This window comes from Felis catus, chromosome D1 (genome assembly GCF_018350175.1).
Source record: "Felis catus isolate Fca126 chromosome D1, F.catus_Fca126_mat1.0, whole genome shotgun sequence".
Lineage (NCBI taxonomy): Eukaryota > Metazoa > Chordata > Mammalia > Carnivora > Felidae > Felis > Felis catus.
Genome location: NC_058377.1, coordinates 24,674,372 through 24,746,460, shown reverse-complemented (window position 1 = coordinate 24,746,460; position 72,089 = coordinate 24,674,372). Strand labels below are relative to the sequence as shown.

The 72,089-nt window shown below is 40.0% G+C and overlaps 1 pseudogene; it reads left to right on the top strand.

Annotated features, from left to right (window-relative positions):
* Positions 1–38,892: 38,892 nt before the first annotated feature.
* On the top strand, positions 38,893–39,476 carry LOC101090208 (annotated as a pseudogene).
* Positions 39,477–72,089: the final 32,613 nt, after the last annotated feature.

Sequence of the window (72,089 nt, the reverse complement as noted above, 5' to 3'; positions counted from 1 at the left end):
ATACACTAGGGAAGAAGCTTCTGAGAATTCTTCTGTGTGGCTGAGCCATTATGTGTCCATCCTGAAATTCAGGGCATTTTCCATAATGTCTAGCTCTCACCTTTTTAATTTATTCTTATTTTTTATTGAAGTATAGTTGATACACAATGATACATTAGTTTCAGGAGTACAACACAGTGATTTGACAACTCTATATGTTATGCTATGTTACCACAAGAGTAGCTACCACCTGTCACCATATTGCAACCCTAATCCTTCTTCTCAAATCTGTTTTTTCCTCCTTGTTTTCCCCTCTTCACAATGGAGCGGGACTATTGCAATCCCTCAACAACTCTGCCCTACTCATGTCTAGTCTCTTCCTCCCTATAAAAAGAATAGGACTGAAAAAGGACAGCCCCGTTATATTTTACACCAAGAAAACCCAGCCTCATAATTTTATGTTCTCTGGTTTTTTTTCCTGTACCACAAATATTGAAGCAAAATCGAGAAGCACTATAAATTTAAGGTGTGGGTTACATGTTACTGGATTTTGCTGCTCTTTTAGGACAAAGAGGATGGAGTAGGTCTTCCGCTCAAGTGTCGCAATGATACTGAGCCCTGTGCTCAGAGAGAGGAAGCAGAAGAGGAAGGAGATAATGCAGCCACAGGGAGCAGTCAGTGGGCGAGGAGAGTAACAGACAAATGGCAAAGATCCCGGAACTGCTTCCGTCTGTCGCTGGGCAGTTTCACTCAGCCCCTGCTCAGCTCACCAGGGTGACCTCTGGTGCTGGTATAACCAAGGGTATGATTGTGATTTTGCTTATTTCTTATCTAGATCACCTGTCAGCTCTTCATTTCCCCACTCATTCCCTCGTTTGGATTCTGAAACACCTTTTTAATGCCACTTTCCTTCTTAATAAGCTTTAATGGCTCCTCATTGCCTATAAGATAAAATTGCATGTACAATTAACTGTAATACACTAAGCTAATAATAGCTAACATTTATTGCGCCCTTTTAAGTGCACTATGCTGAGGGCGTTCTATGTACGATACCTAAATCTCACAACTATCCCGCAGGGTTGGTGTTATTATTCCCATTGCACAGATGAGGGATGTGAGGTTCCAAAAAGTTAAGGGGCTTGCTCTCAGTCAAAGGTCTACCAAGTGGTGGAGGTAGGATTTAAACCCAGGTTCTCCTGACTCCAAAGTCATTACCCTCACCATAGGGCATGCAGGTTATGTTCATTCATCAATTCATTCATTTACTTCATTGCCATTAATGTTACTTTTATCCACAAATTGTTGTGGGAAGACAAAAACAGGAGCAATTAAGTCTTTTAGAGGCATGAAGGAGGGCTAACATTTGAAGGATAAATAGAATGGTTTCAAGTAGTGGGAATGTGGGTGTGAGCAGGGTGTGGGATGGCTTTTGGGAGACGGCTTTCCTAGCACCGTGAACAACAGGAGAAAACAAATAGATATTCAGTCCAAAATGAAGCGCTCTGCCATAGGAAATGAGAAAAAAGAAACCAAACCCTATGAGAAATGTTCTTTTCTTTGATTCAGGCCAAACCTACTGACTTCTTGAAAGAAATCATATGATTCACTATAATCTCCTTTGCAGAAAGGCATGTTGGTCTGGGGAGGGGGTAATGCATATCTTGTCTTGGAAATCTACAGCCTCCTAAAGAGGTATTTCTTCATAAGACAGTGAGTCTAGACTCTAGGGAAGGCCATACATCTGGGGAATTATCAAAGTTGTCACCTGAATCTTCCTTCCCCTGGACTCTTCTACTAGGTTAAGCTTACTAAATATCAGGGGCAGGACTGTGAAGGGAGAAAGGGTTCTGAGGAGAGTCACATGGGCAGGAGTCTCCTTTGTTATCTGTGAGCCTCTGGCATCACATTAGGGCGGCCATCTTACACTCAGCATGGCCACTTGGCTTGAGGGGAGGAGGCTAATTCTGTAGCGCTCTGATGTCTACCGCCCCTGGGACACGACCTGCCTTTGAAGGTGTCCGTTTCATACGATGGCTGGTGGAGAAATGACTTCCACTTCGCGTGCTCATTTGCAGAGGGCAGTGACTGACGCCTCATTCTAAAACAAACACGTGTGAGTGAAAAACAACCAGCCAACGCCGACAAAACCCATCTCCCAGCGGCCCTCCGGAACCTAACACAAACAATTGACTCCAACACAAAACACATACACATTATCTTGTCAGATTCTGCTCTTCCTGCCTCAATTTCTCATGGTGACTGTGATCTTGTTTCTTGCCCTCGCTGTGTCGGTTACCATTCTTTCGGAGACTCGTAAGAAATACGGTTGTTTGGGTTTTTGGGGGTTTTTTTCCCCAGAATTCAGATATGGCCAAATATGAAATTCCCATGAGGTCTCCTCTTGCTCTCCTTATTTAGGCTTCCCCTCCTAACACAAAAAAAAACCAAATCGTATCCGATGACCTGGGGACAGTTTATCTTAGTGTGGTGGGGCGGGGAGGAGGAGTCACTGGCTACATCCTACTTTTCATTTCTGGCCCCATTTCACATTTCTTCTTTGGTGTATTATTGGTGTTCTCCTTTCTTTTGCCTCTTCACCATATTATTTTTAAAAACAGAAGGCACACGACGATTCCTTGAGAGTGTCGCCTAACGTGGTTTATTCTCTTTCAGAGAAATGGCTGAGGAAATACACCCACAGTTCCATGTTCTCTCTCATCTTGCCATGGAACACTTGTGGATTTCCTCTGATAACCTGATAACCTCTGATTTCCTCTGATAACTCTGATAACCCTGAGAGCCTACAGAGCACAGTCTGACCCTGTGTACCCCTTCATCCTTTGCCACCGTGGATTCACCAACCCAGAAAGCAAACCCTAGCTTTGGCAAACGAAGCTATTTAAAGCTATCCTACTAAGTTACGAATAAGGGGTCCGTTTCAGACACCTCTCTGGCTCTCATTTCCTCAGGGTCTACTAGATTGACATTGTATTTCTGACATGCTTAATAGCTCCTTCAAAGATTTTCACTATGCAGTTTCTTAACGCAACTATAATGAGAGCAACCTGAAGAATTTCCTCTCAAGGGAGTAAAATACTGGTTTCCAGTCCTCGTGTTTTCATTTACTACCCAGGTGACCTTGAACACATCCTGTTTCCTTTCTGGCCTCTGCATCCTCAGCTGGAAAAGAGGACTGTGGACTAGATGCTCCTGAGGGTCCGCCCAGCTCTCATCTTTTGCCTACAGAATCCGTGGGCTGATGATCACTACTGACAACCAATTGAGTGACTCTTTTACGCTTCTACGAAAAAGCAAACTAAAGATAGCCTGAAAATCTGCACGCTATGATTTTCACAGGCTGGAATGACAGAGGCAAACAGTCTTAGGTGGATGATGGAAGAAACTTTTGACTTAGAAGGAAGAGTAAGAGACCCATCCACACTGGTCTGCGGTCACTCATACACATCCAGAGACATTGCAGCGACCCTGTCCCTGCACCGCCCCATGCCTCAACTTCCTCCTCAGTCTCCGTTTACATAGCAAGTAAGACTCGGAAGTTATAACAGCATTTTATTTTGCCCTAGGATCTCCTTGCAACAGAGATTAATAATTTTCTAGGCTCAGAACAGAACTGAAAGATCTCACTCTTTCCTTTTTTTTTTTTCTTTTTCTTCTTCTCTGTGGAATTCTCTGTCCCAGATCAATTTTTTCTTCCGCTCTCACTCTTCACCCTTTTACTACTCTTCATGTCTCAAGTAAGACATTTTGTTCAGGAGGCACCTTCTGTCTGCTGCCTCTGTAGCTCTTAATATCTGAGCCATGTGCTCTGCCCCAGATATGTTACTGAAGGGACGCTTCAGTAGGAAGGCATGTGGCCTGAGATCCTTCTTACTGCTAAATTTAACTTGCAACTTGCTATCTCAAACAAACCATTTCCCTCCTCTGTTTGTGCCTGGGTTTTGTCTCATATAAAATGGAGATAATAACACTTACCTTCTGCAGCCCACCAGGGTGTTATGAGGATTAATTAAAGTTCTTTGAAGATGACAAGTCCTGGGCAAAGTTATTATTAGCTAAGCAAAGTACCTGTTTTAATACCCAGGGTCTCTGGGAAGGTCAGACAAGCTCCCTTAAGGGCAGTCCTCTCTCTCATTTTTCCCATATTACTTTCTGCCAGCTCCAGCCTGCAGAGGACCTGGGGGTGTTCTTTGGAGAATGTGCTTTTTCAAGGGGATTAAACTGCATAAATAATTGAAAAGTGCCAATGTGCCTGAAGAGTGCAGAGCACCTTCTCATTACTACCTGCCTTCCCAGCCCCCTCTGTGGAACAATGATTCAGCGCCGTCAACAGTTTTCCGAGGTAAACACGGCCGTGCAGAGGCCGATGCTAATTAATTCTGGGCATATAGCTGCCATTTTGCTCACTCCAAAATATTTCACAATGTGGAATATACAAAAACAAAGAAAATCGGCTCATTGTTTCTCACTTCAGTGATGGAAAACCTGAGGTTTAAAGGTAGGAACCCATTTCCTTACGGCCACGGAGGCGGGGGGAAAAAAGGCACAACCTTGATTCTTAGACTCACAGATTTTTTGAGCGGGAGGATTCTGCTAAGTGTAAAAGATAGCGTTTTAAAATGTAAAAGTGTCCACCCCAGGCCTTAGCTCAACTCTTTGGAGTAGTACCAGTTTGGTGATCGGACGGCCCAGGAACCAATGAAAACCAAAGTTTTCAAGGTTCTGGATGTTTCTCCCCTGCCCCATTTATGCCTTCTCATTATGATGTAAAAAAAAAAAAATCCCTACTCGGGATGTCCATTACAATTTCCCTTTTGTAAAACCCAACTAACGTCCTCTCTGTCAGTCTCCTTGAAGCATGATGCTTACTTACAATGTGTACCAAGTACTCTAGATACGATCTGATCGGCATGGGACAAAATGCGGTTTCTTGCTCCCTTGTTCCAGACACTACTTGATGTTACATAAGACACATCATACTGATGACTCATATTATACTTAACATCAACTAACACCGCCCCATCCGTTTCGCCTCCCGCTAACGAAGGATATGTTTCTTTATCTCTAACTCGTATCATTGATTTTTGACCTGTATGCAGGACTTCACATTGATGGATATTCATTTAGCATTCTGGTCCCAGCCTGTTTTTCTCAGCTTGATTAAATCTTTATCAACCCTGACTTTTCCTTGCAGTCTATAAGCTAACTCTTTTCTCCCAGCGGTGGGAATGTTGGTCCCTTTATTTCCTTTATTGCCTTTGCAGATGTCTGGTCTGCAGAGAAAGACAACTCAGGAAAAATAAAAGCAAGGCCAAAGCAAGAGAGCTGGTAGGTCAGTGAGTGTAGAAAGGAGAGTGACAGTGGAGAGGAGGACAATGGAACATTTCCTAATTTCTCATCATCCCTTTCTAAAGGCATTAGTGTTGCAAAATTAGAAGAATTCGATTTCCCCCTGAGCACGCAACAGGAACTTGACTAATAGGTGAGGAAAAGTGCAAATTTCTAATTTTGCAGGCATTTCCTCGACTTGGATGGAACTTCATTTTCCCCATGTCATTTCATCTTTGTGCTTCCCATCAGGAACAGTGAAAGGACCTTGCTAATTCAGGGCAAAAAGTTTTTTAATGGATCATATACGGAGCTCATACCTTCTCTTTCCACTCCTGGCGGAGGCAGAGCCTTCTCTATTATTTTCTGGGGATCTATATTGTGGCATCACCTACCACCAAGCCATTCGTTTCCGGACAATGCGCTTTCTTTGGCTATTAAAAGTTCACCCCTCTCCCCTCTTTTGGAAATGAAGCTATTGGGATTGTCTTTCATTTCTATTTTTATTAAAAAAAATTTAATGCATTGCCATTTTACCCTCTTGCCTGCAATGATTGCATAAAGAACCAAACAGCCAGCCAAGAAAAAGTCTTAAGTAATCCTTAGAGAAATAAGAGAAGCCGTAATTGAATAATCTGCAACCAGCGCTTATTATCTGGGTTACAGTCTTTCCTCGTGTCCCTTCATTCCGGATGGGGGTATAAATAGCCATGTGCTCCGGGAAAAGGAAGAGTGGAGCGGAGAGAAGACAAAGTAGAAGGTAGAGTGTCGTGTAAAAGCCAAAGCTTTAAAAAATTAAAGTTGTAATAGCACAAAGATTGCCTTTTGAATTGCACCAGTGTGATTCTCTCTGAAATCCAGTTTAGGTTAATGGCCTGAGGAGGCCTTGGCTTCAGCCTCCCTGCAAATGTATGAATTAGGTTTGTGCGGCTCTTGCTGGAGGCTCTCGGCGGGTCTCTCAAAGAGGCATGATGCCACCCCCACTCCCAAGAAAGTAACCGAGCAGACTTCTCTGTTCCCCTCACTCCCAACTCTTTCTCCCTCCTTCTCCCCTACCCCTAGGGTGCATGCTGACTTTGCCACAAAATATCTCACAGCTGTGGATTCCTGCTGTCTTGAACTTCTGGGTGACACTTTTATTTCCTACTTAGAGACCCAAGGAGCATTGTTTCGACAGTTGGAGCCTGACTGGAAACCTGCAGCAGAGTGTGGGGAGGTGGGGGGGGGGGGGGAGAGGTCCGTCTCGGCTCGGACGCGTCTCCTGGTTTCATAACTTGTTTGTGAGCTTGGACTCTTGCCTGGATTGTGAGTCCTCATAAAAATTTATGGACATGAGGTCCTCACTTTGGCCCCTGGGACTTTTTTTTTTTTCCACCTTAGGGATTTTCAGAAGGCTACTTGACCCTTAAAGGGAGAGAGGGAGAGACTGGAGGAAGTGACGTGGAAAAGGGTAGGGTAGGGCACAGAGGATTGCATATCACAGGGACAACCTTCGATAGGGTGACATAGTCTGGATAATAGAAAACTTATCACTCACCCTGGGGTGCTCCTGCGGGTCTCTCCACGGGGGTCTGTGCAAAACTAAGAGAAGGGCCAGAGAGAGACAGAGGGTGTCAACCAGGAAGAATGGTCTCCCCATTCAGCTCCTATCTTTAAATGAAACCTATGTAAGTGCTTGGCAGCTTGAACTTATAAATTGCCTTCCTCTGAGTCAGCAGAAGAATTCCCCTTCTCCATATGACACGTTACCTTATCTCACGAGTGATGGCCAGTATGGAAATGTCTTATTGTGCATAAGAGCAAATCCTACAGGCCTTCATGGTAAAATAAATAAATACATATAAACAAAAATAAATAAAGAATTAAATACATAAATAAATGAATAAGAAATCAAAACCAAATCAAAACGATGCAACAACAACAACAACAACAACAAAAGAAGAAGAAGAAGGAATTAAAAAGTTAAGCATAAAAATAAGGTCTCTCTTGGGGCGCCTGGGTGGCTGAGTTGGTGAAGTGTCCACCTTCAGCTCAGGTCGTGATCTCATGGTTTGAGGGCGCATCGGGCTCTGTGCTGACAGCTTGGGAGCCTGGAGCCGGCTTCGGATTCGGTATTTCCCTCTCTGTGCCCCTCCCCTGCTCATGCTCTGTCTCTCTCTCTCTCTCTTTTTCTCGCTCAGAAATAAACATTAAAAAAAATAAGTTCCCCCAGAAGTTTACAGCACTATTATACACTCCTAATTATTATTTTCTAATTTATCTGATCTTACCGCATAAAAACATGGGCAGGTGTTAACCTTTTTCTTAAATCACATTATCCTGGTTACAGAGGAGTATCCTAAATCTAAGGGACATTGAAGAAGGTGGGAGTGGAAAAATGTCACAGGGCTATTTGTTTTTTTTGTTTTGATTTTTTTAATGTTTATTGTTGAGAGGGGGCAGGCAAGGGGTAGAGACAGAGAGACAGACACAGAACTTGAAGCAGGCTCCATGGTCCGTGCTGTTAGCACAGAGCCCGACGTGGGGCTCAAACTCATGAACCGTGAGATCATGACCTGAGCCGAAGTCGGATGCTTAACTGACTGAGCCCCCCAGGTGCCCCAGAGCTATTTGTGATGAAATGTGAAATACCCAGGAAGCCTCGAAGTAATATCAGGGAAAAACTTCCTTGGATGGAGAATATGGATTCAAGTGATTTTTGTCTTTTGTCGGTGGCGACAGGAAATTTGAATTGGATCTCCTTTGTCCACAAACCAGTGACACCTGAGAAAATTCTAGCCATTCTTATCACATTCTATGTTATGCCTCTGAATAAAAACTCTGCAGAAGGAAATCATCATCAACATCTTGAAGACAAGGAACAAAGATTTACAGACCATCACACCTCAGGAAGATACATAATCCCCACCTCTTGTCCCAAACGGTGCCCAGATTGGGTTACGTTTTGGGACATGGTGCTGTTCTATACATGGTTTCACTCCAAATTCTAAAGCAGTAAATTCAGAATCTCTTTCCTTCCTTTATTTTTTTTTTAACCAGGAATAAGTTCAATTAATATCAAAATAAATCTTAGAAATGATTATTATCTTCACGGTCCATTTGGCAACTAGTCTTGGCTACGGTTTTATCATCCCATGATTGATCATGAGAAGACTTGTCTATTTCCAATTTACAAAAGTGAAAATTGAGAGATAGCGACGAGGAGTGTAAGGTCCATACTTACATAAATAAAACAGGAGAGATTGAACAGACTACGGAAATCATAATAACACGCCAATTCCCAAATGTTATCTTCGGCTCTCTCTTTAGTTCAATACCCTTTTTAGAGAAACCGAACTAAATTCCTCTAGAAGAGTATAAACCTGGCAATGAAATGAGTTGAACCTGAATTTCTTCTTTTGTTGGGAGTAATAGCTATAGTCTGGAGTGCGATCTGATCTGTATTAACCTGTTTTTCAGAAAAAAAAAATGAGTCTCTCTGCCATCAAGAAAGGTGAAGAGGAATGCCCATGCTAATAATCTTGCACACCACAGGACTGACCACATCAATCATGGTGTCTTACGGGAGACAATGATGAATGTCCCCAAAGCCTTTAAAGGAGAAAATCCTTTTGGGAATGGCAGTTCAGGATAATTGCACCTAGAATTTGGAAAAGCACACACACAACTTGATGCACGAGAGGATTTGACTGAAATCCAAAGACTCGGGACTGGAAAGCTAGACAGCTTGGCATTCCTTCCAAATCTCAAAAACCAATTTTCAGTGGGCCAGTAAAAAGGCATTTTCTTTCTCTGAACTTGGGTTCCTCTAGGAAACAGGAAGAATTGAAATCAGTGCTCTGAACCAACAAATCAATCCTATCAGTGGATTCAGTGAATTGTCACCAAACACATAGCTACCCAAAGACTTCTCTGGGCTGCTACAATTTCAGGAGTTTTCAAAGTAATTCCTACAAGTTCTTCAATCAGTAAGTCTTAGGTGATTGCTCTACTAACCATTTAAATATATACCTTGGTAAATATTTCTCACCCTGCAAGAAATATTCCATTTTTTAGATCCCCTGCCTATTGTTTCTTTTTAGGTTGATTTTCTCATTACCTCCCCTGCAAACCTTCCCTCACGCCCTCTATTTTCTCAGTAGATGTCATTTTTGGTACTTTTGTTGCGTACTGTTGCATTTGCCATATTGCTTTGTGATTTTATCCATTAACGGAGTCACTCCTTCCACAAGCACACGCTGAGTACTTATTTTGTACTGGTTACTGTTCTAGGCACTGGGATATAGCAGCGTATGGCAGATAAGGTCACAGAACTGAGGGAACTTTCATTCCGTGAGAAGGAAGAGAGATAATAATCAGTTCACATGACTTACTACAGAAACTGTCCTCATCTGAATCGGCTTCCCCAGTGACCGTACCTAAGAAGGGTACAACACAGGTTGGTCAGGCTGAATTTAATTGCATATATAATTTCAGGTCACTTGAATCACCTGCATCCCTGATTCTGTGGCTCTGTCCTCGTGATACACCTTCCAGTCTTCCATACATACCTCATCTGCACTCACACGTCATTTCTGCCTCGGCTGCGACAGGGTAGCCTGCTCTGCTCTGGTTATTAATCAGGAATCTCCTCTCGAGCGGCTGTTACTATTGCCACTGTGCTCAGAGCCGTTCCCTGGACATTCTGTTTGGCCACGGAACATGCTTCTCTTGTTGCCTTACGGCAGCTCGCTGCTTTCCGCTTGGTATGAGCTCCTGGCTGGTCACGTTGCTAGCGAGCCCTGGGCTGTCGATGGCTATGGTCTGCTGTTCATTTGATGAACACCTCCTGGGCTGTACTGTGTTCTGGAAGCTTCTGGAAGGCTACCATGATCACTACGAAATGGACCAACACAGAGAGTGATCCTCCCGTGAGCCTTGGCTTTCACTACGGTTGTTTGGTGCCCACCGCTCAGAGTGGCCCGCGACCGCCCGTGGACTCACTGTTGCTTTGCAGGCCAGGATCGCACACATTTCTTTTTTCATGTTTGGAAACAACTTTCCTTCCTCGGGGCTTTGCCTTCCTACAGGGACTCTTTAGTAGGTTTGTTTGGGCCCTGAGATGTACACTTTTCACATACACAGCTATCCATTCCCTAAGGTACACATGAAATACGAGAGGAGCTGAGTCTGGGTGGAATTTAGCAAAAGCCACCATGTTGTTATTTGAAATATTTCACCTTTTTGTTCTCCTCTCTGGCATCCAAGTACATCTATTTGGCCCGACTCATTTTCCCATGATGGATTTTCTTAGACACCATGAAATCCCAGTGGGGACCTTCAAAGGAACCAAGCACGTACTTGCATCCCAAATGTGTGCACGACTCAGGAATGTCCGGGCTCCCATGTGAATCAACGGATGCATAGAGATAGTGGGCAGGAATGGCATAAAAGATGCCACTTCATTCCACATGAGAACACCTGCCCACCTGGGAACCCGGCTGCATGTTTACAAGAGGAGGCTTACAAATCAGGCTTACAAATAGCTCTAAATGCTTCCCTAGAAATCATTCACAACATAGACTCGCTAATTATTCTTTGTTGATCAACCCTTTAATTCATCTTATTTTCTGACTATGACAGACCTTTGAAATATGAATCATTTGTCTCAATTTTACCTTTAAGTTACTGAGTTTAATTCATAGAAATAAAAGAGGTAGAGAACTCAAATTCTAACTCAAAAGCCAGTGCTCACTATACCATCCTACAGTGCCAATGTACATAGTCAGCCTGCAACATAGGTATTAGAGATTATGACTCCTGCCTCTATCTCAATGAGAGAGACCCAGAAAAGCTAGTGAGACACTGGCCTCTGTAAGTCTCCTAGGTGGTCCTTAGATTAGTAAAGCCACCTTACCTCTGGAAGTGGGAAGAAGAAGCTTTAAGAAACAATCCTCTTTCTCTCTTTTTCTACATCAGTTCAGGGCTGGGGTAATGCTGATACATCTAACTTACCTCGCACAACTTCTAACTATTCCTCATACAGTGGCTAATCTCTTAAGAGTGTTCTCTTATCAGAATGTGAATCCTTAAAAGAGGGTACAGTAGAAACCAAGGACCAACGAAAGGCCAATGGGGACCATGGAGACAACGGAAGAAAATCTACGAGTGTACTTAGTCTCCTAGTACACGGCATCTTCTAGATGCTGTCTTCTAGGTATGCCAAAGGGATATGGATGGTACATTCTTGATCTTATTTTCTGTCACCAAGTAAAGATGGGAAACTGTTCAAGAAAGGATAATGCCTTGGCGTGGCCACTGTTTCAGCTTGCAGACATAGCTTTTTTCCTCCCGATAAGAAAAGCTGGTCAGCAATATTTTTTTAAATATATTGTTTGAGTTTATTTGTTTATTGAGAGAGAGAGAGAGAGAGAGAGAGAGAGAGAGAAAGCATGAGTGGGGAAGGGGCAGAGAGAGAGAGAGAGAGACGAAGAGTCCCAAGCAGGCTCTGCATCACCAGCGCAGAGCCCGACATGGGGCTCGAACCCACCAACCATGAGATTATGACCTGAGCCAAAAACAAGAGTCAGAGGCTTAACTGACTGAGCCACCCAGGAGCCCCATGGTTGGAAATAAAAATATTAAGTAATTAATAATCTTTCGTAGCCTGAGGCTGCCTACTGTATATACACAAATAGAATTGCTATACAAATAGAGCCCTGGACTATGACCCCTCTTACCTAATCAAGTAGGCAGGTGAATAAAAAGAAATGAAATAAGAAGCCACAGATGTCTCTAATGTGGGTTATCTGGTACCACCTCCATCAAAAAAGGTTGGATTCTCACTGCTGTGGGGCAGGCTACTGCAAACCCAGCCCCTCCTAGAACCTTCAGCGTGCAATAACCGGAAAAATACATCATCCTTCTTCATTCTTCCACTATCCATATCAGTGCCCTTCTGGAGAATTCATATATCTTGATAGGGTGAGTTATGACTATGTCATGGAAAGAGGGATGAGTCTTTTCAAAGCTTTCAAGTCCCAGATCAAATCCACAGGGCTAGATGCCATCAGGTGACTTGATCCATATAGCCCTACAGGGAATGAAAGGGGATTTATTTTATTTCTTTAAAAATGGCAGTGTAGTTTTCCCTCATTAAAATGTGTTTTCTTTCCAGTGTGTTGACAGTTCTGCGTTTGTTTGTCCCCTGTGGAAAGGACTCCAGGTTTGGATGTGCCTTATCATCTGGCTTTATGCTTGTTTGGAGCTCATATTAAATTTTGGTTTTGTTTTCTGATTCCAGCTACCTACCTAATGCGTTAACAAAAAGAGAATCCATAACTGTTTGTCAGAGGCCCAAAGGGATGTCCTTGCAGCATGTGAATTACTCCTGAGGCCTCTGTCATTCCTCGGGGTTAAGTTCTAAAGCCAGTAAAGACAGTTTGGACTGAATGCCCCCAAATGACTTCACAAATGGAAAGAAAAAATAAACAATGTATCTATCTACTATTAGGATATCAAGTTTTGTTCGATCATTTGAAGGCTCACAACTGACCTCTTCAGGACAAAACTCACGCCAACCTTGGAAGATGATCTGTCTCTTTTGCTTTAGGAAGGGCCTTCTAAAAGCTTGAAAGGCGGTGGGCAGAAGAAGTCCTGCCCTGTTTAGTGGGCCCACCCTTGCTATATCTTCAGGGCCTTCCTTGTAACGGCCTGTTGTTTGTGATGAGTTTGGTTCACTCGGCAGAGGCTGTATCTCTTCCCAACATCACCAAGAAGAGTAACGTACACGATGAAGAGTACATTGCAAAGGGAACCTGGTCCCTGAAGTACAGTCCCCACCAGGGATATATCTAGGCTTTGTGGGCCCTAAAATTCACACAATTTGAAGCAACCTATTAAGGAAAAGCAATACAAAATTGCAAATAACGAAATTAGAAACAAGATTTTGGAAGGCGCCCAGTAAGGTGAATGGTTTTTTGGTTTTGTTTTGTTCCCAGTTTTTGTTTTTTAAAGAATCTCTATGCCCTATGTAGGGCTTGAACTCAAAATTCCGAAATCAAGAGTCACATGCTCTTCCCAGCGGAGCCAGCCAGGTGCCCCTGAAGTGAGTGGTCTTGACAAACCAATCTCATTAGCGTCATGGGAAATCTACCGCTAGTGTTTGCCTTAACTGCTGGCACAAAACTACACATGCCAATTATTACTCTGGTGCTTCTTGACTTGTAATATGAAACATTATTATACAATATATATTATCTACCGCAACTTCTCAACACATTGTATATGCGTAGGGACCTTCAACCTGGGTTAATACATGATAAAGTAGCTCTGAAGCCATTTAGTTACACTCGCCTCTGCAGTCAGAAACCAAAACAAATCTAGCAAAACAAAACAACAACACTCATGTCACTACATAGCGCCTACGTGAAAATTCCAAATGCCAACTCCCCGTGCTCGCCATTTCCTGCTGTACTAAATTAACATCCGCTGAACGTTTCCTCTGCCCTCATTCTTCCTCCAGTGGATCTTTAAAAAAATTTTTTTAATGTTTTATTTATTCTAGAGAGAGAGAGAGAGAGAGAGAGAGAGAGAGATGGAGCATGAGCGGGGGGAGGAGCAGAGCAAGAGAGGGACACAGAATCTAAAGCAGGGGCCAGGCTCTGACCTGTCAGCACAGAGCCCCGACATGGGGCTCGAACTCATGAGACTACGTATGACCTGAGTCAAAGTCACATGCTCAACCCACAGAGCCAGGCGCCCCTCCAGTGGATCCTTTTAAATAGCCAGTCGTCTCTCCAGCAAAGCTGTTTTCCTTAAAGTCTGAGAAGTATGTGTTGCTTGGGCCCATACGTACTTGCTTGCCTTTTGCTGGTCTTGGGGAATCTCTTCTCTCTCTTTTAACATCTCTCAGTGGTACTTTCCAGCAGTTCTCTACATGTAGTCCATAGATACAGGAGTCTCTGAGACCCTTTTGGAAGTTAACCCTAAAATATTCGCATTTTCACTGTGCTGACATTCGTACTAATTTCTCAAAAGCTGTGACAGGGACTTGGAAGGAGGGCAGCAGACATAAACTGCACTGGTGGTCACTGAGGTCAACTGCCATGCACTTAGAAGAAAAGGAAAGAAATGGAAAAAAGTAAAATGCACATTAAGACTATCTTATTGCTGTTACTAAATATTGACCTCTGAGTATTCATCGTTTTAATATCCCCTGTTACTAAATGGGATGAATGCAGAAAACACTTTAGAGGTTTATCTAGGTAACAGGCTTTGACAAATGGGATGCGGGCAGCCACGAGAGGGGCCACACCCAAGTAGAAGCTTTACGAACCATAATGATACAGAGAATATGTGAAGGAATAAACTGTAAAAGCTATTAGAACTAATGAAGCGGTTCAGGAATGCTGTAGATTATATAAAATCAGTATGCAAAGATTGATTGTATTTCTCTACATTGGCAGTGAAATGAATATTGTGAAAATAGAATTTAGGGGAGAAACTATATTTGAAATACCATCAAAAATAACAAAATACTTGGGTATAAATTTAATAAAGTATTGAGACTTATACTCTGAAACCTACAAGACATTTTAAACAATAAATAAATAAAATGTACATAAATGGAAAGCTCTCCAATTGTCATTGATCAAAGACTTCATACTGTTAAGATATCATTACTATTCAAATTTATTTATATATTGAACACAATGCTTACCAAAATCCCAGCTTGGCTTTTTTGTAGAAATCGATGAGCCAATCCTACGGAAAATGCAAGGATCTCAGAATGACCTATAACAATATGAAAACGAAAAAGCAACTTGTAGGATTCTCACTTTGTGAATGAAACCAAGGTAGTTAGTCATGAAACCAAGAAGCCTTCCTCTCTTACATACAGCTTAACTAAAAGCACAGCAGGCAAATCAATCAATCAATCAATTGTATTATGTCAAAATTAAACATTAATAGAAAAAACATCCAGAAAGTGAATAGACAACCCACAGATTAAAAGAAATATTTGAAAATTATGTATCTGATGAGAGACTTGCATCCAGAATATATAAAGAACTCTTATAACTAGTGAAGAAAAAAACAAATGGCCCCTGCGAAAAATGTAAAGAAGATTTGAATAGAAGGGTGTCTGGGTGGCTCAGTCGCTTAAGCGTCTGACTTTGGCTCAGGTCATGATCTCACGGTTTGTGAATTTGAGCCCTGTGTCGGCTCTGTGCTAGCATCTGGGCTTCAGATTCGGTGTCTCCCTCTCTCTGCCCTTCCCCTGCTCACTCTCTGTCTTCCTCTCTCAAAAATAAATAAACATTAAAAAACTTTTAATAAAAAATTAAAAAGGAAGATTTAAATGGACATTTCACCAAGAAATTTAAAAAAAAGGCCAGTAAACATCTGAAACAATGCTCAAGAACATTAGCATTACACTGAAATGTAAATCAAAATCATGTGATAACATTTTATACTCACCAATGTGGCTATAAAAAAAAAAGACTGACCACGTATGTCAAGTATACTTCAATTGAAGAAAAAAATTTGACCATAAAAAGTGTTCACAACAATGTAGAGAAACTGGAATGTCCATATGTTGATGATGAAATTATGAAACTGTGTAGCCACTTTAGGAAGAATTTGGCAATTCCTTAAAATGTTAAACAGAGTTACCACACAACCCAGTAATTCCATCTCTAGATATATACCCAGGAGAAATGAAAATATATATCTACCCAAAAACATGTACACCAATTTCACAGCAGCATGAGTCGTAATAAGAACAAAGTGGACGTAAGCCAAATGTCTATCATTGATGAATGATTAAATAAAACGTGATATATGCATATGAGAGCAGACTATAAAGCTGGAATGGAGTGCTAATATGTGCTACGACATGGAAACATGTTAAGTAAAAAGATGCCAGACACAAAAGACGATGTATTACATGGTTCCATTTAAACAAAATGTCCAGACTGGTCAGATCGGTAGAGACAGAAAGTAGATTCTCTACCAGGGTTGGGTGAGGACAATGGATAGTACCTGCTAATGGAGACAGGGTTTCTTTGGGGGAGGATGAAAATGTTCTAAAATTAGATTACAGTTGCACAGCCCTGAGAATATGCTAAAAACTACTGCAGTGTGTACTTTAAGGAGGTAAATTGTATGGTGTATGGCTTATATTTCAGTGAAGCTGTTAAAAAAAAAAAAAAGCAGCACTGTGATGTTCTGCCAGATGACTACCATAAACTCCTGGCCGTCCCATTCTCCTTTAGCTGGTTGTACTAAATGTTAATAACTGGTTAATCATTTATGAACCCACGATCTTGAGCATGTATCTCCTTGAGTATCTACAGTCTGCCCTACGCTACTTATCATTCAATCATATGTTCATTTAACAGTTACTGAGTATCTATTACATGCTAAGTGCTGCTCTACACACGGGGTTGAGAGAAGCAGTGTATAATAAATACAAAATTAAATAATACCAATCCCTATTCTTACTAAACCTATAATGTACTGGAGAGAAGGGGGTTGTAAATTTCCATAGTCATGTGTTTTTTTTTTTTTTTTTTTGCCTTCATTCACTATTTCCCTTTTTTGTTTTTCCCAAATGTATAAGTCAATGACTACCTGATTTATACCTACGGACAAGCTTAGTACTGAGTACTCTGTAACACTAAAAAAAAAAAAAAAAAAAAAAAAAAATGTTTGCTGACCAGTTGGAAAGTATCATGAATGATATCAGTTTCTAGAGAAGAGTAGGAGTATTTCAATTACTTGTGTATTTGCTTCAGAATTGGCAGTATTGGAAATCAGGAAGTAGGGAGGGCCTCCTTCATCAGGCTCTGGAGACGTTTCCACGTGGAATGAGCAGTGTCCTTGCAGTGACCTCCATGGATCATGCAGCAACAGCCATCTCAGGGGTTCTGAACATCCCACTCACAGTCAGTGTTCTCTAGGGTTCCATTTCCTCAAAGCTATTTGCACCCCATACTAAACAGTAATCAAAAAGTGACCCTGTAAATCTCAGGCTTCCCGCATCATCGTGCGTATCCTGAGTCCCTGGGCAAGACTCCTGGGATTTGCCTCTCTCCGTTCAGGCTGTAAAACAGTAAAGATTTGAACTAATTGAGTTGCATCCTTTGTTGATGCCGGGATCTCCAGTAGGTTTTCTGATCACTGAGCCCGATACCTCAGGGGCAGAACCGGGGACAGCACATCTGATCTAATATGCCAAAGAGAGCCTGGTATTAGAATGCCTGAAACATTTGCATTCACCAAATACAAGACGCAATTAACTCGCAATTTTGCAAGTCTTTTTAAAATTATTATTCTATTTAAATGAGGTAAGCAGAAAGGATGTCTGAACTATTGGGATGGGGGCTAAGTAGAGAAGCGGGGGTGGTTATGGAGATGTAATCATACCCCTGGCGTGAAGTCTAAGCTTATAACCAATGCCTGCAAAGCCCCAGGGAGGTGGCTGTCTCATTATAACCGTACCCCCTGGAGTTGTTTTATAGTCTGCATAAAACTTTGTTCAGGAAAAGAAGGGAGGGTGTCATTTTGAGTTCGGAAGGGAGATGAGGCTGACAGCCGAGATTCTGCCATCAACCTGATCATCTTGTTAAATAACGGAGTGGAATTTTCCTTCTCAAGTAAAAACTCCATATTGGGAATATTCTCTTTCAGCAAAAGCAGTAGTGAAATTAGGCTTAAGGTCATGAAATTTATTGGGGAGCCATCTGTAATCATCATTCAATGCCTATTAAGTCACAGTCCTGTGCTAGGTCCCTCCGGTGTGGGACGCAGACAAATAGCAAAGCAAATACCTTCCCCGGAGGAGATTTATCACCTCGTTGGAGAGACATACATAGTCAAATACAAATCCTGAGCATTTTTACATATACGGTAACAACAATTATCACAAGGGCATTTGGCTACCATGAAACTTAGACTGGAAGCTCAAAGTCCCCAGTTTAGTAAATAATGGTGTCTAAACCAGAAACAAAACCCCTGGTTGTCAGAAAAGACTGTTTTTGCCACACCCATGCTTTCACTTATTTCAAACAAATGAAATCCAGGCCAGGATGATGAACCCCCAAATTCCACTAGGCGCCTGCTATTGCTATTGTGTCATAGCCCTGTGGGGAGCTGACCACACACAAAAATCCTCCAATCAAATAAATGTTCTTGAATGCCCACTTCTTAATTTTTATGTAGGGTTTTGGCCCCCGTCCCGTATGATCTTTAGATGTGATCTAGACTGGGACTCGTGCAACGCCAGAACACTTTTGCTTTTATTGCTTAAAACCCAGATTTAAAAATCATATAAGCACCCTGAGCATATCCCCTGTCCCCAAGCTGTGCCTTTTTTCCAAACAAGGAGTGAGGAAGATCACACTTCTCCCGGGGCCAGAGTCTCCCTCAATGCATGCGAAGAATGGGAAGGAGGAAAATGAGAGATCCAAAACACAGCATGAGAGTCAGAAGGCGGATGTACATCACTGCTTGTCCCAGCGAAAAATCAGTCCCCTGGTATTTCTTCTGTGCCCAAAACCATGTCTTCTCTTTCTGCAAGCAGACGTCTTCCTTCTAGTATCTGAGTTTTAAACCCAAATAAATCTGCTGGGTTTTTGTTTGTTTGCTTGTTTGTCCTTTTGTTTTGTTTTTTAAACAAAAATCCCATCCGATCGCATTAGGCAACAGCATACACAGGGGCTAATCTATAGATCCTTTCGGCCCAGTTAATGGATTCCAGCTGCAGAACAAAGAAAGTGTTACCAGTCAGATTTGGTGCATTAGCAGCAATCATCCATTCCTGTATTTGAGCTGCCAACCCCCGCTCAGGAAGGATGGAGGCAGAAATTAGTGGGTGGACTAAAAGTCCGGACCACCAGGAAAACCCAGGTGATACTATCAGAGGCTAGTTCACTGTTAGGTAGGAGAAAAGTTATGGCCAAGGATTGGACACTGGAAGAGTAACTGAGGAATGCCAAGGCCAAGAAAGCAAAATCACACAGACAGACAGAGACAGAAAAGTCAATCTGCCTAAAAAGCTAACAGGGGTTAGGGTGCCTGGGTGGTTCAGTCAAACATCCATTTCCTGATTTGGGCTCAGATCATGATCTCACTGTTGGTGGGTTCAAGCCCAGTGTTGGGCTCTGTGCTGACAGCAAGGAAACTGCCTGGGATTCTCTCTCTCTCTCCCTCCTTCTGCCCCTTCCCCTCTCTTAAAATAAATAAATAAACTTTAGAAAAAAAGACTATGTATTTTTAAAAGGCTAACAGGGGTTAAAAAACAAAACACCAGAAGCACATTCGGTCTTTAATGTCGTCACTCATTTTAAAAGACAGAATCCTCTTTCTCCAGCAAGTGACACGTTTTGGATCTCTAGTTTTTGCTGCTCTTTCGGCTGTCATATACAAGCAGAAAGGACCTGTCGGGGTGGATTTTATTTTAAGCACACAAGTTTAATTGGATTGAAAGCCAAGATGTTTAAAGGAGAAAGAGGCTTTTTCTACCTTTCCTGTTCAGCCCACCTGATTTTTCCTTTCCAATGCAAGTTTGCAGGTCCTTTAGATAAAAGGGACGTGGGGCACCTGGGTGGCTCAGTGGGTTGAGTGTTCAACTTCAGCTCAGGTCATGATCTCATGGCTCCTGGGTTCAGGCCCCACATGGGGCTTTGTGCTGATGGCATGGAGCCTGCTTCAGATTCTCTGTCTCCCTCTCCCTCTCTCTCTCTCTCTCTCTCTCTCTCTCAAAAATAAACATTTAAAAAATTATATTAAAAAAAAGAGATCTGACCATGCTACCTCTTCCTCCCATCCCTCCCCTCTTGTAGAAATGCCTCAAACAATGGCAAATCTTACCATGTGGGCAATTGAAATGTACAAGCAGTCCATTTGGCAAAACTACACAGATGTTTTACCTTTTCAAGAATAAGAAAGCCTTTCAATTTCTGTTACATACACGAGTAAGCCGTTCACCACTTGGCCAGACTCACACATACACAGCTATGTAACTATTCAAGGATCAGGGGCTGCTATGGATGGATATGGGATCCATTCTTCCAAGGCTTGACTTCTAACAACACACAGTACTGACTCAGGAGTTTTCATCTTCATGATGGTGCAGAAGCAATAGCATTCAGTGGGAACTGTATTCTGAATTCTCAATTTCCGTCTTCTACTGGGCTAGGGATGGTGTTTTGCGATGTTTGCAGTAGCAAAACGTAAACAACAGATACACCTACAAACATTCTTTCCCATAAACCATTCTGGTTTCCACTTTCCGTTCTGCATTCAATAAAGTACATGAGATAGTCAACCCGTTATTAAAAATAGTCTTTGTATGAATGATTTTGTCCAGCAGTAATCTGATGTAAATGTGCTGAGCATGTTTAAGGTAGGCTAAGTTACGATCTTTGGCAAGTTAGATGTATTAAATGCATTTTCAACTTTGATTATCAATTGTGGTGGGTTTATGGGATGCAACTTCATCATATGTTGAGGAAGATCTGTAACAGGATGTTTTTGCAAAGTTTGCTAGGCATAGTTTTGTTTAATTCCTTTTCATCTTGTGTGGAAATTATCAAGGCATCTCTCTTGATCATATTACTTAGTGTAAGGATTTAGTGTAGGTATTAGGCTAATGATGTTTCCCTTTATTCTTTGCAGTGATCTTGCATGGCCCTGAGACACAATAAAAACGCTGACAGTGGCCAGAACTCTAGGATTTGATAAAACCCCTCTCAGATGTAAAATTAAGGTAATTGACACTCAAGGTGCAGATTCTGATGACAGCAAAGCAGAAGTGGAGAGAACTAAGTCTTCTAATTACCTTTGCATAAGCAGGTCTCTGAATCTTTTTTTTCCTAGTTACCATTAATTCATATTGGCCACTTCCTTTAATGTTCTGGACTTTCCATACACACTCTATCTTTTTAACTTTACCTTTAAGGATTTTTGTTTGTGAATGAATTGTTGAAAAGCAATTCTCTGGGTTGAGCACAAAGTATCCCATGGGTAAGAAAACCACTGGTTCATTGAAAGCTTCAGGTGAACCAGGTCGAAATAATCAAGAGCACAGCAGGACATGGGCAAGTAGGGGCCAGAAGTGACTAATGAGGCACATGAAGGAGGTAGAGATGGGCCTCTTGAGTGAGCACGGAGAAGAATGGGCTCTAAGGTCACGGAGGAGGAGAAAATGATCATAAGACAGGAAAGCACACTCAGGGATCCTCCTTGGGAAGAAAATTGTAGAAACAAAGTCAAAAAATGTTCTACTTCAGTGTGTGGTTCAAAAAATCGGGGGAAGAAAAGAGACTTGTCAAGTCGGGTTATAATAATGTTAATATCAGGGCAGATCTTATACCGAGACCTAATGATGCAGAACGATTTCCCAGGTGTCCTGTGTCTTTGCCAGAAAGTAGATGGAAAAAGTCCATCTCATCATCTGAAATTATTTTATGGAGAATCTGTCTTCCTTTAAGGAGGCCAAAGTCTTTTTTCCTAATGGCTTAAGTCTCTCCCTTGTGGTATATGCGCTTAATAGTAATGCCCCACAGCTGTATAGAGCTTTACTACTTATGGGACACTTTCCCATACATTATATAACCTATTGCATAGAAAGGGGTGCTATCCAGACCTCTGAGGAGCTATTTAGAACAAGACTGCGTCAGCTCCAAGTTCAAGTCCAGAAACCAACACGAGTCCATTTGAAACATGAAGAGACGTAGAACTAAAAGGCCTCAGTTCCAGAAACTGTGCTTTTGATCCAGCCAAACGTGAGCATGATCTAGGTGATAGATCATTGCATCGGACCCTTGGACTGTTTTTCCCCTTCACAAATATTCCTTGAATTCTCTGTTCCACTGACCCTCAAAATAGCAAGAAGGCCCTGGCTAGGAAGCCGTCTGCAATTTGCTGACAAAGGGTATTTTATTTTCTTGTTTTTATTTTTATTTTTTACAAAGCATTGTATATTGAAGCCATAATTAACATTTTGATAGTTTGGAGGTCAGGTACTTATTGCCAACATGGAGGGCAGAACAGAGGCACATTTAGTGTCCTCGTGATGTTATCACGCTGAAAGCTTGAGTTTTTAGAAGGAGACCGCTTGAATTTAAACCTATCAGTTGTGTGCAATTGGGCAAACAAGTTTACCTCTGATTTCTCACCGAAATAAGAGGAATAATAATAGTGCCTCCTCCCTGGGTCATTGAAATGATCGACGTAAAATCAGGTAAAAACTATTAGTACATTGCCTGGTGCAAAGCAAGTGCTCTTAGCTGTTAGTGTTTTTTAGTAATCTGTGAAGTTGAACAAGTACTTTGCCCCTTGTATTATCTATCTAAATGATTCGATGGCCTAAGGTCATGGTTTTTAAACTTTAATAGGCACTTGAACCACCGGGAGGGCTTGTTAAACACTGATGGCTGCATCCCACCCCCAGAATTTCTGATTCACTCGATCCAAGGTGGAGTTTTAGATTTTATGTTTCTAACGAGTTCCCAGGTAATGCCAATGCTGCCAGACCAGGGACCTCCTCTCAATCTTCCCCTATTAATATTAAAAACAGAATCTTAGGAAACAGATTCTTAACTATAGAGAATGAACTGAGGGTTGCTGGAGGGGAGGTGGGCATTAAGGAGGGCACTTGTGATGAACACCGGGTGTTATATGTAAGTGATGAATCACTAAATTCTATACTTGAAACTAATATCATACTGTATGCTAACCAACTGGAATTTAAGTAAAAACTTGAAGGAAAAGAAAATGAATTTTTTAAAAAGCTTCCTTGTGTTTCTGCTATGCAAAGTTGAAAGCCACTAAAAAGGCCATCTTGGTTAATGGAAGATAAGTATTTTATTTGGCTAACCTGAATAATAGTTTGATTCTTGGTTATGAAGGTAGTGTGTGGCATTGAGATTATTTTATTTATTAGGTAGAGGAAGAAGGTCAAAAAGACAACAAAAAGACAACTTCTGGATAGAAAAAAGCAGCTGTGCAATATTTACATATTAACAGAGCAACAAAAGTTAGACTTGAGAGTAGCGAGATACATTTATTAATTCCCCTGGGAGTTGTAGGTAGATAAAATGTAATTGTTTGCAATTCTATGAGAGCTTAGGGCAACTTTCCTTTTGGAAATTGCATTTTGGGTGCCCATTTCTGCCTTTCTGTTGTAGAGCTTGATTAAACCTTAACAACTAATTTCCATCTACAACTTCACCCTGCCTCCTATCTACAAATACAGCTATGTTTTTGGCAGCTCTATTTTTCCTATTTCACTTTGTCCTTTGGATAGAATCTTTTTTTTTCCAAAAAAAATATTTTAATACTATGACAAATGCTTATGATAGAATACCACATGTGGGAGCACTCCCCTCAAATACGTGAAATATTTAAGTGAATACATAGCTTTTTTTTTTAATTTTTTTTATTTTTTTATTTTTTTTAACGTTTATTTATTTTTGAGACAGAGAGAGACAGAGCATGAATGGGGGAGGGTCAGAGAGAGAGGGAGACACAGAATCCGAAGCAGGCTCCAGGCTCCGAGCTGTCAGCACAGAGCCCGACGCGGGGCTCGAACTCAGGGACCGTGAGATCATGACCTGAACCGAAGTCGGACGCTTAACCGACTGTGCCACCCAGGCGCCCCAATACATAGCTTTTTTTTAAAAAAAATAATGTTTTATTTTATTTTTGAGAGAAAGAGAGACAGAGTGCGAGCAGGGAGAGGCAGAGAGAGAGGGATACAGAATCTGAAGCAGGCTCCAGGCTCATCTGTCAGCACAGAGCCTGACGCGGGGCTTGAACCCATGAACCATGAGATCACGACCTGAGCTGAAGTCAGACGCTTAACTGGCTGAGCCAACCATGCGCCCTAAAGTGAATATATAGCTTATTTGTAACTTTATGTTCTATTTTTAAATGAATATTAGTTTTGTAATTAGGAAATAAACTTATTTAGTTGTTAAAAATAATAAAGTGATAAAGTAATAAACAGGGTTTTTTACTTTTTTATATTAAAAGGAGAAACAGGTAAGAGGCACATTTTATGAACCTTCCATTAGAGTTTAATTCCAAGTGTGATTCCATATTTAATTGAATTGTTAGAAAAGAGACCTGCACTTACGGTTTTTACTCAAAATAATGATAAAATAGTTGCCAACCTGCGGGATTCTGTGTTGGAAAAGACAAAACAAATGCGAAATATGTGGGCTTTATAATTTTGCTACCGTCTCCCCTTGCTGCAGAAATTAGTGTCAGGTTTGCCGATAGAAAGTAATTTTTCCTCTCTTTTGCAAATGACATTTTCAGCGTCTATGGTTATTTGGACGCGGATGGCCTCCTCCGTAGAAGAATGCGTAATAGAAGTGTTCTGAGGTCTCATTGTTGAAATGGATACCTGCTTGGCTACACCAGCTCAGAGATTCTCAGTGTATGGTTCCCGGTCAGCAGCAAGGATCATCGGGGAACTTGTCAGGAGTAGAAGTTCTCAGACCCTGTCCCAGAATATGGACCAGAAATCTGAGTTTAGCAAGTGCTTCAAGCGATTCTGATCCCTGCATAAATTCTACTCCAGTCCCTGCATTTCTGATGTGTGTTCTGCGGTGATCCACAGGGAACTCCATGCAAAGCACCCTCAAATGGTCGTGTCATCTTGCCTCTGTAGCTGGCTGGCTCACTGTTATGTAGTCCCAGCACTGACAGCGTCCTAAGTAGGGTCCAAATGCTGCTCCAGTAACATAGTAACAGCTATAGCTTATCTAGGCCCACGCATGGAGCAGCCAGGAGAGATCAAGCAAATGCCCCCAGAGCAGCACCTGGCCTGGCTTGCCAAGCAGCCGAGGTAAATGGTAGCAATGGGACGTATGTGTGCCAATGGTGTTAGGGACTCTGGGGCTGTCCTTGAGATCTACTGCCAGGAAGTCCATGATCTTCTTCCATGCTGATATTTGGAACAATTCCACCCCCAGTGATTCTCAAAATGAGGTTCAAGGATTGTTTGCCTCAGACTCCCTAGAATGCTTATTAAAATATATTCCTCTCTTCAAACCCACCTCTGCTGGTTAGAGTCTACAGGGATAGAACCCAGGAATCGCATTTGTAATAACCTCACCTGGTGAATCTTGCGCTCACTGCACTAAACTAGCCAAAATCCCTATAAAGGCAAAGATTGTATGCATCACTCAACCCTTATCTTCTCTATACCTAGCACAGATCCTGGATACAGGGGTGCTCCTATGAATTTACCAAATGAATGAATACATGTAGAATGCTCAAAGCAATAAAGGAACAGATGAATGAAAGAACAGACGGATGAACAAATTCAAAGGACAACTAATCTTTGTGCGTTTGGCTAATATAGAGAATTCTTAAATGTTGGAACTATTATTTCGAAGTTGGATCTTAATTAGAATTCTCTCCATTACAGGAACAACGAGACCTCATGAATGAATATTCATGTGCGGGTATATAAATTATCTAGAACAAATTATTAAGCCAAGGCTAGTTTTCCTTCTTTCCCGGTTGCTGCAGATTTATGAACGGCACTCATTCCCAAGCTATTAGCTCTATGAGTGATGGAGGAGGTGTAAAATCAGGACATTCAAACAAATATTAGCCCAATCATAATATAATTAGAAAAAGAAATCCTGTAGAAAAATAAGCGAATCCCAAAGGAAGGTTTAAATGATTATTTGGAGTTAGAGGGTGTTTTGAATCACCTGCTTCACATTTCTTCATTGCATAGTGTATATAGAGGAAAACAGCTATGCAGTACTTAACATGGGGTGATTCTGGCTGGAACATCTAAGAGCATGCCTCTAGAAGGTTTTTGGCAAAATGCAGAGTCTCTTGCTCTAAATTTACCATATAATTTTCTAAATGATTCATGGAGAAAAATACCTTTGCCTACTTCTATGGTTTTGCAAAACAGCAGCACCTGTTTCCCACCGCCCCCCCCCCCCATTGATGAAAATCCCCTCTCCGGGATCTAGCCACTGGCCTGTTAAAAAGTACCAAGTGACCCTTCCTTGTGGCTTGTCAGAAGGAATAAAGGACACAGGCAAGACCAGGTTGCCATTTCTGATTTGAGCTCCTTGCCTGGGCCTGAGGGGTCTGGGATGTGTCTGCTGGTAGAGACGAATGGAGCACAAGAAGCACACTCATCAGACTCCGCAATGAATGGGCACCGAGTTCCCAGCATCTACTTACTTCCCCAAGCCTCCAGGCACCTTTACAGAGTAACAAATGATAGAAGCAGCCCCAATGCCACACAAAAATGAGGTTTTACCATTTATTCGACAGTCGCAATAGAGCTACACGTGTGCACACCCACACACACATTTTTTTTTTCAAAGTAACACATATAGGAAGTTTAAGCTCAGTAGTAGTAAAAGGCTTATGCAAAAGCTAGCAGTCTCTTGCCTTGTTCCTTCATAGCCTCTATTTCTTCTCCCCAGAAATAGCCTCATTCAGAGTATTTAGCCGCTTATTTTGTGCATTATTCTCTATATTTCAACAAATATGCTTACACGGCTGTTTCATTTTTATTAACGTTCGATAGAATCTATTTACCTCCTTTAATGTGAGGCACCACCAACTCATATTCTACAATCTCTACCAACCGTCCACTAACTGGCACCAATTGTGCTTGAAATAATAACCTCGCAGATATAGTTCAAGCCAAATTGAGCCAAGCGTTGTTCAATGAGCATCTTTCTTGTACAACCATTTTCCCCCTGCAATTAATAATTGTTTTGCCTTTTTAAATTTGCTTGTTTTCCATGTACCTGAGGCTGTTTTATTTTTCCAAATCTTCCAGTTTTCTCCTCTACTTGAAGAATAATATTCTTCCCAAATCTGTGAAAATATCAATTTCTTCATGTTTTCCTGTGGAAAACTCTGTATATCTCCACCCATCTTCTGTAGTCTCCACTGGTTGCTCTCTGGGCTTTGTGCTTGTTCAGGCTGTTACATTTTCCATTTGCCAGATTCCAGTGTTTATTCACCTGCTTCCTGGTTCACTCCCTGAAGTTTTCAGCTATCTTCTAAAACCTGAAAGCTACTTAAAGTGTGGGTCACTGAACGGAAGCATTGGCATCACCTGGCATTCTGTTAGAAATGCAGAATCCCAGCCCCTGGCTACCACCAACAGAAGGACAAGCAACAGTTTAACAAGCCCCCCAGCTGATTTTCATACACGATAACATTTGAGAATCAGTGCACTAAACATATTTGGGCTGGAGACAGATTTCTAGATTGGAAATAATTTTCCAAAGAATTACTATCTTCTAGAATCCCAGATGGTTGAGGAAACACCCATCACTATTCTAATCTAGTTTCTTGGTGTGATCAGTCTTTCCTTTTTCCTCCTCTAAAACTTTCTTTTTGCCCCTAGTGTTCCGAAGTTTCAGGATAATATTCTTGTGTTCCTGTGTGTGTGTGGGTGGGCATGCCTCTGTCAGTTCTGGGAATTTTCTCATATTCTTTTTTTGATAATTTCTCCTCTCTGCTCTATTTTTCTTAAACTCCTATTTGGATGTCAGATTGTCTATATCCATCTTTAATTTACCCTTAATTTTTTTATCTTTCTCATCTTCTTTGTTTTGTTTCTGGAATATTTCCTAAATTTTATCTTCCCACCTTTTAATTATTGCTTTAATTATATTTAATTGACAACTTCTCTTTCTTGTTTGATTGTTTCATTCATTTTATAGCACTCTGTTCTTTTTTTGGGGGGGGGGTTCAATATCTTGTTTGTTCTCAGGAAGTATTAATCATAAATGTTTTGAAGGTTTTTTTTTGTGCTCTGTGTATTATTGTTTTTTCTCTGAATTCCTTTTCCTGTTTGTGTTTTCCTTCACATCCAAGGCATCCTTCAAAAATCTGAAGTCTGGTAATCCATGTTCATTCATACTAAAGTCTGTTCATAGTTAAGAGCAAGGCCACAAAAAGCTTTCTATGTAACTACGTGTAATCTCCTTGAGTTCTGGGTAGCACTTAAGGACAATGAAGTCATGAGTTGTGTTCTTCATTAGAGGATGCTTCCATATCAGTACATGGAGGGAGATCTTTGCTCTGGGCTATTCTGTCTGCAGAGAATCTCTTAATATCTCACATGAGGGAGGAAGATAAGATATATACCTGGGGGAATTCTGGAAGCAAGATGAGGGGAAGGCACTGAAATCCTCTCTCTCTATTTTTCAATTAATCTCCTGCTTCGGACTTCATGGAGCACCCATGCTATTTCCTATGTTGATGTACATTACTGGTCCTTTCCATTTTGATTTCTTCAGAGAATAATCAGTCCAGCTCTGGAATGAGGAAGGGGTGGAGGGAGAGTTACCTGGATGCCCAGCACATGGGAAGCTGTCTAGGGGTCTTCCACATACAGATTTTAAACTAATGAGCCTGTTGTCAACTCAGCCTATCAGCCTCAACTGCTGTGGTAGCTGGCATTTTCCAAGGATGATCAGTCTTGGGGTGGAGTGGGGAAAATCTGTTGTTCTTAACAGTCATCACACAACCAGGTCCCTCAATTCTAGACAACTAAGTCAGATGTCCCATCTTCCAAAAACCTAACTTGAAAAGTGTTCTCTTACAACTTGTAGGTTTTCAAGTCCTTTTGGCATCATTTAGTGCGGCTTGCAGACAAAGAGAAGATAAATGCTTGTGGTTAATCTTCTATGTTTAACCAGACAGCCGTGAAATGCTCGTATTGCCACTTATTATTCACACGTTTAGCAATATTATTGAAGAATCCTGATTAAACACAGTAAATTGAAAAACATATGAAACTCCACCAAAATGGAAGTTAAGAGTTCTTGTGGGTGTAGTTTTTTTCTTTGTTTGTTTTAATATCAACCCCCAATTATAGATAAGATGAGAGGAAACAAACCATTTTAGAATGTGGAAACACGCCAGCTAATGTTAGCTGACTTAGTATATGAAGAGATCTGCAGCTTATGCTGGGGGAAGGGCAAGAATAAGCCAACAGCAATCTTACTTTTACCACAGAACCTCAGAAATCTTCAAAAATTAGTCATTCCAGCCAGACGCCTTGGAAGGTAGAGGTGGAGATTGGCTTAGATCAACAATGGTGGTTGAAAGTCTGTAGTCACGCCATAGAATAGGATCAGGAGGCTTAACAAGCACAGAGCATATGCCCAGTTACATGTGAATTTCAGGTAAACAACCCATAATATTTCAACTCACAACTTCTATAAGAAAAAGCATTGTTTATCTTCAAGTCAGATTTAACTGGGTGTCCTGTACTGTTTCAGGTTCCTGACCCACAGATTCCCTCCCTGACCCAGCACTGAGCGGAAACTGCCCTCCTCTTTCAGGCAGAAGACTAGGAACTTACTCCTAGAAGTGATCTAGAAACAATGTGGACATGTGACCACTAGACCCAACTGACTGGGTTGGGTCCATTTTACTGAAAAATGGGGATCTGCTGAAGTCTCTAATGGAATAGTGAGCCCACTCCCACCACCTCTTGTCTCCTTCCCCAACTTGTCGAAAGCCAGGCTTACAAGACTCTATCAGGGGATTACTTTGGGTATATGTTGAGCCCATTTTATCAAAAAAAAAAAAAAAAAGTCCTGTTTCTTGGGTCACCTGGGTGGCTCCATCGATTAAGTGTCTGACTCTTGGTTTCGGCTCACTCATGATCTCATAATTTTGTGAGTTCAAGCCCCACATTGGGCTCTGTGTTGACAGCATGAAGCCTGCTTGGGATTCTCTGTCTCCCCCTCTCTCTGCCATTCCTCTGCTTGCACTCTCTGTCTCTCTCAAAATTAAAAAAAAAATTTTTAAAAATAAAAAGATCCTGTTTCTTGATTAGACATTTGGAGATCTAGACTTCTTTCTAAGCAACTGAACTGTGCCCTGAATGTAGGCTAATGGTATGGGGCCTCTTAATTCTCCCAGCCACATAAACCTATACCAGGCAGGAAGCCCCTCTGAGGCACACAGACCCTGTGAGCTTTTTGATAATTCGCTTGTTACATATTAGTCATCAGCTAAGCCACACCAGATATTTGTGGAATACTTTTCTTGTTAAAGACAGATATCACATCACAAGTATTAAAAAGGGTAACTGGAGGAGAGAAAAGCAATTCAAGGATCAGAAAAAAATAACTTTAAAATATTGCGGTCTTCAGAGAGACAAGATTCAACTTACTAATTTTTGGAGATAAGAAGAGAATGAGGTAGAAAAGGAAGACTCAAAAGAACAAAAACTCTTACAAATTAAAAATATAATAGCAGATATAAAACATTCAACTTGGAGCTACAGACTAAATCAAAAGAAATATTCCAGAAAAGGGAAAAAGTAAAATAAGATGAAGCTATGAAAATAGGAGAAATGAGAAGACAGTTTAAGTCTCCAATATCTACTAACAGAAGTAGCAGAGAGAAAAGAGAAAACAGAAGAAACTTGCAAAATAAATAAGAAAAAAACATAAAGGAAAATACCCATAACTAAAGAACATAACTTTCCCTATTAATGAGCTCAATACACACCAGGATAATGGCTGAAAAAATAATACGCCAAACCATATTATCACCAACTTCCAAAAGGAATCCTATTTGTCAACATCAATGCTGGAAGACAGAAAAGAATGTAGCGAGGCTCTGGGAGTTCAGGGGGATGTAATTTCCAACCGAGATTTCTGTGAAGATAAACTATGAGATAAGTATGAGGTCAAACTAAAGACAAGCTCAGATGTGTAACCGCTCACACATTTACTTTCCAAGTATTCTTTCTAAGAAGCATTTCTAAGAAGTATTCTTTCTATTAAAGGAGTGCCCCTCCAAAATGAGGAAGAAAATCAAGAACAAGCAAGATATGATATCCAAGAAATAAAAAATTCATTACAGGAGAGAGGCAGAGGTAAGCACCCAGTGATGGCCAAGGCAATATGAGGACAACAGGTGGAGACGAAGACTGGAGACTGAGGAAGGGCACCTGGAGGGATGTCTTCAAGAGATAAAAATGGACAGAGTTTAGTAGCTGAATATTTTTTTCCCTATTTATTTATTTATTTATTTACATCCAAGTTAGCACATAGTACAACAATGATTTCAGGAGTAGATTCCTTAATGCCCCTTACCCATTTAGCCTATCCCACCTCCCACAACCCCTCCAACAACCCTCTGTTTGTTCTCCATATTTAAGAGTCTCTTCTGTTTTGTCCCCCTCCTGTTTTTATATTATTTTTGCTTCCCCTCCCTTATGATTGTCTGTTTTGTCTCTTAAAGTCCTCATATAGATGAAGTCATATGATATTTGTCTTTCTCTGACTGACTCATTTTGCTTAGCATAATACCGTCCAGTTCCATCCACGTAGTTGTAAATGGCAAGTAGCTGAAATTTTGAGAGGATACTTTGGGAGGATATTTGAAAGAATGCTTGCAGATAAATGGATATTAGGTCCCTGGAAAATGGAAAGTATGGGGAGGTGAGGGGAAGGAAGAGAAGGTGAGAGAGGGAGAAGGAAAAGAGGGAAGGGGACAGGAGAGAGAGAAGGAGGGGAGGGATCGGGGTATCGATTCAAATTGTCAACCCCAAAAGAAAGAAAATGGTTGTGCAGGAAATAACCTGCAAAGCTAAATTTACAAAAGGAAGGTTAAATTAAAAATTGCTTGGCTCAGCAATAAATATTCAAAAAAACTATTTTAAGTAAAACTTATGGCATAACTCTATCGGGAGGAGGCAAGAACAGTGTGGTATGGGTGATGAGTGAGTGAGTCTCTATGTGAAAACGTGCGTGTCTAGACAGTTTTAAGAAAGCAAAATCCCCCTTTTACTAAGGACAGCCACCAGAACCGATCGGAAACTGAAATAGAAGTTAGGAGTATTTAAATGTTTTGAAATATTTCAGCTAATATTAGCAACAGAAATCTGTAAGAGTTGAACACGATTCGCATCGGAGATTGGTACTGAGGAGGGGAGGGGCAGGGAACTGCTTTTTAAATTATAAAGCTTTGAAAGCTATTTGATTTTTAAATGATGCACTTACAAATCTACAAAATAATACGTGCACACATATTTGATAAAGTAATATATATTATACATATTTTCTCCTCTCTGACTCCTTCCCTTGGCAAGGATTTTGAGTATACCAGTGAGGTACATCGTTTCTTCTTCATGCTAATTTTTTTATTCCAGTTTGCACAGCACAGGTAGCCAGAACTGTCTTGTTTTGCAGTTTTTATACATCTTTGTGCAGTTCACCTTTAGACTTTTGGTCCACAAAAATATAAATCAGACCTCACATTTCTGTGACAGAAATGTGACAGAACGATGCTAATTCTTAAAATGCACTCAGAAAATGCCTGTTACCGAGTCTGCGGTGGTCTACTCTTTGGAACAACTATCTATCCAAAACCCAGTCAAGGCTACAATAAAAAGGTACACACATAAAAGAAAGGTTCTAGGAAATCTCCCTTCAGTTGGAGAAAGAGGAGCCATTGGATCTGATAGTACAATAATACCACTCTGTGGGTCCCTGTTAGGGATTATTTCTGTGCAGTCATCTGCTGACTGTAGCATCCAGACCCTCAGAAACCCATTTTAAGAGCTAGAGGTATTGGAGACCATCAATGAGAAGGTCACAGAATAGGTTCTGTCCTGGAATGACCTTCCACCTCATGAAGCTAAGGCTAGGTTTCAGATTTCTGAATTCAAATGGAATTTCAAAACAATACAAACAAAATTATTGGGTCTAGAATAATAATGGGCATGAAAGTCTATGATTGGCACCTATACAAATTTCAAGGTTGTGAATTACATCAAAACAAATTTATATACAAACACTGGGTTTTTAGAGCTGTAAGGAATCCATTGATGCTTGGGAGAGCTAAGTTAAAACAATTTAAACAAAATGCCATGTTTCACAGCAGGAAACAAAGTTTATGGAACTCATTACTCTAAAAAGTGAAACAGGAATTATAGTTCTTAAAGAGGTTTAAATAAATTCATACATGATTGATCTGCAATGGGTTCTTTGTGAAAATTAGATTATATTTTCAAGCTAAACATTGGAGGTTAATGCTACAGAAAAACAGTAACAAGAAAAGTAACAACAATAATTTTTAATAAAATAACCCTACTATCGAGTGCAGTGAACTCCTCTATGCACTTTATAATAAATTATCTTAGTTAATTCTATATCAACCAGCAAGCTGTTATTCCTCATATGTTACAAATGAGAAAAATGAGTCTCTGATCAGTTAGTGATGGACATTAGATTTTAACCAGTCCAAGGATATATGTTCCAGGATGAGGTAAGCCTCCTATGATTGCTGGTCTTGAACAGAAAGAGCCATTTTCTGGGGTGTAGGAATGAACCATTCAGGCTTGCATATCCCTACTCTCAAAGTACTCGCAAAGTGAAATCTGGTAAAGGGGGAAAAAGATCAAAAGTCTGTGAGGAGTATGTGGAGTATGTGTAGGATGAACACATATCCCAGTTGGCCTGGTACAGATCCAGAATAACCATTACAACAACTCTGTTACTCTGAGGAATAAAGAAGAATTGAATAACGGGGGACCAAGTAAACAAATACACTTAAAGTTTATCGCTTCAGTATCTTAAGTTAATTTTAAAATACTAAAAACATTGTATGTTCATACTAAATCATATCCTCAAAAGGCCAAATGTCTTAAAAGACGAGGCTCAGTCATTACTACATCACAACTTCCAATGCTAATTTAACCCCACATTGTACAATTTTATCTTCCTTCCACAACGAAAACTCTGGATTCCAACAATATTAACACAGTGATTCATTTGCTCAACACATCAAATAATTTTCAGAACTGCTACACCCTTACTACCAAAAAAAAAAAAAAAAGAAACTAATCTATTAAAAAGAATCCAAGATCTGTTTACATTCCTTTTCCCCCTACACTAAGCATATACAAAGTTCCATGTTAAGAAATTATTTGGTTTAGCTTTCTTTCCCCCCACCTTTCAGTGTGGTTATGTTATTTATTTGAAACTTACCAAGTTTGATTTGTATATTGGCATTTAGATTTGGATTTTTCTATTTTTAAACTCTCATCTTGGTTTAATTTGTTTGAATATGCAGATAACATTAGTGTGCTTCCAAAAGTAAAACCTGTACCAAAAAATTTATATTCAGAAGAATGACATGTTCTCTTTTTTCTTTCACTATGTGGCTCCCTCCCACTACCCACCCCCCAGCCCCCACCACGTCTTCCTGCCCTGCTTGTGGATAACCAATTTTACTCTTTTCTGTGTTTGCTATGTGTCTCTTTGCAAACATAAGTACTCTTTTCTTTCTTTTTTTTTTACTTAAGATATATCCTAAATACAACTTTCCATCATTTCATTGAGATCTTTCTCATTCTTTTTTAAAGCTGCATGATATGCCACTGCGTGTATAAGCTGAAGTTTATTCAATCAATTACCTATGTTTGGGCACATACATAGTTTCCAATTAGTTTGCAGTGAAAAATAACATGGCCATGGGTAGTATCAGTATGTATATTTTTGTATTGTTAAATGTGTGCTTTGTGGTAAGTTCCTAGAAGTGAAATTTTTAGTTTAAAAGTTAAATGCATCTGTGGGTTGGTTAGATATGGACAGATCTCCACATAACAAATTTACATTCTCAACAGCATTGTAGGAGGGTGCTATGTCTCCACACGCCTGCCATCAAATTAAATTGCCAAGTTTTTGAGCTTTTGTTGAGAAATGCTATCTCTAGGTAGTTTTAATGTATAAAGTTTAAAAAATCATTTTTCTTATATTTAAAAATATTTTATTACAAATTTTTAAAAATCATTTAGTTATTATTTTAATTCACAATTTTAAATGATGAGTGAAGGTGAACATTTTTCATATGGCTAAAGCATATATGTAGATATAGGTACATATATATACACACACACTGTAAGTTTTCTGTTCATATATTTTGCCCAATACTTCTACAATTTCTTTAAACTTTATTATTTATTTATTTTTATATTTATTTTTATTTTCCTTTTTTTTTTTTTTTGAGAGAGAGAGAGTGAGGGGAAGGGACAAACCCAGAAGGGGACAGAAGATCTGAAGTAGGCTCTGTCAGCAGAGAGCCTGATGCAGGGCTTGAACTCACAAACCGAATGACGTGAGGTGAAGTCAGATGCTTAACTGACTGAGCCACCCAGGTACCCCAATCATTTTCTTTAAATTTGAAAAGGTCTGTACATATTAGAGATATTAGCCCGATATCTATAATGTATGTTACAAATATATTCTCACTTTTCATTTGCCTTTGATTACTTGATTTTTTTATCAAGCATGATACATTATTTTTGCTTTTTTGTCAAATTACGAATCTACTGCATTTATATTTTGAACCATTTCTATAAAGCTTTTCCCTACAACTATGTTATGAGTTACAGATTATTCACTCATGTTATCTTCTAATACCGTATTATTTCTTTGCTTTACATTGAGAGATGTAACTCATTTAAAAGTTTTTCTTGTGAATGGTGTGAGAACTGGCTCTATTTTTTCATTTGATATGGCTCTCCAGCTCTCTCAAAGTCCATTTATATCCATTTAGTGATTTGAGATATATCTTTATAATACATTACAGTTTTACATGTAATTGTGTCCATTTCTGAATGTTCTATTTCATTCGAGTCTTATGCCTATCTATCCATGTGCCAGTAACACATGTTTTAATTATAGAGACTTTATAATATATTCTGTTCATGTCTTAGGGCTAGTTCCCCTCCAAAGCTCTTCTTTTCCTGCCTTTTCTAAGGTTTTTTTTCTCATGTATTTTTTTCATAGACTTTAGTATTGATCTGACTAGCTCCACATAACCTCTTCTTAAAATTAAGATCACTCTCTCCTGCAAAAATAAACATTAAAAAAAAAATTTTAAGGGAGGACGCCCAGGTGGCTCAGTGGGTTAAGCGTCTGACTTTGGCTCAAGTCATGATCTCACAGTCTGAATTCGAGCACTGCATTGAGCTCTGTGCTGACAGCTCAGAACCTGAAGCCTGCTTCCGATTCTGTGTGTCCCTTTCTCTCTCTGCACCCCCTGCCCCTGCTCACACTCCATCTCTTTCTCTCCCTCAAAAAATAACATCAAAAAAAATTTTTTTAATTACGATCATATTGTTCATACGTTTACCTAGGAAGAAATTACATTAAAAAATTTTTTAAAATGTTTGTTTATTTTTGAGAGACAGAGAGAGAGAGAGAGAGAGAGAGAGAGAGAGAATGAGCAGGGGAGAAGCAGAGAGAAAGGGAGACACAGAATCTGAAGCAGGCTCCAGGATTTGAGCTATCAGCACGAAGCCCGATGTGGGGCTCAAACTCATGAACTGTGAGATGACCTGAGCCAAAATCAGATGCTTAACTGACTGAGACACCCAGGCACCCCTAAAGAAATTACATCTTGATGATGCAGTCATACTAACCAAGAAGAAGAGATTTGCCTGTTTGTCTATTTGCCGAAGTCTACTTTTATGTTGTTCGGCAACATGTAACAGTCTTCTGCATAGAAGATTTAATGAGTTTTGTCTCACTGATTATTCTTAAGCATGTTATCTTTATATTTTCCTTATTGTAAATGGGGATTTCTCCTTCATTATGTTTTCCAACTACTTATTTATTTATGTATGTGAAACCTATTAATTTTTGAATGTTAATTTTATATCTTGCTGCAACGTTAATGGGAACATGAAAAAAAACATGCACACAAATGCACTGTGTTCATAAAGGTCTATTTCCTTAGTGATGGGTAGAGCATGTAACAATTAAATACATTTAAATAACATAATATGTGACTGCATGCCTACAGCACTGGTAACTAGATAGATAACCAATTCAACTAGAAACCAGCTAACAAGTAACTGTCCAAATACTGAAAATGTAGCTTTTGTTTAGGCCAGACTGTGTTTTGATCACTTTCTTGCGGGGGGAAAGTCTGCTGGTCACACCAGAAATATATGAAGGTGAAATCTTCCAACATCCATTCCCAGACGTTTCTTTCAGCTGAATTAAGCCTCCAACTCCAGGGCAAACCCAGAGTTGAGGCTTCCAGCATGAATGCTTTTCCTGTCTACCAGAGCAGATAATGTAAGCTTGACCCCAGGCCTCAGAGTCTGAGTGTAGCCCACTCTAATTAAACTAGAGTCGTTGACTTTTGCAGAAATGGATACAGTGGGACCCAACTGATATTTGGTCCCAATGCCAAAGCGAGTGCATTTGGTAGCTGATGTCCAAGCAAGATTTACTGAAGTGTCAAGATCATCACATACTTTCTGATAAACTGATCCTCCAAATTCTGTCCCATCATTCTGTGTAGCTAGAAGTCCATGGTCCTGTGGCCCACTAAAGTTATTTCCTGTCAACTATTGTTAAATGCTTATTTATTCTGAGAGAGGGAGAGAGAGAGAGAGAGAATGTGGGGTGGGGGAGAGGGAGAAGAAAAGAGAGAATCACAAGCAGGCTCCACACTGTCAGCACAGAGCCCAACTTGAAGCTAGAGTTTGCCATCTGTGAGATCATGACCTGAGACCCTCAAATTTTAATATAATTTAAACTGTATCCTGCATAAAGAAAACTTCGTAAGTGGGGTGCCCGGGGGGCTCAGTCGGTTAAGCCTCCAAGTTCAGCTCAGGTCATGATCTCATGGTTGATGAGTTCAAGCCCCATGTCGGGCTCTATGCTGACAGCTCAAAGCCTAGAGCCTGCTTCAGATTCTGTGTCTCCCTCACTCTCTGCCCCTCCCCCCTCGTTCCCTCTCTCTCTCTCTCTCAAAAGTAAACATCAAACAAAAAAAGAATGAAAGAAAGAAAGAAGAAAGAAAGAAAGAAAGAAAGAAAGAAGAAAGAAAGAAAGAAAGAAAGAAAGAACGAACTTTGTAAGTAAAATTATGGAATAGAATAAATTTAAAGGGATATCTCAGAAATAATGTGTGGGCAACCTGGGTTGATCCATTGCTTAAGCGACTGACTCTTGATTTCAGTTTGGGTCAAGATCTTACAGTTATAGGCTCTGCACTGATAGCACAGGGCCTGCTTGGGATTCGGTCTCTCCCTCTGCCCCTTTCCCACTTGCTCTCTCTCTCTCTCTCTCTCTTTCTCTCTCTCTCAAAGTAAATAAACATTTTGGAAAAAAACAAAAGAGGAGTGCCTGGAAGGCTCAGTCAGTTAAATATAAGACTCTTGATTTTGGCTTAGGTCATGATCTTATGGTTCATGAGATCAAGCCCCATGTCAGGCTCTGCACTCACAGCACAGTATTGTGGTGAAGAGAGTGGGATTTATTTATCTTTTATGCAGAGAAGGATCTAAATGGAGGTGGGAAACAAGTTGCTTTTTTTTTTTTTTTTTTTTTTTTTTTTTTACCATATACAGTTTGTTTCCACGGGGAAATTACAATAGACAACCTGCTGTACGTCAGGTACAATTCACTACGTTATGTCATTTGACTATTACAAAAACTCTTGAGGTAAATAATTGGAATTATTATAAAGGTAAATAAAGGCCCCCACCCTGGCCCCCAGCACCCACCCAGTCGGCCCGGCTCAGCCATGATCAGGGCAACCCTCATCTTCAACAACCACAGGAAGCCATGCGTCTCCAAGTTCTACCAGCCCCTACAGTGAAGATACACAACAACAAATCATCAGGGAGAGATTCCATTTGGTATCTAAGAGAGATGAAAATGTTTGTAATTTCCTAGAAGGAGGATTGTTAATTGGAGGACCTGGCAACAAACTGATTTATAGACATTATGCAACATTATATTTTGCCTTCTGTGTGGATTCTTCAGAAAAGTGAACTTGGCATTTTAGATCTAATTCAAGTATTTGTGGAAACATTAGACAAGTGTTTTGAAAATGTCTGCGAACTGGATTTAATTTTCCATGTCGACAAGGTTCACAATATTCTTGCAGAAACAGTGATGGGGGGAATGGTGCTGGAGACCAACATGAATGAGATTATTACACAAATTGACGCATCAAATAAACTGGAGAAGTCGGAGGCTGGCTTAGCAGGAGCTCCAGCCCGTGCTGTATCGGCTGTAAAGAATATGAATCTTCCTGAGATCCCAAGAAATATTAACATGGGTGATATCAGTATAAAAGTGCCAAACCTGCCCTCTTTTAAATAATAATAAAAAAAAATTTTAAGGCCACTCCTGGGTAAAATCCAGGGGGAAAACTCATCTAAGTTTACCATGCAGTTGTTTACCAAAAATAGAGGAGGAGACTCTTAACTTTTGTTCTTGGATTGAAGTCAAGGTACTATAGAGAAGTTGTGTAAAAACCGTATGGAAGTTCAATGTGGCTTTTCCTGCTCAATGATTTTGAAGAAATGGGATCGTTCTAGTGTGATACTTCCCTTTCTTTTCTAAACCGCATTCCCGTGTCCACCTAAGGCATGCCTCTATGTATCGGCTACTACAGTAATTCAAAAAGTGTCTGAGACATTTCTTTCAACTATGTACAATCCAAACTGTTGCTGTTTTGTATGGATCACCCGTGCAGCATTCCATAGTTCTTTCTGTTATTTGTCACACTTGTTATTTAAAGAACCCAGTATGTATTGCATGAAAACATTATGACCTTTTTCTCTTAGTTTAAATAAACTCCAAGGTAACTGGACTTCTAAAGCACCTTTCTGTTTGCCTGACAGCTACTTTAGCAACAACTGACTCAACAAAGTAAATAAAAGTATATTTTATCACTGTTAAATAAAAAAAAAGAAAGAAAGGTAAATAAATGGACATAGGTAAACATATCAGATTTATAGCCTAAGTCTAGGTTTGCATGATTCACAGACCCGTATGCTTTCCACCAACACCACGTTGCTTTCCTAATCCCATAGGGATAAGGGATGAGCCAGAATGGAGGGAGACCAGAGCAAAAGACTGACCAAGAAGTTGGTTAGCAAGGCAATCACAAAATCAGTGTATGTGGGAATGCCAACCTGTGGAAAGCAATGGGATACGTTTTAGCACAAGGATCACTAAGAATTGGTAACGGCATGTTGTAGCACCCAGAGGAGGAAGCACTCTTGACACTGGCTGGCTGGGTACAAATCCTGCCCCCTTCTTCATGACACGTGTGACCTTGGGAGGGTTATTTATTATTCCATTGCTTCAGGTTTTGTTTTTTTTTTTTTAATGTTAAACATGGGACTATCCAGTCAGAAAGACAAATGCAGTATGACTTCACCCATACATGGAATTTAGGAACCAAAACAAAGGAGCAAAGAGGAAAAAAGGAAAGAGAGAGACAAACCAAGAGACAGACCCTTAACTATAAAGAACAAAGTGATGGTTACCAGAGGGGAGGTGGGTGGATGATAGGAGTGAAATAGGTGATGGGGATTGAGGAGGGCACTTGTTGTGATGAGCACAGTGTGATATATGAAGTGTTGAATCACTATATTGCACACCTGAAACTAAGACAACACTGTACGTTAACTAAACTGGAATTTAAATAAAGACTTTAAAACTAAATAAATCCGTAGAAATTGGACAATCACTCTCAAATGGGTTTTTGTATGTTAACTACACTGGAATTTACATAAAGACTTTAAAACTAAATAAATCTGTAGAAATAGGATGATCACTCTCAAATAGGTTCTTGTAGATCTCAAGTAAGTGGAAACTTAAATGGTGCCTTGGACATAGCAGCAATAAATACTACTTACCACTACCACTATTGTTATTACCATTATTATTTTCATTACCATTAATGATTAGAAATAAAAGCGTACAAGACACTGCATAGCCTCCAACTTTTATATTTTTAGGTGACTGAAAGGATAGAGGTGTGCTGAAGGACTTCGTAAAAATCTAAAAAAGGAACTCATTTGGGGGGAAAATAAATGAATCTATTTGGGGAGGGAAAAAATGCCTTAAATATCTCGGACGGTTCTGAAAGTTGCTGCGGTCTGCTAAGTTTCTCTCTCTGTGGAGATTTTCTACAGGGGCCTTTTCTCAATGGTGTGTTCCCTCTATTATTCACTAGCATGCTGATACTGACAATGGAACTGTTTCCTTGGACTTGGATATCAGCCCCCACCCATCAGCTCCCCGGCTGAAACCTTCTGAGTTTTACAGGCTACCTTCTAGAATCTACACTGAGCGGCCCTTCTTTTTTATTCACCTGTATCCTTGCCTTAGCTCAGCAGTTGGGGTGGGAATTCAGTTGTACCTGAACTGAACCACAGCCGCCAGGTTGCAAATCTCAAAAGTCACAAAATATGCCTGGAGTAATCGTATGTGGTTTTTGTACGGCATATAGGTTACTTAGATTGAGATTAAAGAATTATGGTTTTGTGACAAGGTCTATATCTTGCATTCCTAATCTCCTTTTAAAGCACAAATACTGAATATCCATTTTCTGTTTTCCTACATACCTAGGTTGATACTTGAAACATATAATTGAACAGGAGACAGTCCCCACTCTCAAAAAGCTCCTGGGAAGATGGTGATATGCGTAAGAAAATCACTAATCACAATATAGTGTGATGGGGATTTTATATAAAGTGCTGTGAAAATCACTAATCACAATATAGTGTGATGGGGATCTTATATAAAGTGCTGTGAAAGTACAGGAGAAGCCCTAACACAGTCTAGTGCCAACAAGGATAAGGCTTCCTGTAATTATTGACCTTGGAAGTGGCGGGGTTAGAAGGATGAAGTTCCAGATGGAGCCTCTAGCATTTGCCTAAGGACCGCATTTAAATGGCAAGGGCTGGTCTATGTGGTAGGAAGGATAGGAGATGGTAAGCGGCCATATTGCAGCCAGCCTGAATGTCAGAAAAATGACTTTGGCATTGTTCTGATGGGAAAAGAAAGTCACTAAAGTGTGTTAAGGTGGGGGATGGGGAATGGGAGTGATAAGCAGGTTTGCATTTTAGAAAGATTCCTTTTTAGCAGCCCTGTGGACTGGGTATTCAACTGTATCTGCAGTATCCCAGCGTTCGAGTTCCCACATGCACTTGAGCACCCAATCAATGAGACTAAACCAATCATGACTCCTTACTTCTATGTTACAGATCAAAAGGCAGGTTGTGGATGAATTGCCCAAATCACTTTGCCAACATAAGGCAGCAGCCAGTCTGAGCTCTGATCTATATCCCAGCTAGCAGAGGGTCAAAGAGCCTCTTAATTCAATTTCCTATAATCTTCAAGTAAGTGCAAAATTTCAAAACCTTCCCCAAATGAGTTGCTTTTAAAAATTGAACTGGATTCCCTGTTGAAGTTAAGTTTGGGTTTTCTAAGGGTTGAGTTTGCTGGGTGTACCTGTACTGCTCTTTACTGTCTCTTACTAATGTTGGCAAAGAAAAGATGAATTTCTTCTTCACGGACGTTGCTGTGGGCTTTGTGAAGATAAGAGAACAGCATATAGTGAGGCTGGGGAGGGTGTTAAGTAAATGTAGTAAGCAATTCACAGATTTGAAGGATGTCTGGATAAAATTCAAGCCCAACTCTAAAACAGTCTTTTTACTAAAAATGACAGAAATTTGGCAGCCTGAATCTTGGGGTACGGAGTTAAATCCAGTTCTCAAACCTATCGGTTCTATGATTCTAAGTAAATTACTGCACTTCTCTGAGCCTGAGTCTCAGGGTCTTTGTTTTCTGACATAAGAGGGGAATGATTTGTTGCCCTTTAAGAGTGCCTGTGTTTCCTTAAACTGTCAGCTTCCCCTGATACTTGACTCAGAGTCAGAATCTCATAACCTAGAAGGTGTGGGTCTAGTCCCTTTGTCTTTTCTTCTTTGGCTTCTACAAAAGCCACTAGCATTACTCACCCAAGGACTCTGCCTACTCTATTAGGGTTCCATTGGCTATTGAAACCACTGGCCAGGACACTTCTTGGGATACAAAACAAAACAAAACAAAACAAAACAAAACAAAAAAACTACACAAAGTATGGCGATGTCAATATGTACAGATTCCCATGGGCTCAGCCACAGCTTCTGACATGACAAAGACAAACAGGACAAATAGTCTTCCCCAAATGTGTAACTTTAGTGATAGACTAATGCTTAAATAAAAAGTAATTATCTTTGTAGTCTCAATGTCGACACAGACAGGGCTGCTTTAGAGGCCACTGGATTCAAGGAATGTATAACTTGTCCCTTTAGGAGCTGAAGTGTTATCTCACATGACACAAATCTTTCCCCCCCCCCCCCACTAGGTGAAAATCTCAGAACTTCCCTACTATAATCCCCACTGAACAAATGCGGGAAGAAAATGAGCCACATATCCGAGAAGTCAGTATGCTTTACCAAAGAGTAGCAAATGTACAGCTTTTTTTTTTTTTTTTTTTTTTTTTTTTTTTACAGCCCAAAGGATCAAGGGAGTTATACCAAAAAAAACCCAGGCAACTTTTCTTCGTCCTAGGGTTTTATTCTCCTGAGATGCCAGGGAACAAGGCTTATGTGAGGGTTGGAAGGATATTCTAGTGTAGCCTAGAAAGTACAAAATCACAGATGATCTTACTGGGTGAATATCCAACTACCTCTGTAAAAGGATATTTCTTTTATCTCTTTATTTGAAGACAGGAGTTTCTGTTTTAAGTCTTGGAATTCAGGAAGACTTACAGTAAAACGCAGAAATATTTATTCTTCCGTGTCACCCCTCACAGATTATACCTAAATCTCACTGGAGAATTCTGATTATACTTCAAGAGAGCGCTTAGACATTTTTAGGGTGGACTTAACTCTCATCTTTGCAAAAGGACAGCGTTCCCATGGTGATGAGGATGATATTATCAGGACGGGTTCCAGCAGTGAGTACAGACCCATTGCTCACCACAGGAATAGATGGGATAAGAGATAACAGCATTTTCTGTTCAAACACAGATAACTCAAAGATTAGCCAGGCTAACAAGCCAGGAATTTTCACTAAATGTAAGCCTGATAGATTGTTTAAAATTATTATTCTCTTCACTGTCAAAGGTACTCTAAAATAGCAGGAATTCTCTTGTCCTATTAGGCTCCTCCAAGGATATGCAGCCCGTATGGGTAGGTGGCAACTTGAATACATTACTGAGATGCTAATATTAGGTTTTTGTGAGCATGAAAAGCTTTCGCTGTCTATTAGGCCAAATTGCATAAAGCCAGAGCTGAAAAGTCAGTTACAGTATGCCTTTTGCAAAGGGCTGGAAAACTGATATAAGCTCGACAGCATGCTATGGCTTTCCAATCACCTAACTTTATTCTCCTAAATGGAAAAGTTATACCCCTTGCAAAATTCTATTATACCAAATTGTCCTTCTATACCCATCAGTGTAAGGGAAGCATGAATCCACATGTGATCCCCTTCCCGTACTTATCACCAATTTTACTAACATAAGTGTGAGTATAAGCTAGCCTAAAATTAGTGAGTTCTTACCTACTAATATATGCCCTTCGATATCTTAGCTTGCAAGACTATAACAGGTGTATTCTCTTGTCAGTCCATCCATCTATCGATCTACCAATCATCTATTTCTTGAACTTTCACTGGGTACTGACTGTATTCTAGGCACTATGCTGTGCATCTGCCTAGAATAAAAAAGATGAATATTATATACTTCTCGCTCAAGGGAAATGCAAAGTCTGAGGAAGGGAATGAATGCATAAACAAACAACTACTATGCAGCACAATGTCTTGATAAGGGTTTATACTGAGCTGTACACAAATAAGGATATAGTTAGCTCCTCTGTGAGAGTCCGTGAACATATAACTGAAGAGCTAGGATTTAAGATGGGCCTGGGTCTAGGCTGAGTACAGACCTTTCTCCAATACCTCTGGCTCATAAGAGAAGACTGAAAAACAGGAAGCATAGAAGTGGAAGGAAAGTGGAAAATAGACCCTGAGCCTGCCACACACACACACACACACACACACACACACACACATCATTGAGTGCTGTGATATCTGAGGTAAGTAGTTAAGGATTAGTCTCATGCTAAGCATGTTAGTAGACACAGTCCACTATACAGAGTTGGCCCAAGATTGGCACAGTGGTTCTTAGTCTTATTTGGATTATAAATTCCTTCAAGAACCTGATGAAGTTTCTAGACCTACTCTCTGGAAAATTGCATAAACACCTTAAATAGGCATGTTTGTAAAGAATTTCAGGGCATTCCATGAACACCTTAGACAGGGTCTATGGAGTCTAGGTTAAGAACTTCTAGCTTAGAACCACAACTGGAGTCATACTGTTCTTATACTCCCAGAATATCCAACTCTCTTTTTAATTTTTTAATGTTTATTTATTTTTGAGAGAGGGAGAGAGAGAGAGCATAAACAGGTGAGGGGCAGAAAGAGAGGGACAGAATCTGATGCAGGCTCTATGCCATGAGCTGTCCGCACAGAGCCTGACACGAGGCTCGAACTCACAAGCTGCGAGATCATGACCTGAGCCGAAGTCGGACACTTAACCGACTGAGCCACTCAGTCACACCCAGAATATCCAACTGTCTTTAATGATGATGGGAAAAAACACAATCCAGGAGCAAGTCTTTGCAGGCTTATAGGGTCAAATACATCTCTTCCAAGCCATGAAATATTGAATAACTTCCTTACCCTCAACTTACTCACCTATATGATGGGGATATTAATCCTGTCTCTCAAGATTCATTATCAAGTTTACAGACAATCTATATGAAGTACCTAGACACAGCAGAGTGTCTGGCATATTATTTGTTTGGCTTTTATTATTATCACAAGTATCGGTATCAATATTAGTGTTGTATAATGACAACACTACAATTGTGTTCTAGAAATTCAGGGAGAAAATTATGGTGACCAGATGCGATATCCATCTGGATTCTTCAGAGATATTTCAAACTTCCTGTTTAGCTAGAACTCCCTCTGCCCTCAAGATGATTAATAAAAACATTGCAATTATATTCTAAACCCTCTGGGTAGAAAGTATAGTTACCTATATATTCTGTACCATGTTCAATAAATGTGTAATAAAATTACAATACTACTTGGGATTTCTATATTTCTTTCATTTGATAGTCTCTAAGTACTTTGTAGATATTAGTTCATTAATTCTCCAAATTCCACCAAGACTAGGAAGGTAGGAAATGTTAAAGGCTCTTTATTTGCTTGTGGTTTTTAAAGACATCTCTTCTCTTCATCCCTCCAAACCTTGTTGTGCCACTTCTCATCAAATAGATCAGGATTTAACCCCTTTTTAGCATTAAGACCTTTCACCAACAATACCAGTAGACTAGCTGACCCCACTCAAGTTTCCTATGTCTTAATTTCTCCTGCCCCATTATACTTCTCAGTTTCCGATTCTCTTTATAGATTTAATCTCTAAAATGGGCTGGTTCCTTAACAGATCCTGACTAAAGAGAATTCTAATAACAAATTAAGAATAATCACAACAGTGTATTGAGTGTCAGGCACTAGAGTTCAGTTAAGGTTATTATCGTCTTTGTTGTCTCGAAAACCCAATGCATTATCATTACCTCCATTTTATGGTGAGAAAAAGAGTCCACAAGAAGTTGAATAAATTTGTATAAGGTCACACAGCTGGCAAGGAACAGAACTGGATTTGAACCCAGTTATGGCTATCTCTAGGGGGCACTCCTCTTACTGCTAAGACTTTTTCTTGGAAGCTATGCAAATTTTCCAAATTCTCAGGGTACCGTGGGGAACTTGCTGATCCCTCAGAGCTATGCACGGACAACTTGGGAACATCAGAGGACTTGCTTTGATACTGGGACCTGCAGTAAGGTGAGCTTTCGCTGAAGCCCCATCAACTGTAATCTCCATTTATCCTTCCTTCATCCCCTCTCAACCCACCACCCCATTAAAGAATCTGCCATGGGAAATCCAAGAAGATTTGAAACTGTGTATCATCCCAGGAGGTCTCCATAAAGCTAGAATGGACATCTTATATGGTCTCGCTTCCTATCTGTGTCTCTTACAAAACTGTGCCTCAGACTCTCTTAGGACTTTAAGTCTGGAAGGTGACAAAGGTTCCAGTCCCTGAAACCTGTATAGCACTGAATTTCATATGTACACCATTCTTTCTTTAACTGTCAATGGGAAGTGTCAGTCAGTCTTTCGACCCATTATTACTCCCCTCACCTCCCTCCTGGAATCTCTTGGGATTTCTTAGACTCTACCATCATCGCAAACCTACCTTCTTCAACAGAATTTCTACCATGATGACTTTCCACTCCAACTGGCAGCAACACACACTCACATGGTAAAAAATGATTCGTTGCATTAGATAAGAGATAAGTGAACCAAAACATATCAAAGGCCTGCTCTGAGGGGCAAGTTACAAATATATTTGTGGACAAAACAACAGCTATTGCTGTTTTGATCTCCACATTAAAAATGAAATAAGAAATGGAGTGTCAGATACTGAAGTGACTTGCCCAAAGCCACACAACCATTAACTGGAAGAAAGAATTTAAGTCTAAGTCTGACCCAGGCTAGAACACTTCTTTCTACTCCCCAAACTACATCATTAACTTGTGTGAGAGTCACCTGCGCTGGCTCTTGATATTTATACTAGTTCGTCATCTGAAAGTTGACAGAGACCTTTGAATTTGCTTAGTAGAGGGACCCCAACCTTTATGAGCAGGCACTGCATCTAAGCCCACAGGGTTTGTTCATCCACAAAGAATGAAGAAGTGAGTGCAGGTGACTGGTGGCAGGGTGGAGGACGAATCGTCGGGTAGCAAGAGGCGAGAACAAAATTCTAGAGCTGGGAATGAGAAGGAGTTGCCAGAAAAGATGTGTCTTGGGGGCGTAGTCACTTATGGTAATCCATATTGTAATCCTCCCTCCCACCCCTATGTCAATACCATGGGGACTGAAGATCCAGTTCATTATCCTCATTTTCTAAAATGTATTTAGAGAGAGAGCATGAGTGGGGGAGGGGCAGAGAGAGAGAGAGAGAGAGAGAGAGAGGAGAGAATCCCTGGCTGAGCGCTGTCAGGGCTCCACACTATCAACAAAGAGCCCAACACGGGGCTGGAACTCAAGAACCATGAGATCATGACCTGATAGAAAATCAAGAGTCAGATGCTTAACCAACCAAGCCACCCACGTACCCTTCATTTGTTAATTTGAAAAATGGGAGGATTGTGCCAGAAAGATGTACTACAATTCCCAGATTAAGCAGTTGCCTTAACTGTTTATACTGTACTTCATCTAAAAATAGTCTGGGGCTGATTAAATATAGAATTTCCTCAAAGATCTAGGGCTATTGACATGCTTGGGAGATATTTGCTATGGTGAACAAAGTTTTCCAAATAATAATGTCAATATTGTCTTTATTTTAGCAGCTAGAAAAATAAGCAAGGAAGCAAAAAAGGAACAAAAATAAACACAAAAAACAAAGTTGTTGATTCCCAAAAGTTGGCTACCCATGTGTAGAAAATTCAGGTTTCTGTTCCTTTAGGAATATTCCAAATTATCATTTTATTAAGCACACATTATGTTCTTTCTTTAACCTGTACAGATGTGGCTATACCCACTGTTCCCACTAGCAAGGTGCCTGCTCTGTGCCAAACAGTCATAAAGATTGCATGAGGGATAAGTGAATTATCACTCAGACCTCCAACTTGTGCTGGAATGTATGTCAGGGTGCCTTTAAACCTCAGAACAACCATAGGAGGAAGCCATGATTATTGCCAATAGACGGAGACATTGATGCACAGGGAGAATGAGTAGTTTACTATGTAACTGGGAACACTGTAGTTTGATCCTACATTTGCCTGACTCCAAAGCCTGGGCTCTCTTCCCTATTCTATTCTAAACCCAGTCCCTACTTTTATGAATTCTGTAGTATGAAAAGATCAGTGTTCAACCATGACCCTTTAGCTTGGGGATTGCAATCAGATGGAAACCAGGATAAAAGTCACAGAGTCCTGCCTCTGAGACACCAGTGAGCACTTATTTGGCTGCGCACGGGTTGAACGCTCCTCGGTAGGATTTAACAAGCCCCATTGTCAAACTGAACTCTGCAAGGATTTATGAAATCAGGCCCATGAATTCACAACCCCTAAGAACATTGGTTATGCTCCAAATATGGGTCATGCTGGAGACCAAGGAGAGTACTCGATTCTTTGTCAAGTTGGGAGTAAGGAGATTTTTACACCCCATACTAACAACACTGAACTGCAAGTTTATCACCTCCATCACCTTTTTTGCAGGTATACTTGCCTCAGTCCCCCCAAACAGAACCCCTTTGGTCATTTCACGATCCATATGGTTTATTCTACAGACTTTCTCTTCCGCAAGTCTCCTTTGGCTGAAGGATATGATGTGACTGTTTCCTCTTCTGTTCTCCAATCCTAACAACATCCCTTGAAAAGTGGATAGCTCACAGGAGCCCTTATTCTGTCCTTGGATGCTCCTAAGCCCAGGAACCTCAGCCCCATGATTTTCTAAGCATTATTCTAGTTCCATACTATGAGTCCCCTGGTATCTACAAACCTGAAACACCCTTATGTGGGTGTGGAGATGATGAAGAGATGTGTTTGATTCACTCCATCAGGGCAACAGAAAATATGAAAACACATCATTTTCTCCTAGGACTTCTATATTCAAAGAGTTTCTTCATCTTTTGCATCAGTATAATGTTCACACTATCTTTCATTGTTAGGGAGGAGAGATATTGATATCCCTCCTCGTAGAAAGAAAACGATGACCCAAATGGATGACATCACCCAACTAGACTTTATTTAGCTAATTGGTGGCAGGTCTCTTGATTCCCAGCCAGGCCATTTTACACAGACCCGGGATATTTCCCCCTTAGCCTTTACCCCAGAAGACAGCCATGTTCCTAGGGAGTTATTTGGGAAAGATTGATTTCTGGTGGTTGATTTCCCCACTCCTGTAACAGGCTTAATAAATATGATGAATATTACCTTATGAACAGAGATAAGAACCTCCCTCTCCCCTCTGCACATTCTAGAAATATTTCTTAAAGACTGTGAAGTTGAGACTGTCAGTGATGTTAACCTAGACTACAGCCTAGCTGAGCCCGAGTGGTAACATGTCTATACCTTCATGTGGCTAAAACGTGAACACAATCACTGTGTCTTAACTGACTGACAGTCTTGGTTTCTGGCTTCCTAACAAAAGAGAGATGGTATTAAACCTCGCAACTGTCTTTTCTGTAGGCTTAAGGGAAACCACTCAGGTGAGTAAAATCACAAAGCCCTAAGTCTGAGAGCCTCATTAGGAGATGTTTGAATATCACACCGCTTTATTCCAAAGGTTAAACACATTTAACCCGGTGGGGGGGGGGGTGGAGAAATCCTGCAGAATGCAAGGAGTGTATGATTTGCTTCTCAGCTGGCTCTGATGTAGACAGCCCAGTGCCACATTGTCCAATGAGGGGACAAGCGAGAGACAGAAGGCTAGCAGGTCCATTCAGACACAATCTTGGGACCTTGGGAAACATTTGAAAAACCAGTTGTTGCTGCTGTTGTCGTTGTTGTTGTTCACCTCAAATGTCAACCCCCAATACCTTAGTTTTCTCAGTGAAACAACCTGGAATTTAGGCAAACTGATTGTGAGTCCATGGAGCCATATTCTGTTAAGGTAGTTTGTACCTTGCTGTGTTCGAATGGAACAACGGGTAGGTCTTGAGCATGATAGAACTGAGGGACGTCAGTTTCTCTGTTCTAAATCCTGGCTGTGGCGTCCCCAGTGCCCAAGTCCACTTCTGTATGCTTCAATTTATAGGAGATTTGGATGAGCCAAGAGAGTTCAGGGAAGACACAAGAAGATGAATAACGAATAGAAAACAGAACGGTATATATATATATTTTTAAAAGTTAGGTGAAAGAGAATTGTAATTAACTACATGGAAAAATAATAAAATCTGAGTTTCTTCTGGAGTATGAAGGGCTTAGCAGAGAGTAAACTTCCACTGAATGAGTGGAGATTGGTCTTAAATTACACCAGAGTGTGAGAAGTTATCAGGAAGTATAAAGTCAAGTAACAGCTACTTGTGCTGAAAGATTGAACGCCTTCCTTGCAAACAAGGATATAGACTAATTGTCCAACACTTTTTCCATACCGTGATGATATAGCAACCAGGACCCAATCCTGTGGACAGGCTTCACCTTTGACTATCAGAAATCCAATTACGATTCAAAGAGCTATTGCCTTTGACCTCTTACAGAAGGAAAGAAGGTTGAAACAGGCTGACACATTTCTTTCCTTTAAGGTCTACCATAAATCTCCCCTCTTCCAAAAGTGTTCCCCTATCTCATGAGAAGGAATTGTTTGTATTTTTTTTTTTCCTTCCTCATTACTCCCATGGATACGAATCTCATTTTTCTAGGGTGTTTATCACAGTCTTCTTTTAATACAATTAGCTAGTTCTCTAATAAATACTGTATTTCCTTGTGACAGTTCCTATGTCCTATTCCTTTTTGATCCCTTCACAGTGCCCAGTAGGATGTCAAGTATGAGCAAAAGCTCAACATACGTAAGCTGAATTGCACCAAACTCTCTAGGTCTCTGGTGGAAATTGAAAGCAGCAGACAGCAGAGTATCATTCCTTAAGGACTTGGTTTTCTTATTTGGTAGAAAACCCTTAAACACACTTAGAACAAAACAGAAAAGCCCTCAGCAAGACATAGTGAACTTCACATCAGGAGCAAAGGAAATGAGTTAGGATGTTGAGTTTTATTAGGTTTCCAAAACTGCATGCCATCCATGTACATGGCGTTAACATTCCTTTATGGCTGTTTCATTTAATACGAAAAATTAAAAATAAAATTTTAAATTGCAAGATGGGCAATGTTGTTTCCATTTTAAAGATGAGGACGCGGAGGCTTGAAGACATTATGTGATTTGTCCAAGATCGCATGGTGCTATTAAATGATGAACCTGAGCTCGTAATTAGAGCCCAGGTTGGTCTGGCAGCATTTTAAGTGACTTTTCACTCTACATATTTGCCTTGTAAATGTAAAACTGAAGTCAAGAAGGAAGGATATAGATCACAGGGAAGTTGGGAATGGCCCAGGGATGCTATGTGCTCATGAAAAGATCACCATTCTCTACCCCTCCCAAGTTATTTTTAATCACCAGCTTCTGGCTCTCAAGCCCTTTACCCACCAGCCCACCAATTCTGCAGTTTCTTTGTTAAGCTGGGTGGTGTCGCCGTCGGTGCCATTGTGATGTGTGGATTACATAACTCAGGACCATCTTTATCAAGGAGGCTCCCTGAATCTCTGTGTCCTAGAAGCTGGTGGTTCTTGGTACACCTCGCTCAACACTCCCCTCCTCTGACAAAATCCAGTTTCCTCTCTCTCCAGGCTTCCTGGACCTGCTGAGGTTTCCAAACTAGACTTCAAGCTAGTCGCTTTTCCATTCAAGTCTCAATGGAGGTAGAAAATTTCTCTGGAGAAGAAACATTACGTACACACACGCGATTCCATGGCTCCTCTGAGCCCAGCTGCTAGGAGAAACCTGAGCTCGAAGCTTTAATGCAATGGGAACTTTAATGTGATAATTAACGCAGGGACCTTCTCCCTGGGGCAATTAACTTCTGCTCCTCTGTCTAGCCATGATTTCAGTGCTGGCAGAAGGCAGGAAATGAATGTCACCGTCACGGTCACAGCCAGTCAGCTCAGACTTGCACCCATAGGGGCCTTTCAATTCACCATTTCTCTGCATCTTTCATGCTTGGGACCCAAGATTCCCTTCAGGTGCTATGACTACATTAGAAGAGAAAACAGTTACCAGCGGCCCCAAACCAAGCCAGACTTCTCAACATCTGGAGAACGCTACCCCGGTGCATTCCCATTTGGCATTTTCCCCGTGCCCTCAATAAATAAATGAAACTCCTTATCTTCCTATTCTTCTGTCTCTGTATGGTAGCTGCTTGGGGATGCATAAGTGTGTTACTGTCCACCAGGGAATCTCTGCAGTGGTAGATTGTCCTGTATCCAAGACAGTCAAGAGATAAAGAGGGAAAAACAACCAATTTGGGAAATCTGAAACAAAAATATTCAAGACATATCTCCAAATCAATTTGGAAATATGTTGGAAGGGAAGAAAGAAAGGAAGGAAGGAAGGAAGAAAAGAGGAAGAAAGGGAGAGAGAGGGAGGGAGAGATAGAGAAAGAGAGCAAGAGAGAAAAAGAGAGCAAGAGAGAGAGAGAAAGAAAGAGGGGAAGGGAGGAAGGAAGGAAGGAAGGAAGGAAGGAAGGAAGGAAGGATGAACTTGAGGTATATAAACCAGGCAAAGCAGGGGGCAAGGTAGTAACGTAACAATTCTCAATCTAAACTAAAACAACACACAGAACCAGCCTGGCTTCACTGAAAAAGACATGGGAAGCGATGTGACTGAAGTATGAAAACTTCAGGTTAGATATTGGAAATTCCTTTCTGTAAAGTTTACGAGGTCCTGGAAGAAATGAGAAAAATGTAATTAAAACCAAATTCTCCTAGAGAGCATTAAGAGGGTGTCTGAAAGCAATCCCACCTAACCACAGAACCTGCAGGATCTTCACCAAGTGTGTCTCATAGACCAGTTTTGCCCTCCCAGGGTCTGAAAATGCAAAATCTTGGGTCCCACCCAACACCGACTAAATCAGAACATGCACTTAAAAGATCCATTTAAACATTAAGCATCAATCTAGATAAACAACAGAGCATATCCACGGGCTTGGAAAGCATTCATGGTGCATTAGTATTTGTTTTTGTTTTTGTTTTTAAAGAAAATTGGCTGCCTATCCTGCAAAACTAGAGATTTTCTGCTGCTTCTTACTACCTGTCTGTTACTCTCATCTTCTAGTACTCACGCTTGCCTGCATGCATCTTCAGGAGCACCGATGACCTTGAAATGTACAGCAAGCCTGGGATTATGACCTTGACCACACTCATCCCCAAATGCTTACGTAACCCTATGTCACTATTTTAATTTTTAAAGAAGCTTTTTTAAAAACTAAGGCATACACGTGCACCTACAAAGAGAATGAGTTTTGAAAAGAAACAAATCAAATCAAATCAAAGTGTTGACTTACGTAATGAAGTCATGTTATCCTAATACTGTTTGTTTGCCTCTCTGGTTTCCTTCTCTCTCTTTGACTTTTATTTCAAATGAGTTAGCTGTTGGCTAGATATTGGAAAACTCTGATGGGTACACCACCACTTAAAAATCTTATTTCGAAAATTACGTTCGTTAATATTTCACAGCATATCGACAATGCCGGTGTTTTTTGGTTTTTGTTTCTGTTTCTGTTTTTCCTAAACAAAGCAGAACTACCATGTTTCTCCTTTATTTGGCTTCAATGTGACTTCTGAGGGGAGGCTCAAGAGGCTGGTGCTCCTGGAACCGCTTTTGGTGCCTCTTGTTTCCCAGACCCCATCTTCCTGTATCTGGAAGAGCTCACTACCCCTGAAAGGCAAGAGAAGGCAGACACACAATACCTACACGGGTAGTATACTCACAGGGCTACCCAAGAAATAGCAATAATCAGACACTCACAGAATTTTGGAAAGCCTAAAGGGCCTTTATCTCGTTTAACCCCTTCATTCTACAGGTTAGGAAACTAATGAGAAAGGAAGTATGAATTGCCCCAGCCTAAATAACTATTTAGTAACATAGCTGGGACTAGTAGTCTAGTTCTCCTAATTCCCAATCCAATTCCCTCTCCCTCTGTCTCTCTTACATGCACACATACACAACCCATCTTCCAAAACTAAATCACACCCTCACAAGTTCACACATACCAAGAAAGGTCAAGGATCACGTCACATTGCCCATAGCCATGTTCCTTGTGTGACAGCCACAGGAAGAACCAAAGGTATGTCCATTGAACAAACAAATGAATAAGCAACTTTTTCTCTGAATTATGTTCACAGCTCAGCATGGCCCAAGACATAAATGTTCAGCTTGGCCATGCCCCAATCTAATAACATATATTTCTATACACATGTGAATCTCCCTAGCACCTCTTTTTGGAACATGAGTGGTGAGTGTAGAGCCACTCATTTAGAATGGGGGTAGCAACGGGTATATGTTCCTTCTGGTCCTGAAGTGAGCACAGTCTGTGAGACAGACTTCAGCATTAAAGGACAGGCTACAACAGGGCAGACAAGGCTTTCTAGATAAATGTGGGTGGGTTATGCATGAACAGATAATCAAGGAGATATGGAATGGGCATTGGCCTTTTAACAAAATTAACAGTAAATCAAGTTATTAACTTCTAAATTCAACTTTATTCTTATTCCTTGGTTAAAACATCAAAATACTAGTGAGAAAAGTAAAAAAAGAAATGACATATATGCTACATATGATATATAAAATAGATGAGACATATATATTATATCTATTTCTCTCTATATCTTGTCTGTCATCTATCTATTTTTCCATCATCTATACAGAGAGAGAATGGCTTGATTCTTATTTTTTCAAAGGTATGTGAGCCTGGGTAGTCACTGTATGATATGTTTGATTTTGATTTTTATTTTTCTCTCTCAAAACTTGTCAAGCTTGTTAAACTTCACCACCCCCAATATATGAGTTGATGGGTAAATAGTGAGAGGGAGGAAAAATACCATGAATCCTATTTCATGGATTTGGAAAATGATGAATAGTATAGCCTCCTATTTTAATACGAAAGTGTTTTATCTTTCAATCTTCCCTACCAGGTTTATTTCTTTAATAAGTATTATTTCCCTATGGAGAGTCAAAGTCCAAACCAAAGGAAATGTTGGAAGAATTCATTCTGGCATACTACCCCAGGTATACATTGTGAGAGATGTACTGTATTTTGACTGGTGGATAATTCCAGAAAGTGGCATGTTGAAATTTATCTGCAAAATAAAGGAAAAAGGGGAAAAATCAGTGTTTTAGGGCAACTAATTTTTTTTCACATTTCCAATTATGAGGATTAATTGGACAAAGTAAAGATCAAACAGAAAAAAAAAAAAAAAACAGCCTCAGTCATTAGGTTCACATATCTCTGAAAATTCTTTTTCATCTGATTTAGATGTGATTCTGCTCTTTTTCTGAAAAGATCATAAGCAACAGAGGCCATTTACCGAATCAGCATTATACTGAAATTAAAACATTAAAGCATATGGAAAGTGTCATATACTTGCAATGCTTAAATGAATAGAATCAAAAAAAAAACCTTTTCTCACATTTTATAATAAACAACTAAAAAATCTTTACTATTTGTCAGGCATTGTGCCATTTAATGTTCACATTAACTATTGAGACTGTCACTATCTCTTACTTTCCAGATGAGAAAATTAGAGCCGCATTTCTACAATTTAGAGAGTTAAGTCTCATAACCCGCATTGTGGACTTGGATAAAAATCCAGCTTTGTCTAACTGCTGAATCTGCACTCATAATGAGTATATGCTTTTTAGAAAAAAAAAATAGTTCAGAGAGCCATTTACTTTAGAATCTGAGGCAACCGATTTTCCAGTTTGGTTCCTCTCTGAGATCGTCCAAGTTGCTCATTTTACGGGTGACGAAATTGAGGCCCAGAGAAGTTAAGTGATGTGACAGAAGTGCATCCAGCTAGTTCGTACAACTGGAATTGGAATCCAGATTTCTGAATCCTCCTGCAATAGCAATCTTTCTACCGCACCCCTGAACTTCACAGCAAAGCGGAGATCAATTTGCATTAAACACAGGATTACAGTTAATGAATACAAATTCTGAATCAGTTGCCCACACTCCTCAAAACCTTCCAGCAGTACAATGACAGGCACCCTTGCTAGAAACTCTGCTCAGAATGAAGCCATCTTGTGTCACATGCCTGTTGTCCTAGGGCACCTCCAGAAACCCAAACTCACCATGTCTATTACCTTGGCTATTACCACTCTATTACCATGGCGTTCATCTCCATGCTGAACATCCGTGAAACTGACTCAACTGTCTGACCACCTGTCCTCCCAGGTCTTCCCAATGTGCCTTCTGGAATTCATACTTTTTCACTGGCAGACTCTCCAATATCCTCCTACTCTCCTTAAATGTTCTCTTCACTTTTTGTCTTAACTGGATGGACACTGTTACCTGAAGTTGTTCTAAGTGAATGAGAAAGGAGCAGTATAAACATTCCTCATCCCTCAAAGAACTTGTAATTTGTTAGAGACTTACAACTTAGCTATAGAAAATGTCATTATGAGACAAAATGTTAAATTGTAACATATGAATAGCAAATGCAATAGGTGTTTATTCATTTGCTATTTCATTCGCTCATTTACATTATCCACGAATTCATCTATTTAGCCAACAAATCCTTACTGGGTACTTTCTAGGTATTAAAGATCTCTTGGGTGCCAGAGTTGCAAAGATGAATAAAGTATTATTTCTGCCTTCAATGACATCACGCTTCATAGGGAGAGAAAGACATATAAAGACGTTTTTAGAAAGTAAATATAGCAGACACGTATGTTCCATAAATGTGAGCATTACCTGGTCACTTTCAACCAACCCCCTCCACATATACACAGAATCCAACAAAAGAGTTTATATGTATAGACTTATGAATTAGTGTGTTCTTTCCTCTTAGAGCTTCTTTTTATGTGGTAGAGATGTCAGAAACATCAAACATTGTGGTTTGTATTTATATCAGCTTATATAAACAAGAGAGGAAGAGATATCAGCAACCCGAATGATAGATTTTCTTGAGGAGTCTGTATTTTTATCTTTTCCAGGTGTATTTTCTGGTGAGACTGCCAATTATTCATATTAAAAAAAAACTAATTGAGAACTCACCTGACAATAGGAAAAATAGTACTGGATGACTGAAGATAGGAATCAAGGAAAAAATGAAGGAAAGGTATTACAGGTTAAGATCATTTTAGTTCTAAGGGATGTGGCGTAGCGGGTTGGGAACAACATCGGCCTGGGACTGGAGAGGGGTGTTCAAGTCCTGGCTCTTCTTGCCCCAATGATCTTGACAGGGGTGACCTTGATGGGGCGTGTGCCCCAAAGATTGCCTGGAATAAATGAGGACCATGGTACAAGGTCCTTTCCAGCTCTGACATGCTATCATTCTTTGATTTTATTATCTACGCATTTTTTTTCTGTTTATCACTTTAAGAACTAACCCTACTCAAGAATATTTTCTTTAGCTAGCTTAGAAAGAAAAAAAATTTGTATTTAATAAACAAATGCTCCAATGCAATGCCAAGGAGACAGTCATCGCATATCTGTATAACGAGTACTCCAGAGGTCAGGCAAGTTCAGTGATTCCGCATACTCAAGAAGCCAGGTTCCTTTCATCTCTCAGTTCTGCCCTCCCCACGTATGGCTTCATCCACTGGCTACTGTCACTGTGGCTACAACAGCCCAGGGCATAATATTTGAACCCAACAACATCCAAGGGAAGAGAAGAGAGTGGTCTCCCCTTTTTGTGGCTGTGCCAAACAAACAAACAAAAACAGAAAAAAACACCCTAGAATTTCTCAAAAGACATCCTCTCAAATCCCTGTGGCCGTAATTACATCACACATTATTCTTGGACCCGTAATCTTGGCAAGAGGAATGGGGTTAAATTGGGCAAATCACACTCACTCTTGCAGCCGTGATCAGATTCAACCTCTCCAGATGCACACTGTGGCACAGGCTCAGGAAAACGTAGTTCTTTTAAGGAAAAAGACAGGAATGGATGCCCGGTGGCCCAGGACGACTACATGATTTTGTGGGAGCAGTGAATAATTCAGGAAGTCAGCCTCCTCTCCCCAAGGTTGCTGCAGACAGGTAACTCCCAAGGGACCATTACTTTGCACGGGGATCAGGGTAGGTGAGAGGCCCTTCCCCTCCATGAGTCACCACACTGCATAGCCAGCCCAGGACAGTGACGGCCACCACCTTGCTCCACCCAAAACGCTGCAGGGTCCATGTCCACACTGACCCTCCTCGTATCCACATCCTAGCCCTGCGTACAGTGGGTCTCTCCTACCACCAACTTGGGAGGGCACAGAGTGGCAGGAGCACCAGGTCAGAAGAACCAAAGAAAGGGTGGCGGAAAGCTGGGAACCCAACCCAGGAAGATTCAGAGGCAGCGAGGGGCCGGAATATGGGAGCCAACGCTCTGTGTACATGCACGTCCTCTACTGTCCCAGCTACTTCACTTCAAGGCACCAGTTCAAAGAGAAAATTACTAAGACTTTCAAGTTGGTGAATGCAGAGCAGCAAACCCAAGAATGAGGCCCTTCTGAGAAGGGCCCGATGTGACTGCACCAGTCGCACACCCAGAAAGTGGGCCTTGGGGGTAGTCAGCCGACAGGGTTGGAGTACAGGAACTGGGGATGCATGTCAAACCAGAAGCCAGTCAAAAACAGCAGCCTTTGAGAAGACGCAGAACACCAAAGAACCCAGGAAGCTGACACACGAGTTTTAGAGCTACCCTCACTGCCAACAAAAGGCTGAGAGAGAAAAGTGGCTTCCCAAGAGCTGGAAGGAAAAAACACAACTGATCTCATTTGTACAATGAGGAAGGGCAGCCAGAGCACCCTTCTGCCTGATGTCACTGATGACTACTCTGGGTCTGCGCTGCCTCTCTGTTGTAACCTAATACAATCCAGAAAGAAAAAAAAGAATGCTCGTGGTATTGAGCCAAAAAATGGGGCAAAAGAGGAGAAACGATTGCCAGCTCATAAGGAGAGAGAAAATTCCTCGTTCAAAGGGAATTATTAATGCACTGCCCCTATCCTGCCAAATCTTAAAAAACGTTCAATGCAATTTTGTATCAGACACACCAACAGACAGTAATCCCTCCTGTGCAGGCTTTGCCCAGTACATCCGTGTGAGAGAGATTAGTCACATCCTACAGAGAGGGGTGATTTTCAAAGCCTTAGTTTTAATCTGGTGGGCATGGAATGCTCTGAAATGTTTCCTCTGAGTTCTTAATGATGTGCCTTTACACACTCTCCATGTTGAAAAGTACTTGAGAGATAAAAACGCAAGCCCTTCCCATTTAATATTTATAGGGCTCATCATAAACAGGGGGAGATCAGCTCTTCTCAAGGAGAATCACCTACAAAGAGATTTACGTCCGGGGAAGTCCATGGTTAAGCTGGGGTTGAGAAGGAGCTTCTAATCCCGTTCTCGTACCCTAGTCTACGACTTGACGCTGGACTCAAAAACCAGAAATGAAGTATTTTGCTTAACCTATAATATTAAGGAAAAAGAGAGACTTAGAATAATTGAATATTAGAAGGAATTACATTAGTATTTTAGCTGTGTCGTGGAACCATGAGTTATTTTTACTTTTTTTTGGATTGTCTATAGTTTTCATTTCTATAATAAGACTGAATTACTTTTAATAAGAAAACAGTGTACATATGTATACGTGTATATATATACATATATATACACACACACATACATACATGCACCAAGAGACACATATACAACATAAATACACATATACACACGTTCATATATTTATACATACATATGTATTTATACATGTACATATATATAGAATACATACACATACACATACACATACACATACACAGGCCTTTGTGAAGTAAACCCAAACATTTTTATTTCTTTGCAGAAAAGCTAAAACAGTCAAGACATATGAAGCATCATGGAAGCTCAGACTGACATGTGTTTTTTCCTCCAGCACCTACCAAAGTTCCTTGCAGATTATAATGACAGCATGGTTTAGGAAAGGAGCAAAGTAAGAAAAGAGGAAGGGAGGTTAATTTCCCCTAATCTTTAAAAGAGGAGTAGAAAACACTTTGGACAATAATGCAAAGTTTAGAAAATCTCTAACTCTCATGCAGTTGGGGGTTTGGTTCGTTTATTGTTTGGTAATGTCTAAAGTTTTTCTGAGACCTCACCACTATAGGGACAGGATTATGGCATCAATACTATAGGTGAGCTTTAAGAAGTTAGCATCTAGGCAGCCGGCAAGATATGCAAGCAATAACTGACATTTGAACATAAATAGAAAGCAAAAACAAAGCAAAATAAATAAACAAATGACTCCACTCTCCTATCATCAGAATACATATTTACCCACAGTCTAATCTCATTCAATAAATACAGAAATTTCTATCAGATTGCTTCCCCAAGTAACGGTTCCAGGCAGCAGGGGAGCATAATACGGCAACAGAGCTGTTCTAACATAAAGTGGTGGTCGAGATTACTTCAGTACCCAGGGAGAATCTCTAGCTTTGAAGTTTTTTTTCTAAGTTTATTTATCTATTTTGCAAGAGAGAGAGAAAGTGGGGAAGGGCAGAAAGAGAGAGAGAGAGAGAATCCCCAGCAGGCTCTGCACTGTCAGCACGGGAGGCGGGGCTCGAACCCGTGAACCGGGAGACCGTGACCTGGACCAAAGCAAGAGTTAACTGACTAAGCCGCCCACAACTTTTCAGTTTCCAGTTGGACAAATTTATCTCCTTCATGCCTTTGATTCTACATTAGATAAGGCTACTGTTAGGGGAAGCAACAATGTAATGTAGAAGCATATGCCTGAAATGAAAGGCTGTCCTTCTCTGGGCTTGCTGAGGAGGCTTGAGGCAGAGTACTGGAAGATGGAGGGAGCAGACAGGGGATCTCGAGGGGAACTGAGAAGGAAGCAAAGAGGAAGGGGCTATGATAGCGACATGTGCCTGGTTTTATTCAAATAAAAAGGGGGACCTGGGTTCATTCTTCACTTCAGGAAGGGCAAAGGACTCTTCCTTACAGAAACTTAGAGAAAGATTTTTGGAGCAGTTTGTTCAGTGCATATGTCCAGGTGAAGGCAGGGGGTGGCGATGTGGGACAAAAGCAAGAGGCTCTTAAAACAAATGGATAGCCACCATCTAGAATGTTAAAATCCCAAGCAGCAATATTAGGAAGAAGCGGGATGTTTTGGTATTGCCACCTCACCCCCTGGAGGAAAACCCCAGCTCTAACTCCTTGCCATCAGACTCCAAATTGGGAATATGGCACCTGCCACTTCCCTCTTCAGTCATTACAAGTTTGCTCATAAGAAGGGAGATGGTTCTGAAGGGATGACCAAACTCTCCTTAAGGTTTGAGACAACTGGATTCTCACGCTTGCTAAACTGTAGGAAAAAAGGGAGGAAGAAAAGGAAAAGGAACAGGAAGAGGTAGAGGCTATGATTACTTCCAGCTGCCCTTCTCAGATCAAGGCACACCAACTGTTAGAACTACTACTGTGTAGGTGGATAGAAGTTACCAGAAACCACTTCACATTGGCAGATCTGATGATGATGTCTCTATCACTATTCACGATATCCATTAGGCACACTTAACCCACCTTAGCCCAATATTTCTGGGAATGAGAGCCGTGCAAATTGAAATATTTACCTGTTACCAGTCTTCTGGCCGTGAATTTCATCTAAATGTTCTTTATTATCTGTCTTACAAATAGGATGGAGTAAAACTTCTACAGATTACTGCAGACTGTCTTTCCACGGTTGCACTGAACCCTGCTGCCCCAGTGTTTCTCCTTCATGTTGCATATGTATCATTGCTGCAGTCCTTGGATTATGGATCTTAACTAAGAAGACTGAATAAATGCTTAGAACAAACAGCTGGACCTTGGAACAACTGGTTAGAATCTGCAAACACACATCAAGGGTGTCCTTTGTTATTTACTAATGAAGCTGGCCCCTGAACTTGCTATAGAATCAATTCCATGTGAACACAAGAATTAGATGGCCCAGGTCCCAGTCAAGGGGAAGCAAGATAATAGTAAAACAATATCATATCTGTAACACACACACCGTTCTCAATTTTGGCTGAACATTACTATGACCTGAAGATTTTTTAAAACATATCCACACTCTATCTTTACCCCTAAACCATTTTATTTAGTTGGTCTGGGGAGAGGCCTGTGGCTAAAGAGAGATCAGGTTGAGAATCTGTGCCAGTGACTCTAGATAAGTAATGATGCAACATCAGTGTAAAGTCAGGAACAATGTGTGTGTGTGTACACACACACACACACACACACATATATATATATATACTCTAAGTATATATATATATATATATATATATATATATACTCTGCAGCGGGGATGAGCTGTTCAGATGTTTTTCTTATAAGTCGCTCCTCAATTATCTATGCAAATCAAAGAGCCAGTGAACCAGATAATATGAGAGTTGACAAACAAAACAAAACAGCAATAAAATCTAAATTTGACTTTAGGAATCAAATTTAGGATTCAGAAGGAAACTAATGAACACTTAGCACGAGTTAGACACTGAGTTAAGAGCTGTGAGTGAGGCAGATGAATGAATAAATCATAGCCGCCATTTTAAAGGAGGTCCAATTCATTGTCTCATGTTTGTACTAAGAGTTAAGCTCCACTGCAGGCTGAAGATTAACAACAGTGAAGACGACAGACTCCTTTCTTGCTCTCATGAGGTTTTCACTCTCTGCGAATAAAATAATGGCAATGCTGGGTCACATTAATGCACCATCCATTCCTGGAACAGCTCCTCATTACCCAGGTTTAGAAACACAGGCACAAAGAGGTGGGATGGTAACCAAGTATGCCAAGAGTGGGGCCATGTCTGGAGTTCAGATGAGTTCAGGCTGGTCTCACATCCCATCCTCTACAATGGCTCCCTTTAAGTCCTATTTCCTCAAGGTTCCAAATAATCTTTTTTGTACACTGTGTAGGTAGGCGTAACTCGTTCCCCTTCCTAATTCCAACTCCAAGAAATTCAATATATTTACCCTGTAAATAGCCTTGTGTTTCTACCATAAGGAATCACACAATTTTTTTGTATACACACAATGGGCATATAACATCATATAAATTTAAGGTATACGATGTGTTGATTTGATTCATTTATATACTGCAATAGGATTACCACTGTAGCATTAGCTAACACCTCGATCGTGTCACTTAATTATTTCAGTTTTGTGGTGAAAACACTGAAGATCCAGTCTCTTAGCAAGTCTAACGTATATAATATGGTATCGCTGACTATAATCACAACGCGTGTGTTCTTAGGTCTCCAGAACTTACTCCTCTTCTAACTACAACTTAGTACCCTTTGACCAATATCGCCCCTTTTCCTCCACCCTCCACCTCTGGTAACCACCATTCTACTGTCTCTTCTGAAAGTCTGGCTTATTTAGATTCCACATGTAAGTGATATCATACGCTATTCGTCTTTCTCTGTCTCACTTATCTCACTTGGCATGATGCCCCAAAGATACATCCATGTTGTTGCAAATGGCAAGAGTTCTTCCTTTTTTCATTGCTGAATAATATTTCAGTGTGTGTGTGTGTGTGTATGTGTGTGTGTGTGTGTGTGTGTGTGTGTGTGTGCGTTTCTCAATCTTTTTATCCATTCGTCCATTGGCAGACACTTAGGGTTGTCTCCATATCTTGACAATTGTGAATAACACTGCACTGAACACGGAGGTGTATGTATCTTTTTATATCCTATTTTCATCTCCATTGGATGTATACCTAAAAGTAGAATTGCTGGATCATATGGTAGTTTTATTTTTAATTTTAATTTAAATTTTTATTTAAAAGTTGTAATACCTTAACTGTTCTCACTGTAACAGAATTGATTTGCATTCCCACCAACGGTGCACAAAGTCCCCTTTCCTCCACATCCTTGCCAACACTTGTTATCACTTGTCTCCTAGATGATAGCCATTTCTAACAAGTGTGAGATGACATCTCCTTCTGGTTTTGCTTTGCAATTCCCTGATAATTAGCAATATTGAGAATTTTTGTCATGAGAATTTTTGTATCTGTTGGCCATTTTGAAGTCTTTGGAAAAATGTTTACCCAGCTCCCCTGCCTAATTTTTAATTGGGCTGTTTATTTTTTGTTATTGACTCATGGGTTTTTTAAAAATATTTTTTGGTTATTGTTCCTTCATCAGATGTATGGTTCACAAATATTTTCTCTCAGTCTGTAGGCTGCCTTTTCATTTTGTTGGCTTATTTTCTTTTGCTATGCAGCAGATTTGTAGTTTGACGGAGTCCTACTTGCTGATTTTTACTTCACTGTTTGTGCTTCTGGTGTCATATCCAAAACACCATTGCCCTGGGGCACCTGGGTGGCTCAGTCAGTTGAGCATCTGACTTTGGCTCAGGTCATGATCTTGCGGTTCCTGAGTTTGAGCCCTGCATCGGGCTGGGTGCTGACAGCTCAGAGCCTCTGTGTCTCCCTGTCCCTGCCCCTCCCCTGCTTGCTTTCTGTCTCTCTCTTTCTCTTAAAAATAAATAAACATTAAAAAAAAAAAAAAAAAACACCATTGCCCAGACCAATGTCAGTGTCTTTCCCCCGGTGTTTTCTTCTAGGAGGTTTACAAGTTCAAGTCTTACTTTTAAGTCTTTAATCCATCTTGAATTAACTTTTGTGAGCAGCGTAAGAGAGGGATCCAATTCCATCTTTTTGATGATATAATCTTATATAAAGAAAAATCCTAAAACTCAACCAAAAAACTGTTGGAACTAATCAATGCATTCAAAAAATCTACATGCAGTAAAAATCAACATAGAGAATCAGTTGTTTCCATATACTAACAATGAAATGTCTAAGAAAGAAATAAAATCACATCTGCAATAGGATAAAAACAATAAAATATTAGGAATAAATTTAACCAAGAAATGAAAGATCTGTACAATGAAAACTACAAGTCTTTGATGAAAGAAATTGAGGAAGACACAGACAAATGGAAAGATGTTCTGTGTTAATGGAATGAAATAATTAATATTAAAATGTCCATACAACCCAAATCAATCTATAGATTCCAGGGAATTCCTATCAAAATTCCAATGGCATTTTTCACAGAAATAGAAAAGCAACTCTAAAATTTGCATGGAACCACAGAACTCTTAATTCCAAGAAAGCAGAATCAAGTCAGAAGCATTATACTTCCTGATTTCAAGCTACAGTACAAGGCTATAATAGTCAAACTATATGGAACAGGCATAAAAATGGATGTATACATTCACGGAACACAATTGAGAGCCCCCAAAAAAGCTCCCACATATTATCATCAACTAATATTTGATAAAAAAATACTCAATGGAAAAGATAGTCTCTTCAATAAATAGTATTAGGAAAACTGAATAATCACACCTGTTTCAACATGTGTCATATATAATGGGAAACAGTAAAAAAAAAAAAAAAGTATTTCTCAAGCTTGGCTGGACATTGAAACCACCTGGGGGAGCTGTAAAAGAGATAAACATATATACATGCTCGCATTATATCCCCCAAATTCTAATTCAATTATGGCTTGAGTATTAAGGTTTTTAAAAGCTCTCAATGTGATCCAAACGTTTAGCCAATATTGAGAACCACTACAGTAACAATAGTAGATCAGCATGTCTTTTTTTCCTTGATGTTTATCTATTTTTGAGACAGACAGAGAGAGAGTGAGAGAGTCCGAAGCAGGGTCCAGGCTCTGAGCTGTCAGCACAGAGCCCGACACGGGGCTCAAACTCACAAACTGTGAGATCACGACCTGAGCCGAAATCAGATGCTTAACTGACTGAGCCACCCACGTGCCCCTAGCCTGTCTTGGATTAATTATTAACAAGCTAGATGGCCTTGAACAAATTACTTAATATCTCTAAGTTTTCATTTTTTCTCTTTAAAATGGGAATAATAATAGCATTTATCTCATAGATATGAGGAATAAGAGGAAATGCACATAGAGTAGTGCTGAGAAATGTATTTGACATGTATAATTTTTTAAGTGTTATACTTTGTCATTATTTTAGCGAAATTAGTTTTATAATTATGTTGCCCATCATGAAATGCAATGCTTTCCTTCATTTGTCCCGCATTTCAAATTTCTAGAGGTAATTTTTCATGGAAACTTTCCCCACTGCACTTGCTCCACCCTGGCACCACACACAGATACACATAAAACAACCCCATAGCACATACAAATATACAAATATACAAATACACAAATACACAGGAGTCTGGCGTCCTACACCATGGTAACACATTGTGCATGATATTTATAACTTTTAGCTGATGTTCCCAGATGTCCCAACTGTAGCGATGAGCCTGATAACAGAAGCACCCTGACTGGGTAGATATTACTGCCTTGCAACAGTTACTCCTCCACCATTTTCCCCTTTTCGTAAGAACAAAGCCACCCTCAACTAGCCAGGTTTGAGACAAAGAAGCAGAAAAGCTGGTAACGCAAGTGTGCCCCTTCTCCCTAAAATTTACCCTCCCCTGACACATGTAGAAACTCTCCCAGCCTCCACTACTACAGATACCGAGACGACTTGGTGCACTCATCTCAACCCTAGACATGCACCGTCCACTCCATTTCTTCATTCCCTGATCGGATACTACCCTTTCACTTCCTTCTAATTATGACCTGGCACTTTCCCTATTCCTGGGATTTTTTTTTTTTTTTTGAGAGAGAGAGAGAGACAAAGAGACAGAATGAGCAGGGGAGGGGCAGAGAGAGAATCCCAAACAGTCTCCGCACTCCAGCACAGAGCCTGATTCAGGGCTTGAACTCATGAACCATGAGGAGCACGACCTGAGCTAAAATCGAGAGTCAGAGGCTGAACTGTTTAAGCCCCCCAGGTGCCCCTATTCCTAGGATTTTTTTTTACCAAGTCTTTATCTATATATTCTAAATTAATTGAATACTTGTCATAAGTTTTACATAATTCTTGAATAAAAGAAACCAAAAAAGAAATAAGGGTGGTGACTGCTGCAGGGTATGGTCAGAAACAGGACCCTTGGGCTGGGTGGTTCAGTCGGTTAAGCGTCCAGCTTCAGCTCAGGTCATGATTTCATGGGTCGTGGGTTCAAGCCCTGTGACCGGCCCTGTGCTGACAGCTCAGAGCCTGGAGCCTGCTTCGGATTCTGTGTCTCCCTCTCTCTCTGCTCTCCCCCACTCATGCTCTGTCTCTCTCTCTCTCTCTCTCAAAAATAAATAAAAATTAAAAAAATTTTAAATAAAAATAAAACAGACATTGGAAGAAAGAAAGAAAGAAAGAAAGAAAGAAAGAAAGAAAGAAACCAGGACCCTTTTCTAACACTGAAGAGGCCATAAAGATCTAACATCCCTCATTCATTATTTTTCTAAGCCAATTTTTTTTTTTACCTTTTAGTCAATTTTCTTTAGCATTTATTTGTTTTTCTGTCATAAGCAAGTTCATCATTCATTCTGTTGCCTGTCATTTGATGAGATAATGAGAATGAGAAAGAAATCATATGGTCTACAGAAAACTGTGACTCAGAAGGCCCTCCAGTTCTAATTCTGCCATTTTCATTATGCAAATTTGGGTGAGTCTTTTTCTCTTGCTGGGGCTCACTTGTAAAATTGGTAGTTCGGAATAGATGACTTTTAAGTTTACTCCTAACATCCCCAAGTATCTTTGGAGTCAATTTCTCAATTAACCCATGTTTGGGAAGGTCTAATATTTCAAGTCCTTCTCCAGGGGGTGGGGGGGGAGGGGTAAGATAAATGTGATGGGGAAGAAAAGAACCCCCAGGTCCACAGATACTCACAGCGTAGTTGGAAAAATGGATCCATACATGAAAAGTGAGTTGACAGAATTTTGTTCCTCTGTATTTGTTTAATCCCACCACTTTCTACCTTTCCCACTGATTACAATGAAAACTCTGGGGAAAATACAAAAAATAAGTCCCTGGAAACTCTGGGGAAAAAAAAGGTCAATTGTGGGGTGAAGTGAAAACATAACAACGGCAAAGGAATGAGATTTCTGTTTGAGTTTGGTTTGTCTGCTTACTTGTTTTTCTTTTTCAGTTCTGTCTTAAATTTGAGCCCCAATCATAGAGGCAGTGGCGGTATTGCGGCTGAACAAAATTTCAAAAGAAACCTTGTCTTTCTGGCCAGAGAAATGGAATAAAAAAGAAAAAGTCTTGGTGTCTCAAGAGCACAAGAGAATCCTAGAGCAGATAAAGCTGTCCCCGAATTCTGTGTATGAAGCTACACAAGTATCAGCCAGCATCGAAAAGCTTTGCAAACTGAACCCAGATTGGAACCACTGTTCAGAGGGAACAGTCTTAGCAGTTAAACCCACCTGAACGGGTTGCCTGTTATCAAACAACTACAACAAAACCCAAAATTATTTACAGTGGGGCCTGGCAAACCAAATTATGTAGGCCAAATCTGACCTACCACCTTTTTTCATAAATAATATTTTTGTGGAACACAGCCATGCCCATTCATTTATATATTTATATATTTATTTATATATTATTTATAATATATATTAATTTATATATTATTATATATATATTAGTATATATTATTAAATATTATACATTTATATATTCATTTATATGCCCATTCATTATATATTCGATGGCTGCTTTTGTTCTAAAGCAACAGATGTGAGAAGTCACACGGAGACTACATGGCCCACAGTCTAAAACAATTACTATTGGGCCCTGTACAAAAATGCCTGCCAACACCTGGGCTGGCAGATTGTAACAAGACCCAGATACTACATTACAATAATACAATGTCATGAATGGAATAGAATATTTATTATCATACCAAATGATGGAATATAATATTTATTATCATACCAAATTGGTATGGTTATCATACCAAACAGGAAAAGGTGACTAATTCTCAACAGATGCCCCAAATGTTGAAACTCTCAAAGTCTTTAAGGCAGCATTTACAACTATTCTCTATGAAGTAAAGGAGAACATTTAAATGAATAAAAAGGTGGGCTTTATTAGCCCCCAAATAGAAACTATGAAAAAAAAATGAAAATTGTAGGATTAAAAAATACAGTTTATCTGAAATTAAAAAAAAATCATCAGGTAAGTTCAACAGAAGAATGGAAATGACAGGGAACATTGTAAACTTCAGGTTAATAAATCTGAACATCTATCAACAGAAATCACAGTATCTAAACAATAGAGATAAATTATATTAAAGCTATGTTAACAGAGACTCAGAGACCTATCAGACAATAGGAAAAGGCCCAGTATCCATGTTATAGCCATCCCAAAAGGAGAAGGAAAAGAGATTATTTTTTCAAAAAGTTGAAGATACAATGACTGAAAACTTTCCAAATTTGGTGAAAGACACTAATTTACAAATCCAATTTGCAATTCTATGTTATAGAATATAACCACACTGCTGAAAACTAAAGATAAGAAAAATACATATATTGTAAAAACCCATGGATATCCAATACATTACACATAAAGGAACAATAATTCAAAGGAGGGCAGGTTTCTCACCAGAAGTCATGGAGGACAGAACACAGCTCTGAAAGAAAAGAATTGTCAGTCCCAAATACTAGATCCAATAAAAACATCCTTCATGAATAAGGGTGAAATAAAGGAGCTTCCAGTTAAAAACAAAGACTTGTTTTAAAAGAAAAGCTGAAAGAAGTTCTTCATGCAGAAAGAGAATAGTATAAACTAAACTTCAGGAATAAAGGCAAAAAAAAAAAATCAGAAATAGTAAATACCCGAACAAATATAATAGACTACTTCTTTCCTATTATGCTCTTTAAATACACAAGACTGTCCAAAGTAAAACTGTAACATTGTCTGATAGATATTTCAATGCAAAACAGAAGTAATAATGTGACTACTACCGTGTAAAGGGAGAGGGGCGAATGGACCTGTATCATAAGGTTTCTAGTGGTAAAACATTAACTCTGAGTAGACTATGAAAAGTTAGGTATCCCTAGAACAAATACAGATGGATGGATGGATGATAGAAGATAGATAGATAGATAGAGTCCAAAACCAATAGGTAATTAATATGGAGTACTAAGACATATTTAAAAATATATATATAAATGTGGAAAAACAGAAGAAAAACAGAGAGGGCAAAGAGAAAAAAATGATTAAATGAAGAAAATTTCAACCACTAGCTATAATTATATTAAATCCAAATTGTCTAATCGAAATAGTCTAATCCAAATAAAATAAGTAGATTTTCAGATTTTATATTTAAAAAACAGCACACTTACATTGTATCTACAGAAACCCTACTTTGAATATAATAATATAGGCAAGTTAAGAGTTTAAGGGTGTTTAAAAAACACACTTATAAATATTCAAAGATGGAATCTAAGAGTCTTCAAAAAAATTAAAACATATTTGGAACCAATTAAAAATAAAAGAAATATAAAAAACATTGTAGGATGCTGCTAAAGCACTGATCAAAGAGAAAGTTACAACATTGAGTATTTCTATTAGGAAAACAGAAAAGTCTCCAGTAACTACTCTAAGCTTCTACTTTACAAAACTAGGGGAAAAAAAAAAAGCAAACTTGAGTCAAGCACAAGAAGTGAAATAATAAAGAAAATGGGGGGATCAAGATGGCGAAGTAGTAAGATCCTGAGCTTGCCCCCTCCCACGGACACACCAAAATCTATAATTACCTACAGAATGACTAACTCTGAGAACAAAATGAAGAATAGTAGAACAGATCACACACAACTAAGGATGGAGATATAGATGACATAGATATAGATGATATAGATATAGATACAGAGATATAAATATATAGAGATATGTAAATATATACAGATATAGATATAAATATATAGGGATACTTTTAGATATATATATATATATATTAAATATATATTTTAAAGATACATGGAGACAGGTAGGAGGGGTGGAGTTGCATCTCAGTCAGGACCTACAACTCTGGCATGACAACCCACAAACAGAAAAGATATCACAATCATAAAAGCCTCCCTGAAGAACAAGGGGTCCAAACCCCACATCAAGCTCCACAGCCTACGGGGCCTGCAACAAGAGAGGACCCATAATGTCTGTTTTGAAAAACAACAGGGCTTATGTCCAGGAG